The 72,089-nt window shown below is 42.6% G+C and overlaps 1 protein-coding gene and 1 long non-coding RNA gene across 5 annotated transcripts; both read left to right on the top strand.

Annotated features, from left to right (window-relative positions):
• Positions 1-35,507: 35,507 nt before the first annotated feature.
• LOC125506343 lies at positions 35,508-35,939 on the top strand. Its single transcript, XR_007282635.1, has 2 exons — positions 35,508-35,684; positions 35,742-35,939. It is a non-coding gene; the product is annotated as an uncharacterized LOC125506343 (long non-coding RNA).
• Positions 35,940-39,431: 3,492 nt separating this feature from the next.
• LOC125511359 (ABC transporter G family member 45-like) lies at positions 39,432-55,794 on the top strand. 4 transcript variants are annotated; one of them, XR_007284952.1, is made up of 22 exons: positions 39,432-39,694; positions 39,778-39,898; positions 48,369-48,457; positions 48,632-48,716; positions 48,816-48,975; positions 49,174-49,250; positions 49,327-49,377; positions 49,449-49,539; positions 50,571-50,872; positions 51,102-51,697; positions 51,788-51,948; positions 52,058-52,161; positions 52,256-52,415; positions 52,500-52,663; positions 52,873-53,205; positions 53,297-53,587; positions 53,865-53,948; positions 54,019-54,152; positions 54,252-54,479; positions 54,571-54,742; positions 55,005-55,099; positions 55,295-55,347. XR_007284952.1 is itself a non-coding variant. In XM_048676710.1 (22 exons), the coding sequence occupies exons 1-22, from the start codon at positions 39,579-39,581 to the stop codon at positions 55,562-55,564; spliced, it is 4,041 nt and encodes a 1,346-aa protein (XP_048532667.1). In that variant the 5' UTR covers positions 39,432-39,578; the 3' UTR covers positions 55,565-55,794. The 4 variants fall into 4 exon arrangements, 3 of the variants coding, with proteins under 3 accessions (XP_048532667.1, XP_048532666.1, XP_048532668.1); XM_048676710.1 differs by having other exon boundaries at positions 50,574-50,872; positions 54,845-55,099; positions 55,295-55,794; XM_048676709.1 differs by having other exon boundaries at positions 54,845-55,099; positions 55,295-55,794.
• Positions 55,795-72,089: the final 16,295 nt, after the last annotated feature.

The raw sequence follows: 72,089 nt of genomic DNA, 5'->3' as shown, positions 1-72,089 counted from the left end.
GTCGGGGTGGCGCCCAAGGATGACTCCTCGGCCGCCGGCACTACAAGAAATATGTCAACTTGTGACCCTTACTATTGGCCGCTGAAAGGTCATAGTTTTTCATTCGCGACCTTTTTGTGACCAAAAACAGAAGGTCAAAAGCTCGCGGTCATAAACTGAAATTAACGACCTTTAACAGAAGGTCATTGAACCCATGACCTTTTGTTTTGGTCACTGGCTGTCTGCCCAGGCCACGTCGGATCCGACGTGGCAATCTGACGTGGCAAAATTGCCACCACTCGAAAAGGTCACTGACAAGATTCAGCCTGGTCTGATTCGGTGTTTTACATGGGCCAAGACAATTAATTCAGCCTATTTGTGTTTTTTCCTTTGTTTTTTTGGGCCTTTTCTATCATGGGCCTTTACCTTTCCACATAGTTCGTTTCCTTTTTGTTTCTATTTTCTATTTGAGTCGAGGCCTGCTTATAGTACTTCTGAATAGCTTTTCAGCCCAGGTTATTTTGGGCCATGGCATCTTAATAACACAAGTATAACTGGGTCGTGGCCACTATCAGGTCCAGTAAGAACATTTTTTGGAGAATTTAATGTTCAAGTAAAATGTACACAACACATTACAGGAAAATAACACATACAACAGCAGATAAAATTTCATTTCACTCCTACAGCTCACTACATCATAGAAAGTACATGACAATCATTCAATTTTTTCTTGGCAGTAGACGAGTACATCTCATTTCAAATAAACAGTACTGCTCTTGGAAGCAAAATAGGCTGCCACATGCCATGGTGCGCCATCTTACTCGATCTGGCCCCAAGTAACCAGCAGCGCTGCTTGCTCCCTTGGCACAGCTCCTTGCTGCCGAGGATGGACGAGACTCGGATGCAGAGCTCCCTGCACATGACATATTGTGTTAATGCTTGCAGCAATAGAAGGAACTCACATACCATAGAACTTGCACAATAGTGTATCAACACCCCAAAGATTGACTAAATTGAGCTGTTATATAACCAAGTTAGAGCTGGCAGAAGTTGCAGGTAAATAAACATCCATAGAGCTAACATGTTGTATTTCTGTAGAAAGAAGCATCAACTCACTATTCTACACAAAAAGCTAGCCCATACATGCATAGACACCAGAATGGTACATTGAATGAAGCACAGGGCTAGTACTTGCTACCCTGACATTTTAGGCATTCTTGTGTTTAGGAGATTTGACTTCTAGCAGAAAATTAAGTCTATCAACAACCCTAGCTAATAATAGCAAATTAAATTGTATACTACCAGGCAAGACACAAACTGCTAGTCCTGATATGAAGTGCAAGCATCTTCAGTAGTTGAATCTAACACATAGTTATATATCAACCAATAGTAAGGGGGGAAAAGAACAGGGAACAGCGAGGTTATACCTGATCTTCTTGAGCCTCTCAAGGTCATCCCTGAGCTTCATGTCGACGGCGTTAGAGACGACCTAGGAGAACCTCACGTCCTTGTAGTCCTTTTTCTTGTTCAGGAACCAGTCCGACACCTTGAACTAGCGCGGGATGTGCACCACCGCCTGAGCAAAAAGGGAGCGGGAGAAGGTTGAGGGCAAGGTTCTACCCCATGACGGCGATGCCAGCAAGACCAATTATGGTCAAAGCCATCTCGTACCTGAAAAGAGATGCACCAAACACGTCATGTACAAAACTATGGCCAATTTTGTACTTGAAAAACAAAGAGGGTTAATGGTCGACCATGTCAAGGCTATGTCTGAATAGAAGGCTCCCCAAAAGGTAGTTTCTATCTGAATTCTGAAATGACTAGTTCAAGGCTGTTACAAGCATGTACTCCCTCCGATCAAAAATAAGTGTCTCAGATTTGAATTAAGGAGGGAGTACATAGAAGCCAACAACCAGCAGATTAATATAAGTTCTTCCATTATCAGAAAATACCATGAAACAGACATTCTGAAACTGTAGGATCGAAAGTATGTCTAGAGGGGGTGATTAGACTACTTGAGCAATTAAAAATCTATCCTTTTCCCAATTTTAGTCTTTGGCAGATTTTAGCTATCTTAGCACAAGTCAAGAAATCTTAACACAATTCAAGCAAGCATGCAAAGAGTCTATGAGCAGCGGAAAGTAAAGCATGCAACTTGCAAGAATGTAAAGGGAAGGGTTTGGAGAATTCAAACGCAATTGGAGACACGGATGTTTTTGTCGTGGTTCCGATAGGTGGTGCTATCGTACATCCACGTTGATGGAGACTTCAACCCACGAAGGGTAACGGTTGCGCGAGTCCACGGAGGGCTCCACCCACGAAGGGTCCACAAAGAAGCAACCTTGTCTATCCCATCATGGCCATCGCCCACGAAGGACTTGCCTCACTAGCGGTAGATCTTCACGAAGTAGGCGATCTCCTTGCCCTTACAAACTCCTTGGTTCAACTCCACAATCTTTGTCGGAGGCTCCCAAGTGACACCTAGCCAATCTAGGAGACACCACTCTCCAAGAAGTAACAAATGGTGTGTTGATGATGAACTCCTTGCTCTTGTGCTTCAAATGATAGTCTCCCCAACACTCAACTCTCTCTCACAGGATATGGATTTGGTGGAAAGAAGATTTTAGTGGTAAGCAACTTGGGGAAGGCTAGAGATCAAGATTCATATGGTGGGAATGGAATATCTTGGCCTCAACACGTGAGTAGATGGTTCTCTCTCAGAAAATATAGGTTGGAAGTGTAGGTTTGTTCTGATGGCTCTCTCCATGAATGAAGAGTGGGTGGAGGGGTATATATAGCCTCCACACAAAAACTAACCGTTACACACAATTTACCAATCTCGGTGAGACCGAATTAAGAAACTCGGTCCAACCGATTTAGCAAAACCTAGTGACCGTTAGGATTTTCGGTGGGACTGAGATGCAACCCAGTAGGACCGATATGGTTAGGGTTAATGCATAACGTAATCTCGGTGTGACCGATTACACAAACTCGGTGGGACCGATTTTGGTAATAAGCTAACCAGAGAGTTGGTCAGGTAAACTCGGTGGGACCGATCGCTCATTTCGGTGGGACTGAAATGTTACAAAAGGGAATCAGAGAGTTTACATTGCAATCTCGGTGGGACCGATCGCTCATCTCGGTAGGACCGAAACGTTACGAAGGGAAACAGAGAGATTACATCCCCATCTCGGTGTGACCGAAATCCCTATCGGTGAGACCAATTTGCCTAGGGTTTGTGGCAGTGGCTATGACATCTGAAACTCGGTGGCGCCGGATAGAAAAAATCGGTGGGGCCGAGTTTGACTTTTGGTTTAGGTCATATGTGGATCTGGGAAGGTAGTTGAGGGTTTTGGAGCATATCACTAAGCACTATGAAGCAAGAATCTCATCAAGCAACACCTCATCCCTCCTTGATAGTATTGGCTTTTCCTATAGACTCAATGTGATCTTGGATCACTAAAATATAAAATGTAGAGTCTTGAGCTTTGAGCTTGAGCCAATCTTTTTGTCCTTAGTATTTTGAGGGGTCCTCTTTCCTCATCCATGCCATGCCATTCATTGAGCTTTTCCTGAAATATTAATCTTGGAATAGCATTACCTCAATGAGCTATATGTTGTTAGGAATTACCAAAACCACCTAGGGATAGTTGCACTTTCAGAAACCAACGAAAATCTAATATAAGTTCTTCCATTATATTTACCGACCTACCTATCGATTTCTCAAAACCAACAAACAGTCCTCAATTGGAAGTAACAACCAACAAAACTTCTATTTAGCATGTGTGCCAACTGGAGTTGTTTCAGTTCATACAGCAAATACACGAAGGAAATATGCAAATGTCTGATCTATAATTCACAATCATAGCACACAAGGGGGCTAAATAATGGCAACCTGATTACCATCAGGCACAGAATCAAGGCAAAACACATCCAACAGACAAAATGCCGAACGAGCAGCAGAGAGAAAGTGAATAATATCGAGGTGGAGATGTTCCTCTTGCCATCGGTGGCGTAGACCAGGCACCGGTACTCAACAGGCCCCCCCTTACTCGCCATCTTCTTCAACCTAGCCTGACACTTCATCGACGCTGCGCACATCAAACAACTCGTCACATCAGAGTTGCTGAACCCATCAAATCTACAACCCACACCACACGAACCAGCTATAAGAGTAGGGGGTCTCTCACATCGCTTCATGGTGACCCACATAGAGCCCTTCTCCGTGCTCCTCTCGCACATGCTGGTCAGCTCGGTCAGGAATAGATCTGCCTACATCAACACCTGCACAGAACACGCAACGCGTGCAAACATGGTCAAAAACAGTTCGGCAAAGCAGGGCAGAATTTCCTGCTATCTGATGAATTAACAAAACAAGAGTGGACATCTCACAGTGAGTTAACTATCTGATGAATTTAGTAAAAGACATACTAGCATTCACTGACTTGTCCTTGTCACACCTAGCTGGTTCATGCATTAGAGTGTTGCATCATGTCTACTTTTACAAAAACTTGAAATGGGGATGACAGAACCCCCAGCACCCCCCTGGAAACAACTAGGGTTTACTAAAATTATTTTCAATGAACCCAAAATGCCCTTCACAAAATTTTCATCATTTCTGGATTGGGTTAAAACCCCTCGCAAAAATGGTGCACTCTTTTCTAGGACATTCTGGATTCTTTGAATTAAATCATAAGTATTTGAATTTGGGCATTTAAATGCTATAAAATATTTTAAATGCCCAAATAATTCTAGATTTAAGTGAGGGCTGTTAGGAATAATCCCAACAGAGCCCACAATTATTTTCAGGATTTTAGTAAGTGCCTAAGTATTTTTAACAAAGCCCTAAAGTTACAGAAAAATAGTAAAACAAAACAAAACAGGAAAGAGAGAAAGAGAAAGGCTTACCTGGCGCCACCCAGCAGGCCCACCTGCCAGCCCAGCCCAGCCCAGCCATCGCTCCAGCGCGCTACTTGGCTTGGCCAGGTAGGCAAGCAGCTGCTCGACGGCGAGCACAGCATGCGTGCCACGCAGCTGCCCGCCGCCTCGCCGCTCCCCTCGTCGAGTAGTCGACGTGGGACGAACCCCCTCTCTCTCCCCGACCTCACAGACACTCACTCTCCCCTCTGGCTCCTCTCTCTCGCCCTCCCTGACGTCGCGTGAGACGTCACCGTCGCCGCCGCTCGCCGCAGCCATGTCCAACGCCGTCCCCGCGCCCTCTCACCGTGTCCGGACGGTTCGCCGTCGTCGACTATGTTGACTAGCCAAGCCGCACGACACCGGAGCCCCTGCAACATCGTCGTCGCCGTCGTCTTCAACCTCGGGCCACCCGAGATCGCCGTCGCCATTCCGACCGCACCGAGCCTTCCCCGAGCACACTGACCCTCCCTGCGGCTTCCCTGTGAGCTGCTGAACCTCCCCGTGCTTTTCGTTTCACCCCTATAATACCGTAGACGCCGTGTCTCTTGTGCCCGAACGCGCCGCCGCCTGACCACGTCACCGGCGATGCTCCGGTAACCATTTGTTCACGGGCTTGTGCCCGTCACACTCCCCGCGCCGCGTAGATGTTGTAGGTGCTAGCGCCACGCCGCCTAGGCCACTACAGCCACGCGCACGAGCTGACCCAAGCTTCGGCCTCTGCCAAGCTCGTCGTCGGAGATGCTCCGGCCACTCCCCGGCCAAGCCATCACCACGACTGGATGCGGTCGAGCACCAGCTACCCGTAGCTGCTCTCCGCGCATCAAATGGTACCCTGTGGGCAAATCCCGCAGCATGCCGCCGCGTCTGGCCTCGCCGGCGCCTAAACGCCGGCACGCTTTGACCCGCTGACCGGCGAGTTGACCACGTCTGACCCGTGTGGGCCCAAGTTGACTTCCCCCCTGAACCTATGACAGGTGGGGCCGGCCTGTTAATTAGTTTAGGATTAGCTCCAAATCAAACAAATTATATATGAAAAATGATCAGAAAAATTCAGTCTATCCATCTGTAATGGTTTCAAGCATGACAAACCACTTTAACCTTGCTGTTTAGGTGAAAGAAGCTAACACACTTATTATGCATAGGAACTTTAACTTCCATATGAATCTTTGGTTCAAATGGACCCATTTCAACTTGTTTCACATTGCATTAGGCAGGACACATCATTTTGCCACATCATAGCATGCATCATATTGTTGCATATTGTCATGTGTTGATTATGTTCTGTGTGTCCTTCGTGGTAGGTCCTGCCTCCGAGGATATCTCTGAGTATCCAACTGAAGCGCAGTACCCTACTACCACTCCATCAGGCAAGTAGCCCCATTGATCATATCGATACAATCCCATGTTCTCGCCTCTGCTCTCATTTACTGCATTAAGACACATCGTTTCAAACTGCTGTGTGCTATGGTAGTTGAACCCTTATCCTCTGCATGACCTGTCATTGCCACAGTAACTAGATGAAACCCACTAGCATGTGTAGGAGTTGATTGAGCCATGTATGTGTTTCCTACCTTGCTATGCCGGCTATGCTTAGAGTTGTGTCAGGTCTGGTTCATCTGGGTGATGGGCTACAGTGAAATGATTATGTCGGTAATGTGAGGAATGTGTTGAACATGATTTGGTAAAGGTATCGATGAGAGGGCATGTAGGAGTACATGGTGGGTTGTTTCATTGAGGCCGTCCATAAGAACTGAGATATGTATGTGTGATTTAAGATTCAGTTACTACCATACATTGGGCCTGAAACCAATGGACCCTCTTGGCTTCTTAATCACCCTAGTACTCTGTCCAGGAGTTGCAATTAGTTTCTGGTGTTTGTAGGTTACATGTTGGGGGCCGTGCATAGCGCTGACCCTAGGGGTGGGCTATGTTGCGGTAGATACACCGTGGCACGGTGCACCGAGTCACCAGTTTGGTGTCTCGGGAACCATGTTCACATCGTTCGGGCCCGTATGTGGAAACCTAGGTTGGACTCCCTGCGGATGGATCCTGGATAGGCGATAAACCTGGACTAGAGACTTGAGTGTTTAGGTAGGCTGTGGCCGACACCCTTGTTGGGCTTCTGCTTGAAGGTTGTCGAGTACATGTCATGTAAACGACGGTAAGTGGTGAGAGCATGTATGAAGAGGTACACCCCTGCAGGGTTAACATCATCTATTCGAATATCCGCATCCACGGTAAAGGACTACTTGGTTTCCTATAGAGTTCATAGACAAGTTAATGGATACTACTAAAAGACTCAAGATAAGTGTGAGTACCGAGGATGGCTCTCTCGTAGGATGACGAGGGAGGATCTCCGGTGAAGTATTGTGTTGGTGATTAGTGGACTCATGTGCGAAAACTATTTGACTAGTGGTGTCCCATAGGATAGCTTAGCCAAGAGTCAAAGCTGGCTTGCTGCAATAACTCCACCACCTTCTTGAGAATGAGCATGTATAGTAGGTTCTGATGAAAGACTTGCTGAGTACTTTGTACTCATGTTTTCTTAATTACTGTTTTCAGACAACAAAACTGCACCCTCCGATGGGTTTTATGTAGATCTCGACGTCGATGAGTGACTTGCCACCCAGGTGGTGATCCTGGCCATGGAGGGCCCTATGTAGATAGACAGGCTTCGAGAAGCCTTCTTGCTTTCTAGTGTCTGTACTCAGACTATTTGCTTCCGCATGTGCTTGTATGCTTGTATGACTTGAGTTTCGGGTCATGTGACCCCTACCTGTATGAACATGTTATGTATGGCTCTCTGGAGTCTTTAAATAAAGTACATGAGTTGTAGAGTTTTGTTGTGATGCCATGTTGTATTGCACATAACGAGCATATTGTGTGTATGATTGAAATGATTGGTATGTGTGGGATCCGACAATCTAGTTGTTTATTCTTGGCAGCCTCTCTTATGGGGAAATGTAGTCTAGTGCTCCTTGAGCCATAGTAGTCTGCTACAGCCCGGTTCACCGGAGTCCTGCTAGCCCAGCACTACTGCTCAGGACACTTGACTGGCCGTCGTGTGTTTCACTTCGTTGCTATGTCTGTCCCTTTGGGGAAATGTCACGCGGTGACTTCCGGAGTCCTGCCTAGCCTGCTACAGCCCGGGTTCCCCGGAGTCCTGTTAGCCCAGTGCTACAGCCCGGATTCACACGCTGATGATCGACATGCTCGATGTGATTCATGTATGCCTGTCCCCATAGGTCTGTGCCACTTTGGGTTCACGACTAGCCATGTCGGCCCGGGTTCTCTGTCATATGGATGCTAGCGACACTATCATATACGTGAGCCAAAAGGCGCAAACGGTCTCAGGCCATGGTAAGGCGACACCCGTGGGGATACCGTGCGTGAGGCCGCAATGTGATATGAGGTGTTACCGGCTAGATCGATGTGACTTGGAATCGGGGTCAGCGTCGGCATCAGAGCCGGACTGCCTGTATGTTCGCTGAGCCAAACTGGTCGATGTCGAGTCTAGAAATGCTTTAGTTATATGTAGGGGAATTGATTGTGGGAGGGAACGTAAGGCTCTTTTACTCCTTTACCTTATGCCGTCTGATCTGAGTCATTCTCTTCTCATTCAACATGGGTTGAGGACTAGGCCCTCTGCTTCTATCAGGTTCTTGTGTTACTAATCCGTAGTAGCTTATAGGATTGTTGTTACAAGCCTCAGTACAGTTCCTACTACTTTTAGTATGTTTCCAGTTGAATCAGAACCTTGGTATGATGTTGTTGAGTGGTATTGCAAACTGTTGTGGATGTCTCAAATCTTTTTCTGAGCATTTACAGCCGTTATGTTGTCCGATTTCCCCTAGAAAATTCTAATGCCTTTGCATTATTCTGTGCTTTCAGATGGCCACCCGTTCGCAGAACCAAGTGGTTCGTTTGACCCGGTGCCTTGATGTGCCCGGCCACACGGCCATGTTGGTTCGAGTGATGGTTGAGTCAGGCTATCGCTGGTATCTGGAATATACCATCGAGGAGCAGTTCAGAGACTTCAACCAGAGCTAGTACCTTTGTACCGTCAGGATATATCCCTCTTATCCTGGAGCCACTGAGCCCCTTCACTGTTCCTATGGACTTGGGGTCACTATTGAGATGTTTGTCCAGGATGCAGCCTATTCAACGATGACTATCATTCGAGCCAGGACTGCCTTGCTACAGAACACCGATTTCTGATACATGCCAGCCTCACTTCCCGAAGCACAGGGGTACTATCAGGCCTTGTACTATGACTCTACACATGAGGAGTCACTACTCCGCACCACTGCAGAGATGCTCGAGGATAAGGACCGCGAAAATCGGGCCTTGCGTATGGAGCTTTTCCACGCTCGTGCTGATCATTGGGCCACTTTGACTCGGTTTGCACCTGCGGTGCAGGCAGGATACATGGACATGAGGGACTTGTACCCTGTACGGTCTGGATTGCCAGATTGTATGGAGTGGCATGATGTAGGAGGCATCACCCTCCTCGTGGTCCCCGTCTGCCACCACCTGTGGGACCGAGGCCACATCCGAGTCCCTATGGTCCGCAGGCTCCGCAGGACCGTCTGTTCCCAGATGATCATGTTCCACTTCCAGGCTTTGGTGGCGACTTCTATGAGGATTACTACGGAGCCGTCTGAGCTAGTAGTAGTTTCACTAGTATTGTAGTAGTTGTATTCTCCACAGTCCTGCGTGACCGTGGGATACGACTTGGTGTGTATCACGCTCCGGAGGTGTAGAAAAATAATGTAAGGAGCTTGGAATGCCTTCGATGAGATGTAATGTCTTTCACCGTAGTTGTACTCTAGCCTGGGCTTGTACTAAACTATGTACGGTGTGTATGACCAATGGTATATATATGGCAGCTTCTATATTACCATGTCGTGCAATGAACATCTTAGCATTCCATGTTATCCATTACATTCTGCACTTCCTTGCTAAGTTGTGCCATCCTTATCTAAACCGTTGTCTTGTTTTCTCCTAGGATGGTCAACACCCGTAGCAACCCTGCTGCCCCGGAGCAGGGGGAAGCCAGTGCAGTTAGGGGTGAAAATCTGCCTCACCCGCCTTCTCTGGCCAAAGTGATGCTGGAGGCGAAAAGAAACAAGCGTGAAACTAACCGCTTGCTGGAGCGGATTGAGCAGAACACTGCACACCATCAACGAAATGACTTGGTGTCAATCAATGACTTCATCAAGTCGTACCCACCAAAGTTTAACCATTCCGTTGAGCCCCTCGACGCGGATGACTGGCTTCGCAGCATCACCCACAAGCTACGTTCTACCAACGTAGCCGAAGCTAATAAGGTTACTTATGCCACCTATCACCTCGAAGGCCCTTCTAGCCTTTGGTGGGAAAACTTTGAAGCTATGTGCCCGGTCGGCCAAATCACTACTTGGGCTGAATTCAGTGAGGCTTTCCGTGAGCATCACATCCCGGAAGGTCTCATAGATCGCAAGAGGGAAGAGTTCTGCAATTTCACCCAAGGAAGACTGATTGTAGATGCATATAGTCATGAATTTGGGAATCTGGCACGATATGCTCCTGAAGAGGTATCCACCGACGCTAAGAAGCAGGCAAGGTTCCGCAAGGGACTTAGCCCTGAGCTTCGCCGCGATCTTCGTCTGCACGAGTGCACCTCCTTTCAGAAGTTGGTCAATAAAGCCATCAGTGCTGAGACAGGCCAGTCTAACTATGACGCTTCACGCAAGCACTCTCGTGATTTTGGTTCTTCATCTGGCTCTGGATCTCAGAAGTGCCGGGTGTGGATTCCAAGCACAACACTGCCACCTAGGTTCATTCCGAGGCCATCCTTTGAGGTGCCTCGTCCCAACCAGCAGTTTGCACCGTCCAAGCCCTATGGTGGCCCCGCTGCTAATGCTGCTCCACACCCCAATGTTGTGACATGTTTCAAGTGTGGAGAGCCGGGTCACTATATTCGAGAGTGTCCCCAGAACAATAACCCCAATCAGTCTGGAAAGTCCGTTGGCCGTGGTAAGCCTGCGGGAAAGACATTCTACGCCAAGCCGGTCACCACTTCACGTGGCCATGTCAACTATGTCTCAGCTGAGGAGGCTCATGAGGATCCTAATTAACGTCGTCCTTGGTACGCTCCTTGTTAATTGCCATCCGGCATCTGTTCTTTTCGATACTGGATCATCTCATTCATTCATATCCGAGAACTATGCTCGATTGCATAACACGACATTCCATGACATGCCCACCTCCATGGTAATTCAAACTCCGGGTTCCAAATGGCAAACTTCTAGAGTAAGCCATGGGAACGAAATTCTTGTCGATAGACTTGTCTTCCTTGCATCTTTAATAGCTTTCAAGTCCTCGGACATAAACATCATCTTGGGTATGGACTGGATGTCAGCTCATTATGCTAAGATTGATTGTGCCACTAGAACCGTTCAACTTACTCACCCATCGGGCAAGACAGTCAATGTCTTAACTCGAGTGGCCAAGCGCCAGCTTTACTCCCTAAATGCCAACCCTCTTCAGACCTTGAAGATATTCCGGTAGTCCGAGACTTCCTGGATGTCTTTCCAGAAGAACTGCCGGGTGTTCCACCTGACAGGGATGTCAAGTTTGTGATAGACCTTGTTCCAGGAACCGTTCCAATTTCTAGAAGACCCTATAAGATGTCACCCTTAGAACTAGCCGAGCTTAAGAACCAACTCGATGAGTCCTTGAAAAAGGTTTTCATCCATCCTAGTTCCTCTCGTTGGGCTTGCCCGTCCTCTTCGTCAAGAAGAAGGATGGAACGGATCGGATGGTTGTAGATTACCAACCTGTCAACTTGGTCACTATCAAGAACAAGTATTCGCTTCCCAGGATCAACGATCTGTATGACCAGCTCAATGGATCCTCAGTCTTTTCCAAGATGGATTTGAGGTTGGGCTACCATCAAATCAAAATCAGAAACGGGGACATTCCCAAAACGGCCTTTGTTACCCGTTATGGCCAATACGAGTACACCGTTATGTCCTTCGGTTTAACCAATGCCCCAGCCACCCTCTCCCGGTTAATGAACTCGGTCTTCATGGAGTATTTGGATAAATTCGTCGTAGTATACCTCGATGATATACTCATCTACTCCAAGAATGAAGAGGAACATACCGAACATCTAAGGCTGGTATTGACGAAACTTCGAGAGCATCGCTTTTATGCCAAATTCTCCAAGTGTGAATTTTGGTTGCCAGAAGTGACCTATCTAGGCCATGTAATATCTAGTAAGGGTATTGCTGTCAATCCCGAGCGAGTTCAAGCCGTCCTTGATTGGACTCCACCCGAGACGGTCAAGCAAGTTCGGAGCTTCCTTGGCTTAGCGAGCTACTGCCGCCGCTTCATCGAGAATTTCTCCAAGGTTGTTAAACCTCTAAATGTACTCCTCAAGAAAGATAAAAAGTTTGAGTGGACCCCACAGTGCGAGTTCAGCTTTCAGGAACTGAAAAGACGCCTGACATCTGCTCCCGTACTGGTACCACCAGATTTCTCCAAGGATTTTATCATCTATTGCGACGCCTCGTGACAAGGACTAGGTTGCATACTCATGCAAGATCGTCAGGTAATTCCCTATGCTTCACGGCAATTACACCCACATGAGGAAAATTATCCCACACATGATCTAGAGCTTGCAGCTCTAGTCCATGCACTTAAAACTTGGCGACATTACCTCCTCGGTAATCGTTGCGAGATCTTCACCGATCACCAAAGTTTGAAATATATCTTCACCCAACCGGATTTGAATCTCAGGCAAAGACGTTGGGTCGAGTTGATCTCGGATTACGACTTAGGAATAACTTACACCCCGGGCAAAGCCAATGTCATGGCTGATGCACTAAGTCGTAAATCCTATTGTAACAACCTGATGTTACAACAAAGTCAACCACTTCTCCATGAGGAATTTCGTAAGCTTAATCTTCACATTGTTCCTCGAGGATTCCTATCCACCCTGGTGGCGAAAACTACCCTTATGGATCAGATCATCAAGGCACAGAAGGTAGATCCGGGAATCTCCCGTATTAAGGGAAACATTAAGAAAGGAGTCGTGAATTGTTTCTCCGTTGATGATCAAGGTGTCGTATACTTTGGAAACCGCTTAGTGGTTCCCAAGGCACGAAACCTGAGGCGGCTGATCCTTAAGGAAGCTCATGAATCCCCTCTCACCATTCATCCCGGTAGTACTAAGATGTATCAAGACCTACGCCAGAGGTTTTGGTGGACTAGGACAAAGAGAGAAATTGCTCAATACATTGCTAGTTGCGACGTCTGTCGTCGTGTTAAAGCAGAGCATCAACAGCCTGCTGGCACCCTTCAACCTCTGGCTATTCCTGAGTGGAAATGGGATAAAATCAGTATGGATTTCATTACCGGGTTTCCCAGGACCAGGAGAGGGAATAATGCTATCTTCGTCGTGATCAACCATCTTTCCAAAGTACCCCACTTTCTACCTGTTCGTGAGAGTATCACCGCTAGCCAGCTAGCTGATTTATACATCTCCCGAATAGTATCTCTTCATGGTGTCCCATTGGAAATTAACTCAGACCGTGGGAGTCTCTTCACCTCTCGATTTTGGGAAAGTTTCCAAAAAGCTATGGGAACTCGTCTCTCTTTTAGCACCGCCTTCCATCCTCAATCAAGTGGTCAAGTAGAGCGAGTCAATCAAATTCTTGAAGATATGCTCCGAGCTTCTGTCATCTCATTCGGAATGGGTTGGGAGAAATGCCTTCCATTCGCGGAGTTTGCTTATAACAATAGTTATCAAGCTAGCTTGGGCAAAGCTCCTTTCTAAGTTCTCTATGGACGAAAATGTCGAATGCCTCTTAACTGGTCAAAAACCGGGGAAAGACAACTCTTTGGCCCAGATATGATTCAGGAAGCAGAAGAGCAGGTTCATGTTATTCGTGAGAAATTGAAAACAGTCCAATCTCGTCAAAAGAGCCAATATGATCGTAAACATAAGCTAATGACTTATGAAGTCGGCGAGAAGGCTTACCTTCGGGTTACTCCGTTAAAGGGAACCCATCGTTTCGGTATCAAAGGCAAATTGGCTCCTCGTTACATTGGACCCTTTCGCATTCTTGACAAATGAGGAGAAGTTGCCTACCAATTGGAACTACCTTCGCATCTTTCCAGAGTTCACGATGTCTTCCACATTTCTCAACTCAGGCGTTGCTTCGCGGATCCTGTCCGTGGAGTGGACCACGAAACGCTTGATCTACAAGATAACCTCTCATATCGGGAATATCCCGTTCGTACCCTTGATCAAGCCGAGCGTACCACTCGACGCCATAATATCAAGTTTCTCAAGGTTCAATGGTCACACCATTCCGAGAAAGAAGCCACTTGGGAAAGGGAGGATCGTCTTCGATTCGAGTACCCCACCTTCTTCCCGGAGGATCCTAAATCTCGGGACGAGATTCTTTTAAGTGGGGGTGAGTTGTCACACCCTAGCTGGTTCATGCATTAGAGTGTTGGATCATGTCTACTTTTACAGAAACTTAAAATGGGGATGACAGAACCCCCAGCATCCCCCCTAGAAACAACTAGGGTTTACTAAAATTATTTTCAATGAACCCAAAATGTCCTTCACAAAATGTTCATCATTTCTGGATTGGGTTAAAACCCCTGGCAAAAATGGTGCACTATTTTCTAGGACATTCTGGATTCTTTGAATTAAATCATAAGTATTTGAATTTGGGCATTTAAATGCTATAAAATATTTTAAATGCCCAAATAATTCTGGATTTAAGTGAGGGTTGTTAGGAATAATCCCAACAGAGCCCACAGTTATTTTCAGGATTTTAGTAAGTGCCTAAGTATTTCTAATAAAGCCCTAGAGTTACAGAAAAATAGAAAAAGAAAACAAAATAGGAAAGAGAGAAAGAGAAAGGCTTACTTGGGGCCACCCAGCAGGCCCACATGCCGGCCCAGCCCAGCCACCGCTCCAGCGAGCTGCTTGGCTTGGCCAGGCAGGCACGCAGCTGCTCGACGGCGAGCACAGCATGCGTGCCACGCAGCTGCCTGCCGCCTCGCTGCTCCCCTCGTCGAGCTGTCGACGTGGGACGAACCCCCTCTCTCTCCCCGACCTCGGAGACACTCGCTCTCCCCTCTAGCTCCTCTCTCTCGCCCTCCCCGACGTCGCCCGAGACGTCACCGTTGCCGCCACTCGCCGTAGCCATGTCCGACGCCGTCCCCGTGCCCTCTCACCGTGTCCGGACGGTTCAACGTCATCGAATACATCGACTAGCCAAGCCGCACGACCCCGGAGCCCCTGCAACATCGCCGTCGTTGTCGTCTTCAACCTCGGGCCGCCCGAGATCGCCGTCGTCGTTCCGACCGCACCGAGCCTTCCCCGAGCACACTGACCCTCCCTGCGGCTTCCCTGTGAGCTGCTGAACCTCCTGGTGCTTTCCGTTTTGCCCCTAGAATATCGTAGACGCCGCGTCTCTTGTGCCCGAACGCGCCGCCGCCTGACCACGTCACCGGCGATGCTCCGGTGACCATTTGGTCACGGGCTTGTGCCCGTCACACTCCCCGCACCGCGTAGATGCTGTAGGTGCTAGCGCCACGCCGCCTAGGCCACTGCAGCCACACGCACGAGCTGGCCCGAGCTTCGGCCTCCGCCAAGCTCATCGCCGGCGATGCTCCGGCCACTCCCCGGCCAAGCCATCACCATGGCTGGATGCGGGCGAGCACCAGCTGCTCGTAGCTGCTCTCCGCGCATCAAATGGTGCCCTGTGGGCAAATCCCGCAGCACGCCGCCGCATCTGGCCTCGCCGGCGGTTAAACGCTGGCAGGCTTTGACACACTGACTGGCGAGTTGACCACGTTTGACCCGGGTGGGCCCAAGTTGACTTCCCGCCTAAGCCTATGACAGGTGGGGCCGGCCTGTTAATTAGTTTATGATTGGTGCTAAATAATTTTAGTTAGTTTAGGTCACTGACATGTGGGCCCAGGCCCAACTGACAGTTAGTTAGTACTAACTTAATTCTGTTAGTTAGCTGAGACACTGACAGACGGGGCCCACCAGTCAGGTCTGACTGGCCCTGGCGCCTTTGACTTGCTGACATCATAGTGACGCAGTGCTGATGCAATTATTCATTTTCTGGATTTATTTTATATAGGAAATTCCAGAAAATAGCCAAAACTTCTAAAAATCATAGAAAATCAACCATAGCTCCAAATCAAACAAATTATATATGAAAAATGATCAGAAAAATTCAGTCTATCCATCTGTAATGGTTTCATGCATGCCAAGCCAATTTAACCTTGCTGTTTAGGTGAAACAAGCTAACACACTTATTATGCATAGGAACTTTAACTTCATTCAAATGGACCCATTTCAACTTGTTTCACATTGCATTAGGCCGGACACATCATTTTGCCATGCCATAGCATGCATCATATTGTTGCATATTGTCATGTGTTGATTATGTTCTGTGTGTCCTTCGTGGTAGGTCCTGCCTCCGAGGATATCTCCTAGTATCCAACTGAAGCGTAGTACCGTACTACCACTCCATCAAGCAAGCAGCCCCATTGATCATATCGATACAATCCCATGTTCTCGCCTCTGCTCTCATTTATTGTATTAAGACAACATCATTTCAAACTGCTGTGTGCTACGGTAGTTGAACCCTTATCCTCTGCATGACCTGTCATTGCCACGGTAACTAGATGAAACCAACTAGCATGTGTAGTAGTTGATTGAGCCATGTATGTGTTTCCTACCTTGCTATGCCAGCTATGCTTAGAGTTGTGTCAGGTCTGGTTCATCTGGGTGATGGGCTAGAGTGAAATGATTATGTCGGTAATGTGAGGAATGTGTTGAACATGATTTGGTAAAGGTATCGATGAGAGGCCATGTAGGAGTACATGGTGGGTTGTTTCATTGAGGCCGTCCATAAGAACTAAGATCTGTATGTGTGATTTAAGATTCAGTTACTACCATACATTGGGCCCGAAACCAATGGACCCTCTCGGCTTCTTAATCACCCTAGTACTCTGTCCAGGAGTTGCAATTAGTTTCTGGTGTTTGTAGGTTACGTGTTGGCGGCCGTGCGTAGCGCTGACCCTAGGGGTGGGCTATGTTGCGGTAGATACACCGTGGCACGGTGTACCGAGTCACCCGTTTGGTGTCTCGAGAACCCTGTTCACATCGTTCGGGGCCGTATGTGGAAACCTCGGCCGGACTCCCTTCGGATGGAACCTGGATAGGCGATAAACCTGGACTAGAGACTTGAGTGTCTAGGTAGGACATGGCAGACACTCTCGTTCGGCTTCCGCTTGAAGGTTGCTAAGTACATGTCATGTAAACGACGGTAAGTGGTGAGAGCGTGTATGAAGAAGTACACCCCTGCATGGTTAACATCATCTATTCGAATAGCCGCGTCCGCGATAAAGGACTACTTGGTTGCCTATACAGTTCATAGACAAGTTAATGGATACTACTAAAAGACTCAAGATAAGTGTGAGTACCGAGGATGGCTCTCTCGTAGGATGACGAGGGAGGATCTCGGGTGGAGTATTGTGTTGGTGATTAGTGGACTTGTGTGCGAAAACTATTTGACTAGTGGTGTCCCGTAGGATAGCTTAGCCAAGAGTCAAAGCTGGCTTGCTGCAATAACTCCACCACCTTCTTGAGAATGAGCATGTATAGTAGGTTCTGATGTAAGACTTGCTGAGTACCTTTGTACTCATGTTTGCTTAATTACTGTTTTCAGACAACAACACCGCCCCCTCCGATGGGTTTTATGTAGATCTCGATGTCGATGAGTGACTTGCCACCCAGGTGGTGATCCTGGCCATGGAGGGCCCTATGTAGATAGACAGGCTTCGAGAAGCCTTCTTGCTTTCTAGTGTCTGTACTCAGACTATTTGCTTCCGCATGTGCTTGTATGCTTGTATGACTTGAGTGTCGGGTCATGTGACCCCTACCTGTATGAACATGTTATGTATGGCTCTCTGGAGCCTTTAAATAAAGTACTTGAGTTGTAGAGTTTTGTTGTGATGCCATGTTGTATTGCACATAACGAGCATATTGTGTGTATGATTGAAATGCTTGGTATGTGTGGGATCTGACAATCTAGTTGTTTATCCTTGGCAGCCTCTCTTATGGGGAAATGTAGTCTAGTGCTCCTTGAGCCATAGTAGTCTGCTACAGCCCGGTTCACCGGAGTCCTGCTAGCCCAGCACTACTGCTCAGGACACTTGACTGGCCGGCGTGTGTTTCACTTCGTTGCTATGTCTGTCCCTTTGGGGAAATGTCACGCGGTGACTTCCGGAGTCCTGCCTAGCCTGCTACAGCCCGGGTTCCCCGGAGTCCTGTTAGCCCAGTGCTACAGCCCGGATTCACACGCTGATGACCGACATGCTCGATGTGATTCATGTATGCCTGTCCCCATAGGTCTGTGCCGCTTTGGGTTCATGACTAGCCATGTCGGCCCGGGTTCTCTGTCATATGGATGCTCGCGACACTATCATATACGTGAGCCAAAAGGTGCAAACGGTCTCGGGCCATGGTAAGGCGACACCCATGGGGATACCGTGCGTGAGGCCGCAATGTGATATGAGGTGTTACCGGCTAGATCGATGTGACTTGGAATCGTGGTCCTAACGGTCCTATACTAGACAGGAGGTCCAATTAACATTTGGGTACATTAATAATCAGATTACAGGTGAAAAATAGCAGCCAGAGGAGTATTCAGTGACTAAATGAGATGAGAGAGGGACCTGGTGTGCAAGCTCCCTGGTAGGGCAGATGCAGATGGCCTGGGGAGTCCTGCAGCTGGGGTCGAAGCGGCTGAGCATGCTGAGGACGAAGCAGGTAGTCTTGCCGGAGCCGTTGTGCGCCTCGGCTACGAGGTTCTTGTAGGGTGACGTGAGGATCATGGGAAGCGTGACGGCCTGGATCTTGTTGGGGCGTCTGAACCCCATCTCATCAACCTGTATGCAACAACATAATGATTACCAACAGGATATAATAGTGACATACTGTAATCCAGAGTATAGTTCAACTAATCACACTAATCGTGACAGTACACAGTTAACTGAAATCCAAGAGTTTGTAGTATCAAGCAACCAAAAAGATAACACCTTTACCCTGGCGAAGAGCTTAGCATCGAGCCTACTTAGCCTTTTCAGCCACGCAACATCAGTGTTTGTAGACATAGTTAAACCGGCTTCAGAAAATTGCAGTAATTTCTAGCAATTACTAGTTGGATTTATGAATTGCATCATGATTAACTTGTACAGTCGACATGGCTACCAGCTGAAAACGCACAGCTCCTTACAAGACAAGCAAAGCGTGATCCAGAAAGCTGGAGCACCGGAATCTTACGTTGTGGCGGGTCCCCTTGTACATCCTGCCGGGGTTCCCGAGCCCGACGAACAGCCACGGCTTCTGGGCCGCGCCGCTGCTGCAGCCGACAGTGGCCGACAAAGAGGATGATGAGGCGGCAGTGCTGCTAGCGGGGCCGTTCGTGCCCATGCTTCTACGGCTCGAGCGGGCGAAGGAGATGCGCGGAGGCCACCCGGGGAGCAAAGAACCAAATCAGCCAACCGACATCGACACTGGCATCGCTCTCTCCCCACCCCCCAAAATCCAGCAGCAGCGGGAGGGAATGGAAGGGATGGGGAGAAGATGGGCGAGAGAGCAGAAGCAGATGGAGGAAGAAGGACCCCGCCTCGATCTGCACTCCCATGGTGTCTCTAGCTCTTCACGACAACGCGCCTTGACGACGGCTCTTGACGACGACGCGCGTCCGGGTCGATCCACGCGAGGACAGGATGCAACCGTCCCCTCGTACAAACGGAGGTCCCTCTTCTCTTCTGATGGGAGGAGAGGGAGGGGGCGGCGGCTGTGGGGGGAGAGAGCGGGAGGGGCGGCCGGCGATGAGGTCAGACTGGGCGGTGGGTGGCGGCAGCGAGGTCAGATGGGATGGTGGGTGGCGGCGGCGATGTGTGGGTGGAAGGGCACGGTTGATTTGGTCAATGGGGAGGATGGAGCGGAGGGGAGGGTATCGGGCACCGTCGAACGGTGCCGAAATCGGGCGGCATCGGGCGCCGTAGGTTGGCGACGAGGAAAGTTGCAGGGGACGGGGAGGCGGTGGCGGCGGCGGCGAGGAGATGGGGACGAGGGAGGAGGGGTGCGATGGGGGACCTGAGCTAGGGTTTGGGCTGCGGGTGGGGATCTTTTTCTTTTCTTTTTTCTGTAGATAGATGGATGGATGGATGTGGGATGGAGAGATGGATGGATGGATGGATGGATAGGCGCCATGTCCTCGATCCGTGGGAAGAGATCTCATTGGTTCAAAAAATAAGTGATTTAAAATAGTCTTCAAGTATTGAAAATAGAGGGATTTTGTGAAGCAGCTATCAAAAATATTTTGCAAAATGGCACCACACAAATTTTCACTAGACTTAGACCACATTTTATAGATAAGGACCAATTTGTATGCATTCCTGATCTTTCTAGCTACTTTAAATCATTTTCTGTTGCCCAAAATGAAAAAAATTTGTGAAGGACCTATCATATATTTGTTGCAAAATTGTACCAAATCAATTTTCTAAAATACTAGGACATATTTAATGCACAATTGATCAAATGGTTGGGTGTAAAAAGTTTTGATCCACCTCTCGTGAAAAAGACAAATTCCCGCCGATTGAGTTGGAAGCGGGTCAAATTTGAATAGTAGCTACCTCGTAGTTTGCTCTTTATTTTTTCCAAAAATCATTTCTAGGTACATAAGTATCTATTTAATCATAGAAACACCAAAAAAATTCAAGATTCAACAACTAGCTAGGAACGGTCATTCCCGCCATTTTGATCGCATTTTGAAACGGGCATAAAAATTTCAAGAAAAATCAAAAATTTTGGAAACCTTCGCATTGTGTCATTATATGTGGCCAAGTTCCCAGGAAAAATAACAAACTTGTAATACGGCACTTATTTTAAAAAAGTGTTCTCAGAACGCGCTATCATCTCTGAAGATCAATTGCTTTCAAGCCAAATGATCAATCTTATGGCCACATTCATGGCATAGTTTGTTCAAATGATCTCATATTGTGCACAAGGGTGCATACTGGAATGGAAAACAATGTTGCCTAAGGAAAATTTCATTTTCTTTGGACGAAAAAAACATTTTCCATTTTTTGAGTGCCCAAGAGGAGTTTTTTTGTGAAGGACCTCCCAAATAATTGTTGCAAAATTGGACCAAATCAATTTTATAAAATACTAGGACATATTTAATGCATAATTGACAAAATGGTTGGGTGTAAACAGTTTTGATCCACCTCTCGCGAAAAAGACAAATTTCCGCCGATTCAGGTGGAAGCGGGTCAAATTTGAACTGCAGCTGCCTCATAGTTTGCTATTTATTTTGTCCAAAACATCATTTCTAGGTACATAAGTATCTATTTAATCAGAGAAACACCAAAAAAATTCCAAGATTCAACCACTAGCTAGGAACGGTCATTCCCGCCGTTTTGACCGCATTTTGAAACGGGCATAAAAAATTCAAAAAAATCAAAAAATTGGGAAACCTTCGCATTGTGTCATTATATGTGGCTAAGTTCCCAGGAAAAATAACAAACTTGTAATACGGCAATTATTTTTAAAAAGTTCTCTCAGAAACGAGCTATCATCTCTGAAGATCAATGGCTTTCAAGCCAAATGATCAATCTTATGGCCACATTCATGGCATAGTTTGTTTAAATGATCTCACATTGTGCACAAGGGTGCATATTGGAATGGAAAACTATGTTGCCTAAGGAAGTTTTCATTTTCTTTGGACGAAAAAACCATTTTCCATTTTTCGAGTGCCCAAAAGGAGGTTTTTTGTGAATGACCTCCCAAATAATTGTTGCAAAATTGGCCAAAATCAATTTTATAAAATACTAGGACATATTTAATGCACAATTGACAAAATGGTTGGGTGTAAAAAGTTTTGATCCACCTCTCGTGAAAAAGACAAATTTCACCGATTCAGTTGGAAGCGGGTCAAATTTGAACTGCAGCTGGCTCATAGTTTGCTATTTAGTTTTTCCAAAAAACATTTCTAGGTACATAAGTATCTATTTAATCAGAGAAACACCAAAAAAATTCCAACATTCAACAACTAGCTAGGAACGGTCATTCCCGCCGTTTTGATCGCATTTTGAAACGGGCATAAAAAATTCAAAAAAATCAAAAAATTGGGAAACCTTCGCATTGTGTCATTATATGTGGCCAAGTTCCTAGGAAAAATCACAAATTATTTTAAAAAAGTGTTCTCATAAATGAGCTATCATCTCTGAAGATTCATGGCTTTCAAGCCAAATGATCAATCTTATGGCCACATTCATGGCATAGTTTGTTCAAATGATCTCATATTGTGCACAAGCGTGCATATTGGAATGGCAAACAATGTTGCCTAAGGGAGTTTTCATTTTCTTTGGACAAAAAATCAATTTTCCATTTTTTGAGTGCCCAAAATGAGTTTTTTTGTGAAGGACCTACCATATATTTGTTGCAAAATTGGACCAAATCAATTTTATAAAATACTAGGCCATGTTTAATGCACAATTGACAAAATGGTTGGGTGCCAAAAGTTTTTATCCACCTCTGGTGAAAAAGACAATTTTTTGCTGATTCAATAGGAAGCGGGACAAATTTGAACTGCAGCTGCCTCATAGTTTGCTCTTTATTTTTTCAAAAAATCATTTCTAGGTAGAAAAGTATGTATTTAATCATAAATACATGGTTTGGTGGCCATACTTTGAGGTTTGGATGGTGGCCCAGGGCCCCAACTCCAAAGCGCGTAGACTCGCATGCCCGCCACGTGGTCACCGCGTGACCGTGGTGTTGCCACGCGTTCCTGGCGGCCTAGGCATGTCTAGTGGGTTGTGCACTCCCCTGATAGGTGTCAGGAAGAAGAACGCAATAGAAGAATCTCACGAGGAGACTGAACCGAGCTCAAACATGAATTAGCACCCAAGTGTTTGATTAGTGGTATGGGAAATGCACATGGCCAATGGGCCTGTGTTTTGGCCGAGGATGATCATCTACAAAGGACACTATCTTGGAAAATTTGCAGCTCAAATGGAGGAGCCTAGGTGTCACTTGCTTTGCAACGTACCAAAGTGGACAAAAATAGGAATGTTGAAGCCACACTCACATGCATTGTTAGATGGGGCTCAAATTGTGTGGAGAGCTATGATTTGGGAATATAGAAGATGTGGCAACAATTCAGCTCATTAGGATATGCCTAGCCAGTACTTCCTTCACAACAGTTCGAGCTGAACAAAAACTTTGGAAATTTGCCGAGGAAGATTTAACAGTCAAATGGAGTTGAATATTGTCATGAGGCAATGATTTGGATAGTAAAGAATGCCCAATTTTATTGGGAATTTTGGGAAGGACATAAATATAGGTTGCTTCACAACCTAGGGCAAAAATTGACACATGGACATGACACATAGGCAAAACTGATGAGGTGGCGCCTTGTCATAGCAATAAGTACCAATGCATCCACGTTCACAACCTCATGAATATTTATATTGGTCGTAATCAGGTAGAAATAAGTTCATTGGCGCCTCTTGTCTGCTTTGTGACCATTTGGTGTAAGCAATTTCAGGGTTTGAGCCCTTCCAAGCGAAATGGCCATGAATTTACGACCAATTTAGCTGGGGTCACTAAGAGAAGGTCATAAGTTGACATATTTCTTGTAGTGCGGACACATGGGGGAAAAGCCCACGTGGGGACTGGTGATGGGGGCCAAATTCCATTCGGACCCCAGCCGGAGACCATTCTGGAGACCTGCATGGCTCCACAGTCCAGTGAATGGCCTTCCCCGAAAGGAGGAGGTGTGCTTGTTCCGCCGGGGACCTCTGTCCAACCAGAGGCACCGAATAATCTGCTGGAAGCGCTGCGAGGCGCTTCCGTTGTGGATGAACACCGTGTCCTTATGGGTACGGTGATGAAGAAGGTTCAGTCCGCCAAAAGAAGACTGACCGAAGCCTACACTAGTCTTTTAACACGCTTTGAGGTAAGTAATGTAAATGTAGAAAGGATATCACCGTGTAGACAGTAGCCCCTAATGCTCTGTTCGGTGTTCGAAAAAAAGCCGAACAGAGGATCAAAATAATTTTCGCAGGAGTCTAACATAAGAAGTCTATGTGAATAAGCAAGCATCGCTGTTGGCTGCTGCCGCTCCTACTGCGGAGGTCTCCGACCTGAAGCAGGGCCTGGAGCAAGCCGAAGAAGAGCTCGACCTCATGAAGAAGCAGCTGGAGGACAGCGAAGGTATGAAGCGACCTACGCGTATATTTAGGAAGGATGAATGTTCCGTGCTGACTAAAGTGTCATGAATTTTATTAGGGGCCACGACCGAGGTTTCGGCCCTCAAGAAGGCGTTAGCCGAGGCCGAGGACAAGGCGGCCAAGGAGCGCTCCGCGCGCTAGAAGAACGAGGCATAGGTCAGCGAGGTCCAGCAAGAACTCCAGCATGCCGTCAAGAAGTACGAGTCCTTGGAGAGTGATTCTAAGACACAAGTGTTCGAACTTGCAAAGGACCGCTAGAGCGCACAAGAGGATCAAGCCGAGGTCCAGAGCGCCCTTCAGGAAATCCAGGCGGCCAAGAAGATCGCGGCGGGAAAGGGTTTCATTATGCAAAGCAAGTCTGTGAAGGAAACGTTCCTTTTACTTACCCGAATTTGGAGCTCTCCAGGGGCATTTACGGATTTGCCATGTAGCGTATCAGATGCTATTGAGTTCTATCGAGCTGAAGAAGGGAGTTCTACAGAGAAGCTGTTCTAGTCTCAATATCTTGGACCAGAACATCCGGTGACCTTCAGCGACCAGCTGAAACAGTTGGTCGAGCTGCACAAGGCGGACGAGCTAGCCATGAATGACCTGATATTCCGACTATGGCCTGCCGCGCCGATACCCAGCAGCTACTTTGGACTTGTGAAGCGGCTTGTTAGTGCCTGCCCACGGCTTGAGGTCATAAAGCGGTCGGTCTATATTGAAGGTGCCCGGATGGCCTTTGACCATGTCAAGATGCACTAGGAGAAGAAGCTGATGACCCAGGGTTCGCCTGAGGGAAAGGAGCACTGCCGACCCGAGTTATATATTGATGGTGTCCTGGAGGGATCCCGCCTTGTGGCGGAGCAATGTGCGAAGGATGTTATATTCCCATGAAAACATTAGTATCATCCTGTCATGTAACATGAACCAATGATGTTATGCAATAGAATGCTTGTTATGTTTTAATTTTTTCCTCCTGTGCGGCTGTGTTGTATGAAATCTGAGGGTTAGCCAGTCATCGGCTTCTGCCCCCACGTAGGTAGTACGGGGGTGTTCGAGATGGAATCTAAATAATCTTGATCCAATTGTATGGTCCTTGAAGGAGTTGTTTAGCACAACGAACCAGGCAACCAGACTATGCGTCTTGAACTCCCTCACTTAGCCTTAGGAGTTTTACAAATAAAAACATGGGTGCAGACCCTAGTATCCAAACTAAAGTGCTATAAGTGTATGATCGGGAAGTACCAATCCTTCGCGTAATGCGGAAGAAATCTCCAATGATTTGTAACCTCTGAACAGCTGACCGGCTCTTGACACATCATGACAATCGGTTTTTGGCTTTCTCTACTGAGGTGCTCCTTTGGATAAACCAAGGAACAATCACAGTAGTTCTCCCTTTACTACCTTAGCCGATATAGCAGAACGCAAGGTAGCAAGCACAGGAGCCAGGCAACACAACTATTGACCAAAGACATGATTCAGAGCCAATGCATATAATGCTAAATTTGGGGTGCCAAACTATACTTATAAAAAGTGTTCAAACCTTTGTTGTCATAATGTGGGGTGTTATGAAGCCCCTGGCAACCATCAAACGTACCAAAGTGTACGGGTGCTACCTGATAGGGTTATCCACAGGGGAGCTGAGAGAAAAAAGAGAAAGAAAACAGAAAAGGTGCAAAGGTAAAAAGCTGGTGTCTAAAGCTCCAGCCGCAAACTGTTCTCATTGTAATTTAATTAGTACGTCAAGGCGCATTAATACAGGTAGTGCGATAAGCAACAGGCTATTTAACATGCCGAAACCAAGGGAGAGCTGCATGTGGGTCCTGAAAAACAGGTAGAGCTATCGTTAACGGAATCACCTAAAAAGTCCCCCATATGTCTGCGTTTCTCGCCGTCTTGGTGTGTTTATCCTTCAAGAGGATCAATGACCAGACCACCATATGGGGCCTGTGGGATTGAGACCTTAAAAGGATACAAGTAAAAGGGAAAGTATGTGTGTATCCGATGTCGGTAGAGCCGTACTATGGACCACAAGCTAGCTATGCCTCCATCGATGCCCATGGGATTTTGAGTGCGTAGTTATGTACACGCGGCACGAATGCCACCACTTGATCGGGACTGAGACAGAGGCCGGATTGCTAGTCGAGCTCCTGACGAGCCGAGATCTCTTGTTGTAAGGTAGTTCAGACCCTCTTAACAGTGTGCGTGGGCTTGATACGTCCATTTTGCATCATGCTTTTATATCGATATTTATTGCATTATGGGCTGTTATTACACATTATGTCACAATACTTATGCCTATTCTCTCTTATTTTACAAGGTTTACCTAAAGAGGGAGAATGTCGGCAGGTGGGATTCTGGGCTGGAAAGGAGCAAATATTAGAGACCTATTCTGCACAGCTCCAAAAGTCCTGAAACTTCATGGAAGTCATTTTTAGAATATATAAAAATACTGAGCGCAAGAAGTTCCGAAGGAGGGCCACACCCTGCCCACGAGGGTGGGGGCGCGCCCTACCCCCTGGGCGCGCGCCCCTGCCTCGTGGGCCCCTTGGTGGCCCTCTGATGCCCATCTTCTACTATATGGAGTCTTTCGACGAGAAAAAAATCATAAGCCAGCTTTCGGGACGAGACTCTGCCGACACGAGGCGGAACCTTGGAGGAACCAATCTAGGGCTCTGGTGGGGCTGTTCTGCTGGGGAAACTTCCCTACGGGAGGGGGAAATCATCGCCATCGTCATCACCAACGATCCTCTCATCGGGAGGGGCTCAATCTCCATCAACATCTTCACCAGCACCATCTCCTCTCAAACCCTAGTTCATCTCTTGTATCCAATTCTTCTCTCTTAGTCCGGGATTGGTACCTGTGGGGTGCTAGTAGTGTTAATTACTCCTTGTAGTTGATGCTAGTTGGTTTATTTGGTGGAAGATCATATATTCAGATTATGAACATGAATATGCTTTGTGATTATGAACATGAATATGCTTTGTGAGTAGTTACGTTTGTTCCTGAGGACATGGGACAAGTCTTGCTATTAGTAGTCATGTGAATTTGGTATTCGTTCGATATTTTGATGAGATGTATGTTGTCTCCCCTCTAGTGGTGTTATGTGAACATCGACTACATGACACTTCACCATTATTTTGGCCTAGAGGAAGGCATTGGGAAGTAATAAGTAGATGATGGGTTGCTAGAGTGACAGAAGCTTAAACCCTAGTTTATGCGTTGCTTCGTAAGGGGCTGATTTGGATCCACATGTTTCATGCTATGGTTAGGTTTACCTTAATACTTTTGTTGTAGTTGCGGATTCTTGCAATAGAGGTTAATCATAAGTGGGATGCTTGTCCAAGTAAGGACAACACCCAAGCACCGGTCCACCCACATACCAAATTATCAAAGTACCGAACGCGAATCATATGATCGTGATGAAACCTAGCTTGACGATAGTTCCCATGTCTCCTCGGGAGCGCGTTTCTCTATATAAAAATTTGTCCAGGCTTGTCCTTTGCTACAAAAAGGATTGGGCCACCTTGCTGCACTATATTTACTTTTTTTACCTGTTGCTCGTTACAAATTATCTTATCACAAAACTATCTGTTACCTATAATTTCAGTGCTTGGAGAGAATACCTTGCTGAAAACCGCTTATCATTTCCTTCTGCTCCTCATTGAGTTGGACACTCTTACTTATTGAAAGGACTACGATAGATCCCCTATACTTGTGGGTTCATCACGGCGGCATCTCCGGCCTGAACTTGGCTGGCCACTGCACTCGCCGCAGAGCGGGGGCCAGGGCTCGGTACCCAGACTCCCTGCTACTGGTGTTGACCGCAGAGGTTGGTGGCGGTACGGGGCACTGGTTGGTGGAGAGAAGTCCCGACGCACCCCTACCTGGCGCGCCAAATGTCGGATGTGGGGTTCCGGCAAACCCTTAAGGTTCGAACACTGGGGTGTGCGCGGAGTCTTTCCTTCCCACCAATCAATGCCCTAGCTCAGTAAGATCTCGCGGACGAACTCGATGAACTCGCAACACAGAAAGACACAAAATTTATACTGGTTCAGGCCACTGTTGTGGTGTAATACCCTACTCCAGTGTGGTGATGGTGGATTGCCTCTAGGGCTAATGATGAACAATACAAGAGAAGAATAACCTCCTAAGGTTGAGGTGTTCTTGAGCTCGGTGAGCTTGTGTGGGGGGGGGTGGACTGAATGATCCGTCCTCCTCTAAGGTGGTGGCTAGTCCTATTTATACTGGCCCTAGTCCTCTTCCCAAATATCGAGCAGGAAGGGAGCCAACAATGGGGGGCTAATTCAAAGTGGGACAGCTAGTACAAGCTATCCTGACAAAAGTGGTCTTCGCTTGCCAAAAGCTCTAGTGGTGACGCCGTCTTGGGCTCCCCGATGACCACCTTCTTGCCGTCCTCCTGGTCTTAGTCTCGTTGCACCAATATAGAAACCTTTGCCTCGGTACTCTTTGCCTGTGCTTGCCTCCTTAGCACCAAAGAGGAAACAAGGACGCTACGCACGCTGGCGCTCGCCTGGTGCCCGCCTGGTATCATGCGTCATGGCTCACGTCACGAGGGTCTCGTGAGGTTTACCCCGCCTTGATATCTCTGCTCCTCGAGAACCTGCCTAGCTAGGCTACTCCCGAGGAGGTCTTGCATCGTCCACCTCGCGAGGCTTGGACCCTCACGAGGGTTTGGATGCTTTGTTGGTGAAGATGGGTCGTACGGCCTGCTGGCTCGGCCACGCCGCGGGCCGCAGGCAGGCAAGTCTGGGGACCCCCGTTCCCAGAACGCCGACAAATTACCCCATCTATGACAAAGAGTTATATGCTTTAGTGCGAGTTTTGCATGAATGGGAACACTATCTTTGCCCTCATGAATTTGTCATCCATACAGACCATGAAATGGTTAAATACCTTAAGGGTCAAATAAGTTGAACAAGTGTCATGCTAAATGGAGTGAGTTCATTGAGTCACTTCCTTATGTTATCAAGTACAATAAAGGTAAGGAAAATATTGTGGCGAACGCTCTTTCCTGCATATGCATGCTGGTCACCAAACGTGAATTGAATGTCATTGGCTTTGTGCACATAAAAGACTTGTATGCGCATGATCCTACTTTTGCTATTCCTTATGCCAAATGTTTGACGCGTACATCTTGGGAACGCTATTACAACAAAGATGATTATCTTATGAGAGGTAACAAACGTTGTATCCCTGAGTCTTCTTTTTGTTTGTTACTTTTGTAGGAACCTCATGGAGGAGGATAAATGGGACACTTTGGATGCAACAAGACATTTGCTACGCTCTCCAAGAACTATTTTAGGCCCAAGATGTTCCGCGAAGTCTCACGCTTCACCAACCGATGTTCTACATGTCGCGAAGCTAAGACTTAAGCTCAATATCATGGCCTTTATATGCCCCTTCCATTTACATATCACCCATGGGAATATATTAACATGGATTTTGTCCTTGGATTGCCTAGAACTATAAATGGAAAGGATTCAGTGTTTGTTGTTGTGGACCGATTCTCTAAAATGGCACATTTCATACCATGCAACAAGATAAATGATGCTTCACATGTAGCAAATCTTTTTTGTAGGAAATCTTGCGCATACATGGAGAGCTAAAGATGATTGTCTTGGACAGCGACGTCAAGTTCCTAAGCTACTTTTGGAAGACCTTATGCGCCAAGCTCGGAATCAAGCTCTTGTTCTCTTCTGCATACCATCCTCAAACCAACGGCCAAACGAAGGTCACGAACCAGACTCTTTCAACTCTTCTACACATGTTGATAAACAAGAACATCAAGGAGTGGGAAGAGTGCCTACCCATCACCGAGTATGCCTACAACCGGGCAAGACATTCGACTACCGGCAAGTCCCCCTTCGAGGTCGTCTACGGTTTCAACCTGTTGTCCCCATTGGACATTCTTCCCCTACCACTACAAGAGCGCAGAAACATGGAAGCAAGTGCCCAAGTCAACTACCTCAAGAAGATGCACGAAGATACAAGGCACACCATTGAGCGCCAAGTACAACAACTCGCGACCAAACTCAACATCAACAAGCACTCCATGGTATTCAACATTGGATATCTTGTGTGGCTACACCTTCGCAAGGAACGCTTCCCCAACAAACACAAGTCAAAAATTCTACCATGAGCGGATGGACCCTTCAAGGTGCTTGAACGCTACAACAACAACGCCTACAAGATTGACATTCCATGAGAAAAGTACTCTGTGAGCATCATCTTCAATGTCAAAGATCTCTCTCCCTACCATGATGATGAAGATTTTGATCCGAGGTCGCATCTTTCCCAAGGGAAGGGGAGATGATGCGCAACATCTTGCGGTCATCCTCCGGTAATTGGATTGATATATAAGGATTGGGGTTGTCACCCGTATGCTTCTTATCTTTGGCTTCGAACAAGGGGAGGTCCTTTCAAGCTTCATCAAATCCATGGCACAAGGTCTGTTTTTCATTATAGAATCGAGCAAGAATCGGATTGTGAATTAGGATTGTATGCAAGAAGGGATTCGGAAACAGGAAAGCGAGTCAAGTAATCCGAATACGTAGCCACTCTCATTCTAATGCTTATATCCAGAACTAGTTCACCGAACAAAGGGACAGAACTACTGACTAAACTGTAGCGAGCTAATACCTAAACTTGAACTCTGAAATAGCACTCATTCATTCAATTATTTGAAGCTAAGGTGCGGGAAAAGAATACATAAGGTTAGATATGAACCAGTTGACTGTTCGATTGAGGGACTATGATGCATTTTACTCATGTTTTTATTCCATTCCAAGATTCATTCATATTCGACCATAACGAGACTGAATAACGAAACTAGGGCCCTTGCTTTCCCAACTGGAGCAGGAAACTTCCAACCAAATAGGAGGGACCCGGAAGAAGAGATAAATGACAACTATCTCTAGAGAATTGAAAAGAGATGTGCGAACTATGTTATTGAATCGTCCATGAAAACCTAAAATGAAGGAATAGGGGGTCTGGGATAAGCATGTATTGGAGGTGGGTTTCCCAATAAGTCAATAGCTATCCTTCGCTATCTGGGGCTAGCTCACTCTATGAGATAAGTTTCATGTATGGTTCGAAGCAGTTAACTCCCTTTTAAGGAGCGATCGATCAGCCCCGACCATGATCGGTCTAGAATCTCTCTCATTGAGCTTCTCTTTTGCGCCTGCTTTCTTCTTGATTTATTGCAGCAGCTAGTCTCCCTTTTCCAAATTCGATTATAAGTGAAGTGAGTTATGTTTCAAGAAATTCCATCCATTTCATCGCCCAGAATAATACCCAGTCCTGCCAATCTCTACGACAATCTCTGGTTTAGTTTAGTTGATCTTTTTCTATTATGAAAAGCAAGGAAACACTAGTAATGGTGGAAACAGAACTTAGAAATCTAAGGCTGAAGGCTAGTTTCATTAACGAGTCTCACCTATTTCTTACTTCCCCTACCAGCCCTACCTACATCACCTTTCATATGGAACAGGCATGCTTTAGTGATGGGGCTAGCCGCTTTCACAAGAAATCAAACCAAACAAAGACACTTAGCATAGGAGTAGATTAGGGCATCTAGTGCTCTGTTCATCGTCTGAGGACTCTAAGGTGCCAAGGGAAAGAGCTCCATCCCATTGGATATCCCTAGCCTTGGTGGATCAGTGTAGTGAGAAAAAACTCTTCCATTCTATCTATGGTAGATAAAGGAGCTTCAAAGCCGTAGCCATCCTCATGGCCTTTTCACTCTACAGCCGTTGCACTTTTTTTATTAAATGAAATAGTTCGTTTTCTCGCTCTTAACTCGAAAGTACTAACTAAATAGGGGCATGGAGAAATAAAGAAGTGTGGGGGAGAAGCAGCCGAGCTCATTCCCTTCCATTCCTGCTCTATAGTAGGGGTTATGTCCCCCTTTCCTAGTGAGAGCAATACGCAATGCTGCTACGAATAGAGATAGTGCCCTATCCACTGCAAAACGGTACTCTGCTTCAACCACACGGTATGGCTCCCTCATTTCAAACCAAGCTGTAGACCGAGTAGGAAACAGCTAATGGTTCCGGTCCAAAGGTAAGAAGATCCGTTGGTTGGAAATCCGTATCAATTGTTACTGGTTCTCCCATTCTTGGTACTGTGTCATGTGACTCTAAAGCCACAACTAGGCTAGATCGAGATCTTGGTCCTTGCTAGGCTTACTCGCGTAAATAACCCCCATGTCTTAGGTGTTCTCGGGGGTAAGCGAGTCAGTACAATCGGTTGCACAACCGTCCAGTCCATATCATAATTTTCATAATCAATCATATCAGTAGGTGGCATACTTGCCTGCTCAAGTCCATCTACTATGGATGTGGGCTTGGACCAAGCCATCCCCAAACACTGAACCGGATCTTGAAAACGGGACTGAACTGAATCCAACTTCTTGGTAGCCCGGTGGCTTTTGGTCCCCATCGGAAAGTGCTGAATGGATTGCTCCTTGCCCAACGACAAAAAGAAAGAAATTTAGGAGAGGATTGATAGGTTTAAGCATTCAGGGATGGTCGCTCTTATGGATACCTGTGAGCTAGAGTCAGGAATCGAAAAGGAGACAACGGAAGCCGTACAGATCTAGTTGGGAATGATGTTCATGCAGTGGAGAGCGTAAATGACTGGCCCTTGAGGCACGAGTAGACTTATCATATAGAAAGGAAAGAGATAAGCGGAGGGAGGATGGTTTGATGATAGCCAAGATCTCCATCTCATTTGTCACTCTCGTATTCTTAATAGGAATCGGCAAGCAGATACAACCACTAGGCCATTGCCATTCGACTAGTCTATCAGAGTATCCTACGAAGTCAGGTCCAGTAGGCGCAGGATGCGCTAAGCCATTCGATCTTCCTGCTGGTGGTCCACCATAGAGCTCCTATGTAGCCGTTTGTTTTCTCGCTTAACTAATTTGTATGAGGCGATACAGCTAAGATCAGCCAACGGTTCGAGCACTTAGCACAATGTGCCACTTAACCGGACGAGCGCAAGACCGGGTCTACCTACCTTATGACATTTATGAAAAACGAACGTTGTATTAAGGGGTTTCTATCAGTTAGTAACAAAGCCGACAGTATCCTTGAATTCAGGGGTCAGCTATGGGAGGTATGTCTCCATGTGTGCTGAAGAAGCGTCTATCATTATACGCTGTTTATCCAATCCAAAACTGATTCGTTTAGTTGGTAGAACCCAAGCCAATATCATATTGACTCTCTCTCGTCCAATAAGAGTTTCCGAGAGTTACTTTATTCAAATTCTCTCCTTTCTAAAGCTCCACAAGGAAAAAAGAGTAATAGGACAACAATATTGCTTTCATTTATTTTGAGTTCTTTCTTTGTTGAGATGGAAATCGACGTTCTTTTGAAAAGGGCTAGGTAGTTTGCGCGCAGGCAAAACTTCTTCATGAAAGGTCAAAAATAGACTTGGATTTCATGGGTTTCTTAATGACTAGTCGTTCGTTTGAAGCCTTAAGAAACCGGCAGAGAAAGCGGCAGTTTTTTTTCCGAATGACCTTATTTCGAGAATCAACTAACCGACAAATCCGTAGCCCAGGTGATTCGTTGCCTCCCTCTTGCCAAAATGGGATGAATCTTCTCATGCAGCTTTTTGATTATTCAGGGCGCAGCGAAGCCAATTTCCATCAAGGCAAGGGGGTAAATAAGGGGGAAGAGGAGTTGTAACGATAGAAAAGAGAAATGACTATAAGGAACCAACGATTCTCTCTTCTTAAACAACCTATATACTCCACACTTAACCAGCATTTGATAGATTATCCAACCCCGAGCAATCTTAGTTATTGGTGGGGGTTCGGTTCGTTAGCAGGTATTTGTTTAGTCATTCAGATAGTGACTGGCGTTTTTTTAGCTATGCATCACACACCTCATGTGGATCTAGCTTTCAACAGCGTAGAACACATTATGAGAGATGTTGAAGGGGGCTGGTTGCTCCGTTATATGCATGCTAATGGGGCAAGTATGTTTCTCATTGTGGTTCACCTTCATATTTTTCGTGGTCTATATCATGCGAGTTATAGCAGTCCTAGGGAATTTGTTCGGTGTCTCGGAGTTGTCATATTCCTATTAATGATTGTGACAGCTTTTATAGGATACGTACCACCTTGGGGTCAGATGAGCTTTTGGGGAGCAACAGTAATTACAAGCTTAGCTAGCGCCATACCAGTAGTAGGAGATACCATAGTGACTTGGCTTTGGGGTGGTTTCTCCGTGGACAATGCCACCTTAAATCGTTTTTTTAGTCTCCATCATTTACTCCCCCTTATTTTAGTAGGAGCCAGTCTTCTTCATCTAGCCGCATTGGCATCAATATGGATCAAATAATCCATTGGGTGTACATTCTGAGATGGAGGATCTTGTAGGTCGGGTAGCTTCTACTATCTTTTTTTCCATTTGGATTTTTTTTGCTCCTAATGTTTTGGGGCATCCCGACAATTATATACCTGCTAATCCGATGCCCACCCCGCCTCATATTGTGCCGGAATGGTATTTCCTACCGATCCATGCCATTCTTCGCAGTATACCTGACAAAGCAGGAGGTGTAGCCGCAATAGCACCAGTTTTTATATCTCTCTTGGCTTTACCTTTTTTAAAGAAATGTATGTGCGTAGTTCAAGTTTTCGACCGATTCACCAAGGAATATTTTGGTTGCTTTTGGCGGATTGCTTACTACTAGGTTGGATCGGATGTCAACCTGTGGAGGCACCATTTGTTACTATTGGACAAATTCCTTCTGTCTTTTTCTTCTTGTTCTTTGCCATAACGCCCATTCCGGAACGAGTTGGAAGAGGAATTCCAAAATATTACACGGATGAGACTCATCGCACCGGATCCTTTTCTCCTTTTGGCCATAGCCATATAATGAACAGGACTATTTCTCCTTTTGGCCATAGCCATAGAAGAAGCTTCTCCTTCGGAGCGGGGGGGCCACCTGACAATTACAAAGAAACCTTTAAGGGGTGGCTTTTGTGCTCGGAATATAAAGATTTCCCTGGTTTAGAGTGCAAGATAGACTCACTTCTTTCATTCCCGGAACCTGGGGAGATCCTATTCATGGTACGCACGTTCCCCCAGGACTTTTCTCTGCTCGAGATCTTGGAGCCCAAGGATATCCGAAATATCATTTCTCACTCGCACAAGCAGTGGAAGCCACCCAAAGCGGAGGGAGGGGAATCTCAGGATTCCTATAACCCTGCTTATATAGATTTTTTTAAGAGCTCGTTTAGGGTTTTTCTCGGGTTTGGTACCAAATCTGGATAAACTCCTTTCGGTTCTTAAACCTGAGGAAATTCTATTTCTGGCTTTTCTTTTCCCGCGGGATGCGAACATGTTTAAATTGCCCCTAAAGAAGATCAAAGATATGATTCAAGAAGCAATGGCTAAAGAGGAGGAAAACAGAGAAAAGCCTCCGGTGGAAGGTTGTGAAGACCGTCGTATGACGGAGGAGGAAAACAGAGAAAAGCCTCCGGTGGAAGGTTGTGAAGACCGTCGTATGACGGAGGAGGAAAGGACAAAATTGCTTGAAGCATTTTCTTTCCTATGGGATAAAAAACAATGAATTGGAACTATTGAGTGGTGTAGGTATCCATCTTAGCAAATAGAGATACCGAGGCCCACCAACCTACTACTTGTTGGTTTGGTGGGGAAAGAGGAGTGGGTATGAGGGCTTCTTTGTTGTTTTTGTGCAGAAATCAAAGTTCTCGGATTGATCTGAAAATTTACAGAGAATTTTTATGGAATATATAAAAAATATTGGCGAAAATAGATACCAGAGGGGGCCACCCAGGAGCCACAAACTCTGGGGCGCGCCTCCCAGGCTAGTGGGCCCTCTAGACCTCCGCAATCCTAACTCCAACTCCATATATACCTATTCGCGGAGAAAAAATTAGAGAGAAGGATTCATTGCGTTTTATGATACAGATTCGCCGCCACCTCCTGTTCTTCATCGTTAGGGTTGATCTAGAGTTCGTTCGGGGCTCCGGAGGGTGGAATCCGACGCCGTCGTCATCATCAACCTTTCTCTGTCACCAATTTCAAGATGCTCACCACCAGGAGTGAGTAATTCCTTTGTAGGCTTGCTGGACGGTGATGTGTTGGATGAGATTTATCATATAATCGAGTTAGTTTTGTTAGGGCTTGATCCCTAGTATCCACTATGTTCTGAGATTGATGTTGCTATGACTTTGCTATGCTTAATGCTTGTCACTAGGGCCCGACTACCATGATTTCAAATATAAACCTATTATGTTTTCATGAATATATTTGTGTTCTTGATCCTATCTTGCAAAGTTATATGCACCTATTATGAGTTAAGATCCGCATACCCCAAGGTGACAATAATTGGGATTATTTCTGGTGATTACTATAGTTTGAGGAGTTCATGTATTCACTAACTGCTAATGTTTTGTTCCGGTTCTCTATTAAAAGGAGGCCTTAATATCCCTTGATTTCCTTATGAACCCCGCTGCCACGGGAGGGTAGGACAAAATATGTCATGCAAGTTATTTTCCATAAGCACGTATGACTATATACGAAATACATGCCTACATTACATTGATGAATTGAAGCTAGTTCTGTGTCGCCCTAGGTTATAACTGCTACATGATGAATATTATCCAACACAATTATCCGTCGATGATCCAATGCCTACGAGCTTTTCACATATTGATTTTTGCTAAGTTACTTTCGCCGTTGCTACTGTTACAATCACTACAAAACTGTTACTATTTCTATTTCCACGGTTACCGTTATTATCATACTACTTTGCTACTAAATAATTTGTTGCAAATATTAAATTTTTCAGTTGTGGTTGAATTGAAAACTCAACTGCTAATACTCACGAATATTCTTTGGCTCCCCTTGTGTCGAATCAATAAATTTGGGTTGAATACTCTATCCTCGAAAACTGTTGTGATCCCCTATACTTGTGTGTTATCACGCTGCGGACCGATACAGGACCGCGTTGGATGGCTTCCGCTATCCGGACGAATGCGGGGGAGTTTGAGGGTCGGCATTGGAGATGCTTCTCTTCATCGGCAGCGGTTTCTGTTCTGGTGCGCCAGTCCTATGGGGCATTAGCACGATGACTTTCCAACTGTCTACTACTACAAATTTGCGTGGATCCGATGAGGGAGGGGCAGAGACAGCGACATGCCTTCGATTCGCTCTAGTGTTGATAGTCGTCGCTTGGTGGTCTACGAACCTAGATGTATTTTTTACTTCTGGTGTCCTTTGTACTATCTTGACAGTTGATGAATAGATTGGAAGTTATCCTGAAAAAAACTAAGCAGGCAACGTTTTTTTAATACCGAACCCATACCTCCTAATTTAATTTTTTTATTAAACTATATATGGCAAACACATAATGCCTAAAATGAATCATGTATTCCTATGTGGTGCAACTAGACGTACCATTTTAACCTTTTTTTTTTTGAGGAAATGCCATCATGACTGCTTTATTGAACTTGTAATAAGGTTACATCGTTTGTAAGATCAAGAATTAGAAAATTTGGGGGTTCATCGACCCACTTACAGGAGCTATTACTATTATAAGCATACTTAGCTAGGCTGTGTGCCACCATATTTGCTTCGCGATTACAGTGTAAGAAGTGCACTGAACCAATCATGCCTGCTAAGATAAAACATTCTGCATAAATCGTTGAGGCTCCATTCCATATTCATTCTTGCCCTGAACAAGCATCAATCACTTCAATTGAGTCCGATTCAATCTGAATAGAGTGGAATCCTAGTTCGTTTGCTAGCATGAGGCCATATTTCATTGCTAGACATTCCGCTGTGTGTGCATCCTGAACATGGGGAATTAGTGTACCATTTTAACCTGGTTGTGCTATTGTCTTCCTTCTCCAGCCACTATCTGTTTTTTAGTAGGTGGAACAAATTCAATATGTTCCCTACAAAAAAATTGTAATTTAGTCCATGTCTGGTGGCCCAGCCAACCAAAAACTCACATGGTGGCGCAGCCAACCGAAAACTGCACTAAATGCCCTGAGCCAATGCCTACTGATGGGACGAATATGGGGAATTCTTAATCGCATATACTCGGACGAGTTGACTATATTTCGCCTATTGTGAGATGTATGGCTCGGTCGCCTATATATCGTCCCAATCTAGGACAGCCAAGTAGTAGACCGCATGCACATTTTCCTCCTGTCTTCTTTTTTGCACACCGATTTTTCGTGTGGTTTTACTTGCAAACCTGTTTGTTCTTATCATTTTCATCTTTTTTTAATTATCTTTTATTTTCTATTACTTTTGTATTTTTCCTATTTCATTTTTGTTTTATTTTATTTTCTGTTTTTTATTTGTGTATTAAAAAGTATTCATCATGTACTTTTAGAAGTATTCATAGTGTATTAATATTTTATGGTGTTTGAAAATATTCAGCATAAATTAAAATATATTGATCGTATTTTAAAATGTTCATCATGTATTTAGAAAATATTCATTGTGCATTAAATAGTGCTCGTTGTATATTAAAAATGTACCTTATCTATCTCTAAAAATAGCCGTTGTCTACTTAGAAAAGTATTCACAATGTATTAAATAATGGCTAATAGTGGGAGGCTTATCTACGCTTTGTGGAATATTTGGAAGGAGAGTAGCAGGCGTATTTTCACAGGTTCTGCATGACGTACTATGAGGTGGCAATGCTATGACGATATCAAGCAAAGAGAGAGGGCGTTTGGTATTGACGTATTCCCTGTAGGTGTGGCCTAAGCTCGTATCCGTCATATTTACTACGGTTGGCCATGCTCCCTTCAAAACGTGTGCATCTCTTCACACATGGGTTTTTTCTCCTATTTCTTCTATACGAAAAGGGAGTGCTCTTGTCGGTTCTTCAAAAAAAAAACAATGGTTAGCATGTACTCCCTTCGTCTCAAAATAAGTGTTTCAATTTTAGTATAACTTCGTATTATGGTTAGTATAAAATTGAGACACTTATTTTAAAACGGAAAGAGTATGTAAAAATCATCTCTCGCATTGCATAAATGTTCCGTGTATATTTAAAAAATATTTATTATGTATTTCCAAAAGGTTTGGCAGGTGTAAGCCACCTCCATCCGTACTGTTCCGTAGTCAGTCCTTCCTAACTAGCATTTCAGCGTAGAAGTCCACTCTATATATGAGGTGGTACTCAACACCTTAAAACGCAAATATATCTTCCCTTGCTTATACAAACTATATGCCCATGCACGTGCAAGCCCATTGACACGGCGTCTAGGACAAAGCAATCACGGCCGCCGTTGGCTGAACGAGGCGAGGAACGAGGTATCGTCTCTGGCTTCGAGAGGATGATGGAGTACAGCAGGGAGGCCGAGCAGGCGCCGGAGATGCGCAAGCCGCCGCCGCCGCTCACCCATGAGGACAACCGCCGCTTCCTCGAGATGCTCCGCGAGAAGAAGGAAAGGTATGCATGCAACGATCTCATGCAAGGATCGACTGAGCTCGCCGGCTTTGTTGGATTCTGAGTTCGGGCTGAGATTTCCGCAGGCTGGGGGTCGGCGTGGAGAAGGTGGAGGTGCGGTTCGAGGAGCTCACCGTGGAGGCCGACGTGCCCGTGGGCCGCCGCACGCTGCCAACGCTGTTCAACTGCGCCGTCAACGCTGCCCAGGTATGCATATATACTACCCTAAAAAAATACTACTGTATAACATATGCTGTTTCTGGCAAAAGAAAAACAGTTGCTTTATGCGTGGATATATAGTCGGATGCTTGGCAATATATGCATAATGCATTGCAACCAAGAGAGATTTGGCAGCGCCTTCTCTCTCGGAGGAAGGTCTAAATTAGAGAGCAATACTACTGATTTGGCCGTCTCGTTTTTCTAATATTGTTTAATCTTGTATAAGACAGAATATCAGTTTGTTGTAATTCACTAATATACAGAACGTGGCCATATATGTACCTAAAAAGAGCACGACCACATGTCCATAAAAAAAACACGACCATGTGTTGTTTGGTACAGATAGTTGCTCAAATAAATGTTGATACAAATAGGGTTGCCCCAACCAGGCCCACCTTAAACATGAAACGCTAATAAAAAAAGGCCTACCTTAAACAGAGCTATTTAGCTGCACTGTGGGCAGGATCTTCTGGGATGAACTGATTCATAGGTAAGGCTTACCAAACAAGAAAAAACATTATCCAACTACTTCTCTCCAACAAAGCATTGTTTTCTACCGAGGCCATTATTGCTTATACACTAGGATAGACTGAATTAGGGAGCACTGATTTAGCCAACTCTTCTTTAATCACAAGACACAGTGCTAAACATGGCGTATGCCCATTAAAAACATAAATAACATGATCATAAAAAACATGGCGTATGCCCGTTTTTAATAAAAGTGGGGTGGGGGAAACCCCTTTTGATCAAAAAAAATAACATGATCATATGTTGATAAAAAAGTACTCCCTCCATCCCAAAAAAAAAATGTCGCTGATCTAGTACAACTTTTGTTTTATGGGGAGAGTAGTTGCTGAAAAAAGTTGATATAACTAGGTATTTTCCAACCAGACCTACCTAACAGAGCTATTTAGCTGCACTATAGCGGCAGGTTCTGGGCAGAACAACCATCACCTAACGGTAATCCAGGATATTATGAGACAACACGATCCAATCACATTTCGGATCTATGGGTCATACCCCGATCACATTTCGGAACCGGAGTAGTTATGTACAGACCTACAGATCCGATCACATTACATCACTCAATAAATAAAGAGAAAATTATGTTTTTGGTCCCTCAAGTTCTCAAAAGATATAGACTTGGTCCCTCAAGATTTTTTTGTACACATTTGGTCCTTCAAGTCTCAAAACCGAGTAAGTTTAGTCCAAAACCAGATTTTGTCCGGATGAACAATAAATTCCAAAAAAAACATAAATGTTTTGGCATACAATATGCTTACATGCAAGGTGCCTGCCAGTTTCGTGGTCTTTCGACACTCGAGGAGCCCGTGGAGAAAAAATATCTACTCTAGGTGAACAGTAAATTCAGAAAAAATAAAAAAAGGGAAATTTTATGGGGTTCAGTATGCTCCGGCGCACCAGGCCCGTGCATTTTTTCTTCAGGAGGAGCTTGTGGCAAAAGGTAGATTTTCGCTCACAAAAAATTAGCAAAAATTTGTTTTTTTGCTAGAGCTCGTCGGATGTCATTTCACAACAAAAAATTGTAAGCACATAACGCACCCGAGTATCTTAGGTGCCAAAACAATTCAGATATTTTTATCTTTTTGCTATTTGTTTGAATATACTATTCACTTAGAGTAGTTTTTTTTTTTGCCACGATCTCCTGAGTGTCGACTGACCACCAAAATTAGCATGCACCTTGCGCATGTAACCATATTTGATGTCCAAAAAATTCAGATCTTTTTGAAATTGTTTTGATTTGTTTTTGAATTTACCGTTCATCTGGTCAAAATCTGGGCAGTAACCCTACCAAAGTGGTCAAAATCTGGTTTTCGACAAAACTTATCCGGTTTAAAGACTTGAAGGATCAATTGTGTACTAAAAAATCTTGGGGGACCAAGTCTATACTTTTGGGGAACTTGAGAGACCAAAAACATACTTTTCTCATAAATAAATGAAAGGGACACTCCAGCTCCAAATTAAGGCCAAAAACATCAAAATTAATTAACGTGATGCTGCCTACTGGTATTCTGCATTTTTTCGAAAAAAGCTAATCAGAAGTTTAGCTGCACATACCGTAGGCAGTTGACTTGAAGAGTTAACCAACTCTCGTGGTCCTGTTAATCAACTAAGCATAACTATGAGTATCCGATTGTGGTTACAGGGATTGTACAATGCAAGATACTTAGAGGAGGTGCTTCGAGAAATAAATCAGTTTTTCTTAAAGCACCGGTGCTTATTTGTAGAGATAGACACTTAATTAAGCATCCCTCCGGTAGAAATAAACAACGGTGCTTAAAAAAACTCAGTTTATTTTACTAAGCATCTTTCTAAGCACCTACAATTGTACAAGGGCTTGAAGGAGTTGGCATATTAGTCACAACCGTCAATCGATATTTACGACGTACCGTGAGGTGTTGCACATTGCATTGGAGAGTTGGAGGATATTCACGACAGATCTACTTGTTTTACGATATTGCACATTGCTTTTCAAGTCCTTTTGGCTAACCCCCACGCTATCGCATGTGTAAGATGGTTTGCACAAATTCTGTACAAGACTTGCACCCGTGGCAGGTCATGTATGCCAGTTTTCTTTTCTTTGCGTTTCTGTTTTAATTTAATTTATTTTTGTTTTTCCTTCCTTTTTCATCAATCTTTTCTTGTTACATTTTCTACTTCATGTTTCCTTTTTATTTTTCTTTCCTTATCTGATTTTTTCATCATGTATTTAAAAATGTTCATAATAAACATTACAAGCCATGTATATTTAATTTAAATGCATTTCTCCTCTTTCTATTGTGTACTGGTTTTTTGGTTTATTCATTTTTTACTTTATTATTATGTTCAGCATTTCTTCAAATAAATTTCTATATTTAAATACAAGATTTTTATCTTTTGTTGGTCTAGTGTTTTAAAAAGGTTCATTGTGTTTAAAAAATTGTGCATCACGTATTGCAAATGTACATCCTGTATTCAAAAAAGTTCAACGCATTTCAAAAAAATAAATTTGGACATCTCTTAAAAATACAAGAAACAAAAATGGGAGCACTTCTTAAAAATTACAAGAACATTATAATGTTTTTGTATCATGTCTTTCGGCCTTTGTTTAATTTATATTTATATTTTCTATTTTCCTTTTCTATTTGAAAAATACAAGAATATTATTTAAAACGTGTGAACATTGTTTGAAACTATATAAAGATTTGATACAGGTGTTTTTTTTAATATTTTACATGAATATTTTTTTAAGTAGTGAACATATTTTTAAGTTACATGAACATATACAAAATAAATGATGAAACATTTTTTTGACACACAATTAACTCTTTCAAAATACAAGGTGTATAATCTTAGCACATAATGACCGTTTTTATAGCAGACGATGAATATTTTTTATAAACACAATATACATTTTGAAAATAAACGAGCATTTTTTTTGCAATGTGTGTTGAAAATTTTGAAGTATGATGAATATTCCATAAAATGCATGATGAATACTTTTTAGTAGATGATCAAAATGTTTAAAAACACAAGGAACTTTTCTTAATACATGATGAACTATTTTTTAGATACACGATGAACTTGTTTTTATACATGTTGAATATATTTTAAATACATGTGGACATTTCCTAATACATGATGAACATTTTTCAGTAGATGGTGACTTTTTGTAACACTCGCAATGAACATTTTTAGAATAAAAATGATTGTCTAATACGACCTGAATACTATATTTATAAACATGCTGAAAATTCTTTATAATACACACTGAATACTTTTTCAATACACGATGAACTTTTTAAAATACAAAAGTAACATTTTTAATAGCTGTTGAACTATTTTCAACATACCCAATAATTTTTTTTAACAGACATTGAATGGTTTCTAAATGTGTGTTGTATAAATTTTAATACATCATGGACATTTTTGAGAAAATGGTGAATAATTTTCTAATACACATCAAACATTTTCAAAATACATGTTAATTTTTTAATACACACTGAATATTTTATGAATGTGGGGTGAACATCCCTTTGAATTCATGCTGAGTTTCTGTTAACATTTTAAAAATACATGATGGTCATTTTTTAATACATGATGAACAATTTTCAAGATACGTGATGAACTTATTTCAATACACGCTGATCATTTTTAATACAATATGAATATATTTTTAATTACATGCTAAATAGAAATATAAGAAGCAAATGAAAAGAAAACAAGAAACAAGAAGATCGACAAGAAAAATGAAAGATGAAATAAGAATAAGAAAATAAAACTAAAAACAAGGAAAAAACTAAAAATAAATAAAAATGACAAGGTTAATTAGAAAAGAAACTGGACACCATAAGCTACCACACCCTCCAGAAAACCAGTAAAACACCAGGCACAAAAAAACATAACACAAAACGAAAAAAACACGCACATTGTGAACAGAAAATAAAATTTGCGAGCGCCCATAGCGTGGTCCTGGCCCATGTGGCATGTGTTGCAGGCAAGCTCCACATTGGTCTCGCTACAATTATGAAGCTCACAACTTAGCGAGGCATACTTTATCTCTCGGTGGTGGCCGCCGTGTCTGGTTAGGCCATCCCGAGAACCTACCTTCCGTCCCTGTAAACATTGTGGCGAATTAATAAAGCCTCGTGACGTTGCCTCAAAAAAAACCTATGAGACATAGGCACTCCCCTCGTCGATATCCTCGACGTGCTTGTCGCTCGTCACCCGTACATCCTATTCCGCATGTAACGGGCAGATAAGGAATAAATGTGTACTCCGACTCTTGACCTGGCTCTGTGTGGGGATGGGGTGTGTGCTTTCCTTTTCTTTCTTCTATATCTAATTTATTTTTTAGTGACAATTTTTTCTTTTGTGTTATTATCTATTTTGTTATCTTTTCTAAATTTAATCAAATTATTTTTTCAATGAAAACCCTTGAATATTTTAAAATTTGCAAACATATTTGACATCGATGCACATTTTCTTAAATTAATGATAATTTCTGAAAACAAGTAAAATTTATGAAGTACTTTTAAAAACAAATATGAACCTTTTCTTAACTATGTAATTTTTCTTAAAAAGTAGCATACATTTTAAAAATATGTGAACATTTTTTTTTCTAAAATTAAAATTGAAGAACATTTTCAAAATTCCTGGAAAGTTTTCATAAACAATGTTGTTAATTTTTTTTGGAATAATTTCAAAAAAATATTCTGTTTTTCCTCATTTTGAAAATAAATTTAGTAATCAATAAATAAAACCATCTGAATACCGGTTGGCTTAGGAGCATACTGATTATATGTTTCTCCCAAAATAATTGGCTCAAGACAGGGGCAAGAGGCTTGGCCCCATGGTGCTAGCTATTGTGCTACTTGGTCCAAGAGAAATCTAGATATAACAAAGGTTTTGTAGTGAGTATTCCTTCGGGTCTCGCCTGAAGCGTCTACAACTGCGAGCCAACCTATTCACGCTAAAAGAAATAGACTAGTGAAAAATGCTCGTGTGGGAACCTCTCCTGGGATGTCTTGGTTGCGGCGTAGCGCTGCTAACTACCAGGTCACCATCCGGTTCATGTTTCATGTTATCTACTAGTTTCTATATTTTCTTTTTTTTCCTTTTTCTTGTTTTCACTAGTTTCATTGTTTCTTTCTCTAGTTTTACCTTTTTTCCTTGTTTTTTTTGTTTTTCAGTAAATTTTTTCTTTTCTTTCTTTCTTATTTATTTGTTTTTTATTTTTGTTTTTTTCTCGTTTTTATTGGTTTTCTTTTGTTGTCTCTCTGGTTTTCATTTTTTTTCTACACACATTTTTGGTATATATCTAATCTAATACATGATTAATATTTTTCAGATACAAGATTAACATTTATTGAATCCATGGTAAACATTTTTTGTATACATTTAACATTTTTCAAATTCTTGAATAACATTTCAAATACCAGATTAGCATTTTTTCTATACATATTTTACATTTTCTTCAAATATGATTAAATAATTTCAGATACAAGTCTAACAATACCAAATCATAATACACGGGTGAGCATTTTTTTTCAAAAACGCACAATTTTTTCAAATATATGATGCTATCTAAATACAATACTACAATGTAAAACAGTCATTGTATTGAGGCTGCATCAATTAATTCGGATCAGAGGCAGTAACACTTTCCAAATACATGATGGATATTTTCAAATACACAATGTTTTCTCTTATACGTTATGAACATGTTTCAAATACACGATTGTTGTTTTCTAAATGCGTCATTATCATTTTTAAATATGCGTTGGACATTTTCAAGTAAGTGATGGGCATTTTTTTTGTCAAAATATGCATTGACGATTTTCAAATCCATGATTTTGTTAAAGCTTTCATGTATATTTTTCCAAATAATGGACAATTTTAAAATTTGTGGATGTTTGTTAAAATTGTTAAAAAAATTAAATGCATGAACTTTTTGGAAATCTGCAAACATTTTCTTAATTAGTGATGATTTTATAAACAATTTTTTATTTCAAAAATAGTAGTTCATTTTTGAAAAACATTATGTGTTTTTTTGAAAATTCATGATCATTTTTAAATTTTTAAATATTTTTGGAAAGATCACACACATCTTTTTAGAATTCGTTTGTCATTTTTCAAATTCATGGACATCTTCAAAATCCCTGATCATTTTTAAAAGTTTCATGAACATGTTTTAAACACATGCAATTTTTTCTATAACGTATATATACATTTTGTTTTCAGAATAAAAAAGACAAGCCGGGCATGTGTTTAAGAGGCCTTCGATGAGTTAGGACCACTCCGTATAGGCGTGTCCCATTACTTGTGTATGTAACTCATAAAAAATCGGTAAATATGGCAAAAAGAGAATAGTTGAGTGTTATCGGACAATGGGCCGGCCCACGGTCGAGCGATGCATGTGTTTAACGGCCACTCCACTCTATTCATGGAATAGGATGACTCCTTGTCACAATCACTACGTGTCGAGTTCCTCGGTCCACGTGGTTACTGCTGCTACGCCCTAGCCACATCTTCGCTTGGTGCTCTTGTGCTGGTTTTCTCGGCTCTCACTACTATAGTTCAGGTGCTCTCAGCTTATGGAATAATTATGTGTTACACACATAATACATACGCTTTAGGCACAGTTTAGATGTAGCGAATCAATAAGTAGAATATCGGTGTCACCCAAGATACTACTACTCTTGTCCAGTAAGAACCAATGAGTAGAAGATCAAATGCATCGGAGAAGGACATTGGGCAATGAACCATTTTGAAGTAACTAAACAAAAACAAAGTATGGTGCCCATGTCCAATTGTGGATGTTATGCTTATTTGTTGAGAAAATTGTAAATGCTATAACTTAGTGCATGTAGAGTTGCCTGCAATTGTCAATGTTCTAGATTAGTTTATGTATCAGGTTTTGAGTTCACTGGTAATTCAGGGCAAAGCATGTGTGTTGACTTGAGAGGAAATTGTTCAATCCACCAAAATCAAGTATCTATGCTAGAATTTTGTTCTACATGAAGCCATAATTTATCAAATGTCTTCGCTCACTTGAATGTCGGTGGTATCGGGGACAACCGCAACATTCTGCACTGATGGGGGGCCAGTGTTCCGCATCTCACCACCCGCCCTGCACAAGCGTAGTCTTTTTTGTGAACTTTTATCCCTAAATCCGTTAATGCCGCTCATGCTTCCTTTCTGATGGTGGCTGATACTGCTTGCCTATCGGAGCAGTATATGTTGATTTTAACCTTTCAACTGGTAAGAATAGACCGTCTATATTTACTAGAGGGCACCATAAAAAACTCATGGTTTTGGAATTTGGAAACTGTAATGAAAAATGAGAAGTGGGTTATTAGTTTGTGAACCACATAAAGGGAAATGACCTTTTTGTGAAATAGTAGTTCTAGCGCAGGGTTAGGATGTATGGTATTACAAAATATCGAGAAAGTTGCGATGACAATTCCATGTACGTCAACCTATTTCAAATTGATCAAGAAAAATTTACCATGATGGAGATCAAAGTACATATTTTGAGTAGATCAAATGTGATGCTTGTCAATGGAGGAGAGCTGGCGATAAGCGCCTTGACTGGTATTTTGTGATGAGGTTTTGGTTTGTGTTGGGATTGCTTGAGTAGTTGTTTTGTCTTGTCTACATCGTAGGTTTGTTAGATTTTCTTTTAACACTCCATGGTCGGTCGTTTTAGGGTATTTTGGTTTTGCCGCCCCTCGTTGTACTGCTAAGACTATCTTTTACTCATGTTATGATCACATACAGTTCTCCTACATGATTCAAAAAAGTGCATCTCTAGCATGCATTTTCCAGGACTTGATTAAAAAATGTTCATAAGTTTATTTCCAAACCAAAACGACATGCATGGTGTCATGTAGTTTAACATATTATTCCGCAAATCACATTTAGAACCCTCATTCTAATTTTCTTTATTATGTAGGAATTAGCAACATATTCACACATGTGTACTGCAAGGAAAAAACCCATCAAAATTATAAATGGAGCGAGCGGGACAATTAGTCCATCACGGTAAGCATGTGCCTACTCTTACTAAATCAATAATGATTATTTATAGAAACTATTTATCTCAGATTAAGTGTTCTGTTGGACAAATGCACTTCCATAAAGTTCCAAAATAAAAGATTCATCTTTCACTAATTTACTCACCCGCCATTTCGAAATTTTGTGGTCCAACATAATCAGGATGACACTTCTTCTAGGAGCACCTAGTTCTGGGAAAACAACTTTTTTAAAAGCACTTGCAGGCAAGTTGGATTCTTCTTTGAAGGTAGACTATGTTATTTACTATCCACTAAAACCACTTACTAACATGAAAAGCATTGGTTAACCAAAATTGTGTGTTTCCTGATGTCACTTCTCTTAATAGCTCAAAGGAAAGGTTATGTACAATGGGCAAGAAGTGAATTTCTCAACACCTCAATATATGCATGCTTATATTAGCCAATATGATCTTCACAATTCTGAGATGACCGTCAGGGAGACGATTGATTTCTCATCCAAGATGTTGGGAACTAATAATGAATTTGGTGAGGCACTCTCTTGGGCATCGTGTGCTACTAGTGTTACCTGTCTTATATAGCTTTATTTCTAGCATATAGGAATGAGCTGATCTATAAAAAATCTAGACAACGTAACTGAAGAAATACCCTTGAAGATGTTCAAATTGTTTCTTTTCCTTGTGACAAAATACTAATATAAAATTCTTGTTTTAATTTCCACCTTAGGGATGCTAGGAGAAGGTTTAATAAAGAAACATGGTCACATCAACAAAGTGGACCAAGATCTTGACTTATTTATGAAGGTCATATAATTTTATTTTCTGCCAATTTTGGTAAAACTGAAATCCATTCACAGTTACTAAAATACTTTTTATGTAGACTATCACCTTCGGAGAAGGAAGCAATCTTATAACAAACTATATTATCAAGGTAACTTTGTAATATCTCAATTTAACACATGTCTTAGTAACATAATAAAAAAAACTTTGTGTAAAATGCAGATACTTAGTTTGTCTGATTGTGCTGATACCCTAGTGGGGGATGAGTTGAGAAGAGGCATATCAGGAGGACAAAAGAAAAGAGCCACAATCGGTAAGCATTCTATTTTGTGTACTATGTATCTTCTTCCTCCCATCACCCTCTGTCCCCACTTTCTAGAGTGCATTTTCCAATTCATCATACATACTAATTCGCACAAGTAAAATTTTATCATACTAATTTGTACAAGTAAAATTTTATCACAATAAACTCCATATTGTGCACAATATTTCTTGATAAAACATAAGGTAGTTCATGCCATTACACTTGGCGGGGTCTAGACTGGCCTCACAGATCAACACAAGTCTTTTCTACACACTTTGTTCTCACTCGTTCGTACCAGGGATCAAATTCTGAATGGGCTTTGGGAGAAGAAGAAATTCCTTGTTGATATGAGTAATCTACCATTATAACCTAACAAAAAATCAAAGCGACAACATAAAGTTCTTGATATGTTCAATTAAATGGACGACAAAAATAATATTTGGTATTGAGCCAATGACATACTACATAATTTTCTCTTCCTGCTGAACTCCATATTGTTATCTAAAAAATAAGTTCCATATTAGGTTTGATACTTATTCTACTAAAACAGAGCAACCCTAACTATTAGATATAACTAATCGTCATCAGAAAAAGTAAAAAAAAACAATTGGTCATAAGTGGAGCAAATGTTCTTCCACATCAATCAAGCTCAATCGAGACTATGGCTTGACCAATTGCACAAACGTGTTTCATGATGAAATTGGTATGCAAAGCTTATAAGCAATAATAATTAAAATACTTCAAATTAAATAAATCTATCTTTTGAAACTATTAAAATGATGTTACTAGAAATTATCTACACTACTTGAAGGTTCCCACATTGCAATACACTGCATTCAGCACCACCGGTGATGAATAGTATGCTATAAAACTAATAGCATAAAATATCCAACTATTCTTATAGACAGGCAATTATACAAAAGAAATAGGTTTGATGATGGCAGTACCACAGTTAAATAAATAAAATATTTTTAAATAATCAATATTATTTTTTTAATTTATCATTGTTGTTGCGTTACAAGATGAATTTTTCGATGTAGGAGAGATGCTAGTTGGTCTGGCACGATGCTTCTTTATGGATGATATATCAACAGGCCTGGATAGCTCAACCACATATGAGATTTTAAAATTTGTCCAACAAATGACTCATATGATGGATCTCACCGTGGTTATTTCATTGCTGCAACCACCTCCCGAGACATTGGAATTATTTGATGACATTATCCTATTATGCGAGGGTCAAATTGTGTATCATGGTCCTCGAGAAAATGCTATCAATTTTTTTGGAACAATGGGATTCAAATGCCCGGACAGGAAGAATGTAGCTGATTTCCTTCAAGAGGTACTAGAATATCAACTCTATTGACAATGAACTATTAAATAAATCAGTAGTGCTAACAATTTATTCCTTAGCAAAGTTATGTTCAAAATAAATTAAGGGTAGCTAGTGCATTAATACCACCAAATCACATGCAATACATGAGTCACAATTCCATTCGCAAAATGTAGTAATCTATATATAATTGTATTACCATAATAATGTATGACATAACTTTTCACTATCTATCTAGGTGACTTCTAAGATGGATCAAAAGCAATATTGGACTGATGAGGAAAATAAGTATCAATACTGGCCAATAGAAAAGTTTGCAGATTCCTTTCATTCATCTTATCTCCCTCGACTTGTAGAAGATAACCTCTACATGCCAAACAATATGGGAAAACGCAATGAGATTAAAACAAATGCAACTCGGAGTATCTCCAGATGGAATATTTTCAAAGCATGCTTTTCAAGGGAAGTACTACTTCTCAAAAGGAACTCCCCACTTCATATATTCAAGACTGTACAGATAGTTATTCTGGCTTTTGTGATTTCAACAGTTTTCCTTCGAACAAATATGAACCATAAAAATGTACTTGACGCCAACAAGTACATGGGGTCCCTATTTATAGCTATTGTTATAGTAAATATTAATGGCATGACTGAGATTGCAATGACAATAAAGCGACTCCCCACTTTCTACAAGCAAAGGGAGTTACTAGCGTTGCCGGGATGGGCACTTGTTTGTTCAATTTTTCTCATCAACATCCCAATGTCACTAGTAGAGACATGTCTTTGGACCAGCCTGACCTATTATGTGATTGGCTATGCACCTTCTTTTGTCAGGTACTCATGTTGGCCATTTTAGTACCTAATGACCACAATACTTGAATACGTTGTAATAATAATATAAAAGAGTTACCTTGCTTCCTACAGATTTATCCAGCAGTTTTTGGTACTTTTTGCGACACATCAAATGTCAATGGGCCTCTATCGTTTCTTAGCAGCAATAGGAAGAACACAAGTAATGGCAAACATGCTAAGCACCACAGCTCTTATAGCAATGTACATATTTGGAGGCTTTGTCATATCTAAAGGTTAGATGTTTTAGCCAGATTAAGATGTATGACAACCCTATAACAAACAATACATGTTTGAATACATGTTTGGAGCTAATATGCTCACTAGTTTTGTACATCAAAATAGATAATCTTCAACCATGGTTGCAGTGGGGTTGTTGGACATCCCCATTCACCTATGCACAAAATGCCGTTGCCCTAAATGAGTTCCTTGATGAAAGATGGGATACTGTAAGCAGTCATTTGAACTACCACTCTTGATCCAGTGTATAGAGCCAATGTAGTTTATGTATGACCTAATGGTGATGATCATTCATGATGACAGGAATTTTACTATGCAAATGCAAATACAATTGGTGAAGCTATCCTCAAGATCAGGGGGTTGCTCACAAATTGGCACTGGTATTGGATTTGTGTCATCATTTTATTTGGATTCTCTATGGTCTTCAATATTCTCACTATATTTGCATTGGAGTTCATGCAGTGTATGTATACCAATCTATCAAAATACACATAAGTATTGAAACAAAAATGCAAACAAAATCATCCTAATTGTTTATGATATGCAGCTCCACACAAGCATCAAGTTAATGCCAGTGCAATGAAGTCAAAGAAGGATTGCAAGAACCATAGAATTGGAACTGGCAATGCATCAACTAGTCAAGTTGTCCTCCCGTTTCAGCCTCTTTCCATTATATTTGATCATGTCAACTATTTTGTTGATATGCCTAAGGTAAGATCTCGAGCATATCGTGACATACTAAATATAAGCATTCATTCAACTCACTACTAAATACTCCCTCCGTCCCAAAATAAGTGACTCAACTTTGTACTAGCTTTGGTACTAAAGCTAGTACAAAGTTGAGTCACTTATTTTGGGACGGAGGGAGTAGTATCCATTCTAGTAACTTGTTGACCAAATGTATGCATATCTTCCACCAGGAGATGATTAAGTATGGAGTACCAGAGGAAAAGCTTCAACTTCTACAAGATGTAAGTGGTGTTTTTAGGCCAGGAGTATTAACAGCTTTGATGGGGATCACTGGTGCTGGAAAGACAACATTGCTCGATGTTTTGGCTGGAAGAAAAACTGGAGGATATATTGAAGGTACTATTATGATAGAAGGATACCCGAAGAAGCAGGAAACATTCTCAAGGATCTCGGGCTATTGCGAACAAAATGATATTCACTCCCCTAACCTAACTGTCCACGAGTCACTACAATTCTCTGCATGGCTTCGACTGCCTTCAAACGTGAAATCTCGTGAAAGAGATGTATGAGCATTGACCTCTTGCATTTTTGTTACCATTTTAAGCTAATATATAACATTAGATCTCACAAGATTACTCTTCAAACATTCTTTAGATATTTATAGATGAAGTAATGGACCTAGTGGAATTAACTGGATTGAAGAATGCCATGGTGGGTATGGCAGGAGCAACCGGCCTGTCAGCCGAGCAGCGGAAAAGGCTAACAATAGCTGTGGAGCTGGTAGCTAGCCCTTCCATCATATTTATGGATGAGCCGACCACTGGTTTGGATGCCCGTGCTGCAGCAATTGTCATGCGAACAATAAGAAAGACAGTAGACACTGGACGAACTGTTGTATGCACAATACATCAGCCAAGCATTGGGATATTTGAATCTTTTGATGAGGTATGAGTAAGTCTATATTGTAACATGTAAAAGGAAATTCTTCTAGCACATGAAGAAACGAAAAAGAATGGTCATGTGATGTTAAGACTGAAAGATTGAAAAATAGTATCCAACTATTTATAACATAGAACCTAACCATGATTTTTTTCCAAAATAAAGCATCAAATAAAGTTAGCTAGCCCTCATCACTTGCTAATGATAGCCATTTAGCCTTCTGTTATGATTATGAGAAATACTATAATTTTACCTTTCTCAACTTGCATTCAATTTATTGCAGCTTTTGCTTATGAAAAGAGGCGGTCAAATCATATATAGTGGTTCATTAGGTCCGTTGTCTAGCAACATGATCAAGTATTTTGAGGTAAGATTGCCTAATAGTGAATCTCTATCCAAAATATGTACACAAGAATACCAATTTTTCTTTGTCACAGGCTATACCTAGTGTTCCTAGAATAAAAGAGGGACAAAACCCAGCATCATGGGTATTGGACATAAGTTCACACACAACAGAATATGAGATTGGAGTGGACTACGCAGAAATTTATCGGAGCTCCTACCTATACAGGTAAGCATTATGATCATAAAGCTATATCAACCATATTGTTAACGTGTTGGAGGCATAGGGAAACGAATAACACGGCAAATGTGTACCTTGTTTCTGAAGGGACAATATGCTTCTAATTGCGGAGCTTGGGCACCCAGCACCAAACACAGAGGATCTATATTTCCCCCCTGGGTACTGGCATAATTTTACGGCACAATACATGGCTTGCCTATGGAAACAAAGATGTGCATACTGGAAAAACATAGAACACAATGGTGTTCGGTTTCTAAACACGTTCATTGTATCAATTTTGTTTGGAGTTGTATTCTGGAAAATTGGCTCAACCATGTAAGAATGAATGACAACAAACTAATGTTATTCTTTCATGCAAACTTATCATGTCTCAATTTGATCATAACTTGGTATTCATGTGCAACAGAACACAACAACAGGATGTATTCAACATACTAGGAGTTGTATTTGGATCAGCACTTTTCCTGGGATTCAATAATTGCATCAGTTTGCAGCCGATTGTGATAATGGAGAGAGTTGTTCTTTACCGAGAAAAGGCGGCGGGTATGTACTCTACCTTGGCCTACGCCATAGCTCAGGTAATGTTTCTTTGTCACCATCTTCAAAATTAGAATATATAATCTGAACATAGAATGATCGGAATATGTTTCTTAACTCCAATGATGGGCTTCTGTTTGTAGATGGCAATTGAATTGCCTTACATCATAGTCCAAGTACTCGTTTTTGCCATGATCGTATACCCAATGATTGGGTTCCAGATGACCACCGTAAAGCTCTTTTGGTTTCTCCTTTACATGATGCTAAGCTTTATGTATTACACACTCTATGGGATGATGACAGTGGCACTAACACCTAACCTTGAGATGGCTTCCGGATTGTCCTTCCTTATCTACGTATTTTGGAATGTCTTCTCCGGTTTCATCATTGGAAGAGAGGTACTACTATATATATCCCTAACCATGTCACTTTAATTATGACGGCCTCGTGAAATTTATAAGTAAACCACACATAGGCTCATAATATAATCCATGGTTCAACTTTCCCTGAAAACGAAAATATTTTAAAAAGGACATGATATTTTTTCCATGCCTAACATAACAAACAACAAAATTGTGGCAATATGGATGCAGCTGATCCCGATATGGTGGAGGTGGGTGTACTGGGCTAACCCAGCGGCATGGACAGTATACGGGCTCATGTTCTCACAACTGGGTGATCGGACAGAGCTGATCCATGTGCCAGGGCAACCGGACCAGACGGTGCAGGAGTTCCTGGAGGGCTACCTTGGCCTTGAGGGACGCTACTTCAACCTTGTCACCTACCTACACTTGGTCGTCATCGCCCTCTTTGCCTTACTCTTCTTCATCTTCGTCAAGCACCTAAAGTTCGAGCGAAGGTAGTGCAGACTGATTGAATAACGAACTGCAAATACACACTAATCAGTAAAGTGCTTATAATAGTATAACACTGTGATAAGAGAAACACTCAGTCACAAATAAGCACACGACCACAAGGATTTTGCTGCTGCAATATAAAGTGTGTAAATAACCACATAATTTGTGCAAGCATTTGTATTGTACCTGCAGCCTTACTGGATTGTTGTTATAGCAATGTTGATGAACAGATCAAATTAGAAAATATAATGTGATAGAATGTGTAAAAGCATATAAAAATGTTTACGACATATATATTCAGCGCAAACGTCTAGCATCAGGGCTTGCAGCAACCATGCTGAACACCGTTTGATTGGTGGCACAGCCACGTACCTGCGGGCATGATGCAAGCATGAGGCCAGAGTGATGTCAGTGAAGCAACGAGCCGCCCGTCGCGCGCGCAGCCGTCACCCTGTACACCGATTCTGTCCAAAGTTTATTCGAGTGGCTAGCTGGTATATCATCCTATAGTCTACATCGCAATGGTAACGAGTCGAACTGTTCGTGATCTTTTTCTTCCATCATGGTCCCGTTCGGACCTCATCAATCTAATCACAAGATTATTTTAGGCATCTCCAAGGCTGTCCCCAAACTGCCGGTATCTGTTCGGTCGTAGCTGTCGAAACCACGAATGCCATCCAATGCCGACCTCATTGATCTGTGGAGCAGTCCGGACCACAAGTTTTCTGCAAACTGGAACCAAACGAGAGGGACTCTGCGAGAGTATGAACACGAGCCATATAGGACTCCGATGCCCTAGGCCCACCAAAAACTAAGTTGGAGCCCGTGCTTTTGTAGGTGGCCGTGTTGTTTCCACGGCAAATTCCCCCACTCTCCTCTTTGATCCCATTGCTCTCCACCCAATTTCAGTCCTTTCTCGCGTCCGCCGACGCATGGACCCGCAGGAGAAGCTACCGGAGACGGTCGTGGTGGAGGATCCAACGATCACACTCGCCTAGAAGATCAACTCGAAAACACAGCAAAATTGTCGCCTTAAAGCAAAGGGCAGCAAATGCGGTACTGCTCAAGAAGCAGAAGGCCGGCGGAGACGAAGGTGGCGGTCGTGGTGGTGGACGTGCAGGTGGCCAACCATGTCCGGTTTTAGAGGTCAGCGCTGGAGATGCCCTAACATCCCGAACACTCCTAGTAGTGCCGCCATGGGGAAGGATGGACATGAACAAGAGTTTACCGCGTGGCTCTGCCGCTTGAGTGCACGATAAAATGCTATAGGCAAGCAAGTCACCATAGGCGTCCGGCAGGAACTTCACCAATAGTGTGGCGTTGCAATGCTGGGCTCTATGGAGCTCGTTTTGAAAAAAAAGTCATTCAAAAGCTTAGAAAATGTCATTTTTTCTACATATACATATGAATATTCTTCAAGTATGTATAAAATTACATCAACTAATTTGATTATTTGCATGCTACACAAAAAACAAATATCTGACCCAAATACAACAAAGAAAAAACCTATTTTAATCTGTGTATTTATCGTTTTTGTGTACATCACATATGAATATATATGTTCATGAAATTTCATACATGTATGCTATAAATATATGTCTACATAAAAAAAATCCAGATTTTTTTAGAATGTGGAAAAGGTATTTTTGCCGAAAAATAAAATAAAAAGCTCAATGGAGCTCGGTCTCTACAGGCACTTTACGCACGATGAAGCCCTTATTATTGTAGGGCAGGCACAAGCATGCTCTCCGCTACCTTCGTAGTACATGACATACCGTAGATGTCCTCTCCGCAACGTTGCCGTCATGCGCCGGCATGGCTGCTGCTGCTGCGGTGCGCTTCCCAAGCCAGAACCTTGGTGGTTTCCTGGAAGTTGTCGGGACTCCGCTCGGACACGCCTGCCGCTGCTGCTCGAACTCGGTGGAAATGAAGAACCTGAGCCATAGACGTGACAAAATAAACCCTACTAGTCGCCAACCCGTGCATTCGCACGGGCTAGTACGCATGTGTGTCTTCCATAAGATAACAGAGCAAACAATTTGAAAAGGCAAAGAAGACATATGGAAGTAGTACTGCATAATGATCGTCTATATTACTAAATAAAATAATGTTAGTTATTTCATGTACATTTCAAAGATACCAACTACTATTGTTCATAATGTTTTAGCGGTTGGTCAGATACTTAAAATCTTATTTGTTAGAGAGTTAATTATGTATTACTAATTAATCACAATTAATGATATCATACCAATGAACAAACATAATATCATATCCGCCTCAATAATAATACCAAGTCTACTAACTAATGGCATATAAGGTATATTGTTAGATCTAATTGTAATCTAATCGAGAATAAGCAACATATTGTGAACAAACATGATGACAAAAATGTGGTAAGTATGAAAGTGTGCCTAAAGAATGCTTTAAGATATTCAATATTGATGTAAAATATGTACAATATGCACCCCATGTAGGTGCAAGTGTTGATGACTAAATACCTGTGCAATCATCATATGACTAAATACTAACTGCTGGACCTTTTAGGTTATCCGGCACTAATTATGCAACTACAGAGCTTTAATATGAACTATGTGATCAAATGTTAATTATATCATATAAGCAAAAAAAAAACACTTTATAATTGCCAATGTCAGTAATAGCAAACAAATGGATTCTTTGATTCTACTATTTTGTTTTCAACCTAAACAATGTTTTCGTGCTATCACGATAGCACCTTTCTATATGTTGACAAAATTCTTCATGGAATCCACAATATCCATACTCATGATACATGTCCTGTTTGAAAGTAGGTTAATCTCCACCGCACTTGTCATGCATTACAATTTTTTCTTTGAAGTAAGGGCTCCCCGCTTATCCTTATAACTTGTTATGAAGCGATTCAGCCACAGTTAATTTTGTGATATGGGTGGCCTTGCAATGTAGTCCTAGACGTCATGTCTTTTACATCAACAAATTCTTGAAGAGTAATTAGAAATCTCAATGAACAACACTTGCAAGATAGATAGGAACTCTCAAACGGCAACATCTTACATCGCACAATTAGAAAATTTGATGGGATAAAGATTTCACTTACGACCCACACATTATAAGTGAATAATGATGACAACATCCTCTCCTATATAATACATTTTTTGGCAGCTCTTGGATAATCCATCTTACATGTAAAGAACAAAACAGGCATGCAATCATGAAGTCTAACAGGATTGCAAGTCTGTAGAATCTGTGCCCTTTTTACATCAACACAGATAATATATTATCTTTCCTTGGAATCCAATTCCGAACAACAATTTTTTTTATCTAAGTGTGCATGGAACTGGATTATCAGATTCAAATCAATAGTATCTTTCTCATGGAAATATTAGCTTCGGACTAAAACCCATGTAAGATACTGGGTGCCATCATCGATCGCAGTGGTCGTAAAAATTTGCATGCAAAGATTGGCTAGGTTCGTCCAATTAAAAAGGTTGAGAAGAACAACTATTGAAGATATATGTGAAACCTCAAAGTGCAACATGCGATATCGTACAATTAGAGGGGGGGGGGGGATATAGTAACAACCCTCATATATGAAGGCGAACTTCCTGGAAGATTGATTAAAAATCTCGATGAACAACACTGCAATATATATAGGATCTCTCAAAACGTAACATCTTACATGGTACAATTAGAAAATTAGATGGGATAAAGAGTTCACTTACAATGCACATATATAAAGGTGAATAATGGTGACAACATCCCCTCCTGTAATATCAAAAAAAAATTGGCACCTGTTGGATAACCCATCTTACGACATAAGGAACAAAACATGCATCCACTCATGAAGTCAACAGGAATGCAAGTCTGTAGATCTTGTGGCCCTTTGCATCAACAAAAATAATATATTAGCTACCCTAGGAATCCAAATCCGAACAGCAAAAAATGATCTTACAATTTTGTCAGCTCTTGGATAATCCATCTTATGACGTAAATCACCTTTGAAGTTCGTCCAATTGAAAACGTTAAGAAGAAGAACTATTGAAGATATATGGGAAACCTCAAAGTTCAACATCTTATATTCTACAATTAGAAAATTAGATGGGAAACAAAGTATACTTACAACTCTCATATATGAAGGGGAACAGCGCTGACAGCATCATCTCTTTGATAATCCATATGTTTTTGTTGGCAGCACTTTGATATTCCACCTTACGACATAATGAGAAACGGATCAAACATGCAAGGCGTGCAGTGAATTAGGACTGCATGTCTGTACACCCTGCGGCTGGTTGCATCCATATGATACTATATTAGCTTCCCCTGGAAGCTGAAGCCAAATCGAAACAGAAAATAACCAAAAAAGAATCTAAGTGCATGCAAATAGACTATCAGATGCAAAGTGAGATGGTATTTATCACATAAATATTAGTTATTTATAAAGTTGAAGAGAACAACTACAAAGCTCAAAGTGAAGCGTCCTACATTCCGCAATTAGAAATTTAGATGGGCAACATTATTTACTTGAAATCAACATATATGATAGAGAATAAGGGTGAGTAAATCCTATCTTGGATGTTCTGTCCTTTTTGGCAGGTCTTTGATGTTCCATCTTACGATATAAATAGCAAAACAACACATACATGCAAGGTGTGTAGTCAAATAGCAACACATCCGCAAGCATCCTACATTGGCTACCTTCTTTTCACTATTCGATCTCTTATCAATCTTACGCATGCAACATGGGTGATGGCTGCGACCAGATGCAGGGGGTGGTTGTTTGAATGGCCATGGAAGCAACTCCACCGCATCATGAGCACCTAGCATGCAAGCTCAAGTCAGCTCCCAGAACTGATAGTTGAGCTGGAAATAGAGACAATACGTATAGTTTCTTCGCCTTGACTGATACACTTCCGGAATAAATCCCTAAGCAAAAACATGAACCAATAACTGCAAGTATGCTAAAAGATACCCAATTAAATATTGATCTTGAAGCTATAGCGTATGAAGATTTATTTATTCCCTATATCTTTATTTGTAAGATAACATGCACAGTCTGGCGTGCATATATGCAGATGTAGGAACTGTCCAACTATATAATAAGTCATCTGAATAATTATTAGGAACTTAGAACCCCCAGGCATGCTTCAGGTTCAATATGACTTCAAAAAAATTGGTCAACAAATCAACCACAACAATTATCTTGCAAAGAAACTAACAAAGAGGAAGATCTGATCGGAAATATTGCCATCTTTCAGCAAATAGCAACCCAACACACGATTGATACAGGAATACATAGCCATGATGCTTGCATGCTATACATGAAGTGTTTCATGCAAAAACAGCTACATAGATCAGTACATCTATTGAGGTGGGAGTACCTGTGGTGATCCGCCAATCACATCAATAGACATGGACGATGTCATCGCTGGAAAAATACTGCTCCTGTTCGTATTGTTTTGGTGAAGTATTGCTTGTCTCCGATGGCTAGACATGCTCCTGCAGGCTGCAGCAGGTATTTACGCATGGTACAATCTCAGTATCCATCGGAAAAAAGCTGGAGAAGACTATCATATTTAACAACTGTAGTTATCAAGAGAGAAGGAGGAGGACCGGAATTGCTGAGTTATGACTCACATCGCACGAAGGCCAGGCTGTCATGCATGTACACATAGCCAAGCTACCCAAGCAGTTTGATCGATTCCGGCTATAAACACACCAAGTGCGTACGTACGCACAGTTGTACAGGTAAACAAAGATTTTTCCGGCAGCTATGACACGCATGAGAGGCACAACTGATATCAAGAAGTATTCTTGATCATACTTGCTTCCAGCTTCGGCTTGCGAACAGTGACGAATCCTTCCGACACGTTCATGCATGGAGCTCAACTTGAACCTACACATGCACAAACAAAGATTAGAGGATGGAAGATTAAAGGATGGAATAGAGAACAGGCGGAGGAGGATGTGTGCAGGCATCGGCTGAAGAGGCTTGCGCCTATAGCCAATTTTGATGGATGTCAGCGGCGGTGGCGGCGGCTGCATGACGTGAAGAAGAGAGAGGTCAGGGAAAGATCCCTAATTTGGCATCGTTCAGAACTCCAGGGGAATATTACGGTGAAAGGAGTCATGTCGGTTGTCATGTTTTAATCCAACAGTAAATCTACACCGTTATAACTCGACCCCACCAGATTAACGGTCCATAAATTCAGTAAATCTACACCGTTATAACTCGACCCCACCAGATTAATGGTCTGTAAATTCTAATTAACATGGGAATTTTTTGGGAGTATGTAATTAGTATAGGGATAGATAGATAGATAGATAGATATGAACCGAAATGTGAGACACCTAGCGGATTATCACCTTTCGATTGGAAACTTGGACTGAAGAGGTGAAACTGTTGCAGGATTTTTGTTGGAAGATTTGGTAGTTGATTGATGGCAGCGGGGACATGGAGGGTGGTGAAGCTTTGTGAGTCTAGGACTCTATTGTCACGTCGCACGGTCTATGGCTCTATTCTCTGTGACTGCTATCCACGTCCCAAGAACCTGGTGTAAAGATTACTTTCATAGTGAATAATAGTAGTATTGGTGCAATTCGTACCAGTACAAATTTATTTGTTTTAGCAGCAGCTCATTGTTTTTTTGCGAGAAAATTTCCTATCTATTCATCATGCCATGACAGTACAAAGAATACAGAAATAACAAAAAACACATCCATGTTTCTAGACCACCTACCGTGGAGTTTGTGAGCTCGAGCTCAGATGAACGGTAAATTCTGAAAATTTTAGTAAAAGATTCAAAAAATTCTGATTTTTTTCAACAAACATTGATATATTTTTTCACATGCATGCGGAAATTTATGATAAAATCACATTCATGGAGGTGAAAAAAAACTAAATAGATGCTCCAAAAAAAGTGTTTTTGGAAGCATTTTAGAGCATCAAAATTGTTTTTTCCAACACCTCCACGAATGTGATTTCATCACAAAAAATTGCACGTGTGTTGAAAAATCATTAATCTTTCTTGCCAACAAAAATCATTAATCTTTCTTGCCAACAAAATTAGAGCATCTGGAGCAGGCAACATGATAATAAATATTTTTTGAGGCCAAAGACCAAAAACACACGGTAGCAAAGCCCCTAACCCAATCCAAAAATACCTAGCCCCCCCCCCCCCCCCCCCCCCCCCCCCCCCCCCCCCCCCCCCACCCCGCCCCACACGCACACATTCCTCATTCTAGAGGGATGGAAGAACACAACAACTATAATATTATCAAAGGTTAGTAATCGAGACAAGGGTATCTCAACTTAGACTTATGAGTTATGGTAATGTTATCTATGAGGTGAACTATAAGTTAGTTGTTACTCGCTTAAAGATACTTTTCACTACAGTAGAAACCCCCATTGGTGATGGGCATCCCCGTTGGTGTGTCTAGAACCAAAAAATGCTATCGTCCAACCCAAACCCAATCATGTAGTTATTATTTTCCGGTGCCCAAAACCCTTTCCTCTCCTACTCTAATACCACTTTTGGGCACCAAATTTAATATCATCTATTGAAGATGCTCTTAGATGTTTGTCTCATGGGTGACGCTGCCACGACCTTGGCCAGATATTTGTTGGTTAGCTATTCCCACCGAAATTGCAGGCTCATGGTCAATTAGGCCCTTCTCTCTAGAATAAAGGTCATTTAGTCTTGTTCCCGATGAGAAAACACGGGCTCATGAATCGCTCGCAGGCGCAACACTAAAATCAAATCGCATGTTCCCCTCACAATGTCTCCTCTCCGTGGTGAACTAGACGAATCCTAGGTGCATCATCATCATCGCTGGGTAGCCGGAATAACTGGGCAAGTGCCCCCCAGGCAGCATAGCTGGCTGAACGACCCTACACACAAGTACACAACCAATTTAGCTCACCATGCAAGCACGTGTGCCCACACTTAGGACGATCTTGGGGTGCCATTCGGTACTTGTGCGCTCAGGACGATCTCCCATGGATCTGCTTGGGTGATTTCAATGAGGCCCTCTTTCAGACTGCTCAGAGGGGTGGGAACCTGCGTAGCTTGACCCAAATGGAGGAGTTTCGTGATTGTCTGCTGATTGTGGGCTGGTGGATTTGGGTTTCTCTAGGTACCCTTATACATGGGATGACAAGCGTGATGGTGCAGATAATGTGCAGGTGCGGCTGGATCGTGCAACTTGCAATGATTCTTTTCTGAGCCTCTTCCCCGAATCTGAAGTGGAGCATGTGATGACTGAGGAGTCTGACCACCAGGCCATTGTTGTGCACACGTGGGAGACAACCCCTCGCCAGCATAACAGGGGGACAAACCCCTTCATGTTTGAGGAAGCATGGACAAGACATGATCAGTATGACGGAATGATCGAGGCGACTTGGGCACCTGCATGTTCTGGTGATCTCAGTCTATTCGGGATATGGCCGAAGCTTGGCAAGGTATCCGGATGCATGCAGAAGTGGGCTCGCGGTGTTTGGAGCAATTGGAAGGAAGATTGGTAAACTCAAGGCTCAGCTGGTAGAAGCAAAGGCCAGATGTGGAACCACTGGACACTCACTGGAGGTCCGTGATATTGAGCAACAATTACGGGAGTTGTATGAACAAGAGGAAGTGATGTAAAAACAGTGATCCCGCATGGACTGGCTTAGGGCGGGTGACTCAGACATGAAGTACTTCCAGAATCATGCTAGTCATAGAAGGAGAAACAATACTATTAAGGCATTGTTAAGAGATAATGACACCCGTTGTAGTGTTAATGAGGAGATGAGGGATATGGATGCATCCTTTTATGAGAGACTTTTCACTTTCTAAGGCTCACAGGGGTCAAATGGACTGTTGGATAATATTGCTCAGGTGGTTTCAAATGGAGATGGATGAGAAGTTGACAACACCCATTAATGACGATGAAATCCAGAATGCGCTTTTCCAGACGGGGCCAACTAAGGTTCCTGGTCCGGACAGGTTTCCGGCCCTTTTCTACTAGCGCCACTGGGCTCTGGAGAGGGAGGATGTGTGTCGGGCGGTAAAAGAGTTCTTGGCTGGAGCTGCAACGCGGGCTACCATCAATGCAACTATTATTGTTATGATCCCGAAGGTGAGCTCACCGGACCTACTTTCACAATACCGACCAATTAGTCTTTGTAACTGAAGGAAATATGCCCTAGAGGCAATAATAAAGTTGTTATTTGTATTTCCTTATATCATGATAAGTGTTTATTATTCATGCTAGAATTGTATTAACCGGAAACTTAGTACATGTGTGAATACATAGACAAACAGAGTGTCCCTAGTATGCCTCTACTTGACTAGCCATAGACATGTGTTGTCATTTAATGAACGAGATCACATCATTAGAGAATGATGTGATGGACAAGACCCATCCGTTAGCTTAGCACTATGATCGTTTAGTTTATTGCTATTGCTTTCTTCATGACTTATACAGGTTCCTATGACTATGAGATTATGCAACTCCCGAATACCGGAGGAACACTTAGTGTTCTATCAAACGTCACAACGTAACTGGGTGATTATAAAGATGCTCTATAGGTGTTTCCGATGATGTTTCTTGAGTTGACATAGATCGAGATTAGGATTTGTCACTCGGAATGTCGGAGAGGTATCTCTGGGCCCTCTCGGTAATGCTCATCACTAAACCTTGCAAGCAATGTGACTAATGAGTTAGTTGCAGGATGATGCATTACAGAACGAGTAAAGAGACTTGCCAGTAACAAGATTGAACTAGGAATGATGATACCGATGATTGAATCTCGGGCAAGTAACATACCGATAACAAAAGGAACAACGCATGTTGTTATGGGGTTTGACCGATAAAAATATTCATAGAGTATGTAGGAGCCAATATGAGCATCCAGGTTCTGCTACTGGTTATTGACCGGAGATATGTATCGGTCATGTCTACATAGTTCTCGAACCCGTAGGGTCTGCATGCTTAACGTTCGATGACGATTTGTATTATGAGTTTATGTGTTTGATGACCAAAGGTTGTTCGGAGTCCTGGATGAGATCACGGACATGAAGAGGAGTTTTGAAATGGTCGATAAATAAAGATTGATATATTGGACCATGTTATTCGGACACCGGAAGTGTTTCGGATAGTTTCGGGTAAAACCGGAGTGCCGGAGGGGTTATCGGAACCCCCCGGGGGAACTAATGGGCCACCGTGGGCCTTATTGGAGAGAGAGGTGGGAAGCCAGGGCAGGACGCCCCCCCCCTTGCAGTCCAAATTGGACAAGGGAAGGGGGTGGCGCCCCCCTTTCCTTCTCTCCCCCTTTTGGTGGAATCCTACTAGGACTAGGAGTCCTGGTAGGACTTGCTACCTCTTGAGCATGCGTTGGTTTTCTCTTGAAGAGGAAAGGGTGATGCAGCAAAGTAGTGTAGGTATTTTCCTCAGTTTTTGAGAACCAAGGTACCAATCCAGTAGGAGATAACACGCAAGTCACCTAGTACCTGCACAAATAATCAATAACCTCGCAACCAACGCAATAAAGGGGTTGTCAATCCCTTCACGGTCACTTGCGAAAGTGAGATCTGATAAAGATAGTAAGATAAATATTTTTGGTATTTTTGTGGTATAGATTGGAAAGTAAAGATTGCAAAATAGTAAATGAGATGCGATGTAAATAAAAGAGATGCAATATAATAAGAAAGAGACCCAGGGGCCATAGGATTCACTAGTGGCTTCTCTCATGATAGCAAGTATTGCGGTGGGTGAACAAATTACTGCCGAGCAATTGATAGAAGAGCGCATAGTTATGAGAATATCTAGGCAATGATTATGAAATATAGGCATCACGTTCGTGTTAAGTAGACCGAAACGATTCTGCATCTACTACTATTACTCCACACATCGACCGCTATCCAGCATGCATCTAGAGTATTAAGTTCATAAGAACAGAGTAACACTTTAAGCAAGATGACATGATGTAGAGGGATAAAATCAAGCAATATGATATAAACCCCATCTTTTTATCCTCGATGGCAACAATACAATACGTGCCTTGCTGCCCCTACTGTCACTGGGAAAGGACACAGCAAGATTGAACCCAAAGCTAAGCACTTCTCCCATTGCAAGAAAGATCCATCTAGTAGGCCAAACTAAACCAATAATTCAAAGAGACTTGCAAAGATATCAAATCATGCATATAAGAATTCAGAGAAGAACCAAATATTGTTCATAGATAAACTTGATCATAAATCCACAATTCATCGAATCTGGGCAAACACGCCGCAAAAAGTATTACATCAAATAGATCTCCAAGAACATCGAGGAGAACTTTGTATTGAGAACCAAAGAGAGAGAAGAAGCCATCTAGCTAATAACTATGGACCCGAAGGTCTGTGGTAAACTACTCACACATCATCGGAGAGGCTATGGTGTTGATGTAGAAGCCCTCCGTTATCGAATCCCCCTCCGGCAGATCGCCGGAAAAGGCCCCAAATGGGATCTCACGGGTACAGAAGGTTGCGGCGGTGGAAAAGTGGTTTCGTGGCTCCCCCTGATGTTTTTAGGGTATAAGAGTATATATAGGCGAAAGAAGTACGCCGGTGGAGCTCCGTGGGGCCCACGAGGGTGGGGGCGTGCCTACCCCCTGGGCGCGCCCTCCTGCCTCGTGGAAGCTTTGCAGAGTTCCAGACTTCCACTCCAAGTCTCCTGGTTTGCGTTTGTTCCAAGAAAGATCCTTGCGAAGGTTTCGTTCCATTTGGATTCCGTTTGATATTCCTTTTCCGCGAAACTCTAAAATAGGCAAAAAAACCAGAAACTGGCACTGGGCCTCCGGTTAATAGGTTAGTCCCAAAAATAATATAAAAGAGCATATTAAAGCCCATTAAACATCTAAAATAGATAATATAATAGCATGGAACAATCAAAAATTATAGATACGTTGGAGACGCATCAAGCATCCCCAAGCTTAATTCCTGCTCGTTCTTGAGTAGGTAAATGACAATAACAAATTTTTTGATGTGGAATGCTACCTAACATAATTTTCAATGTAATTTTCTTTATTGTGGCATGAATGTTCAGATCCGAAAGATTCAAGACAAAAGTTTAATATTGACATACAAACAATAATACATCAAGCATACTAACCAAGCAATTATGTCTTCTCAAAATAACATAGCCAAAGAAAGCTCAGCCCTACAAAATCATATAGTTTGGCCATGCTTCATTTTCGTCACACAAAATGCTCCCATCATGCACAACCCTGATGACAAGCCAAGAAATTGTTTCATACTTAGCCTTTTCAAACTTTTTCAACTTTTACGCAATATATGAGCGCGAGCCATGGACATAACACTATAGGTGGAATAGAATGGTGGTTGTGGAGAAGACAAAAGGGAAGAAGATAGTTTCACATCAACTTAGCGTATCAATGGGCTATGGAGATTCCCATCAATAGATATTAATGTGAGTGGATAGGGATTGCCATGCAACGGATGCACTAGAGCTATAAGTGTATGAAAGCTCAACAAAGCAACTAAGTGGGTGTGCATCCAACTTGCTTGCTCACGAAGACCTAGGGCAATTTGAGGAAGCCCATCATTGGAATATACAAGCCAAGTTCTATAATGAAAAATTCCCACTAGTATATGAAAGTGACAACATAAGAGACTCTCTATCATGAAGATCATGGTGCTACTTTGAAGCACAAGTGTGGAAAAAGGATATTAACATTGCCCCTTCTCTCTTTTTCTCTCATTTTTTTGTTTGGGCCTTCTTTTTTTATGGCCTCTTTTTTTTCGTCCGGAGTCTCATTTTGACTTGTGGGGGAATCATAGTCTCCATCATCATTCCTCACATGGTACAATGCTCTAATAATGAAGATCATCACACTTTTATTTACTTACAAATCAAGAATTACAACTCGATACTTAGAACAAAATATGACTCTATGTGAATGCCTCTGGCGGTGTACCGGGATGTGCAATGAATCAAGAGTGACATGTATAAAAAATTATGAAAGGTGGCCATGCCACAAATACGATGTCAACTACATGATCATGCAAAGCAATATGACTATGATGAAGCGCGTCATAATAAACGGACGGTGGAAAGTTGCATGTCAATATATCTCAGAATGGCTATGGAAATGCCATAATAGGTAGGTATGGTGGCTGTTTTGAGGAAGGTAAATGATGGGTTTATGGTACCGGCGAAAGTTGCACGGTACTAGAGAGGCTAGCAATGGTGGAAGGGTGAGTGTGTGTATAATCCATGAACTTAACATTAGTCATAAAGAACTCACATACTTATTGCAAAAATATACAAGTCATCAAAACCAAGCACTACGCGCATTCTCCTAGGGGGATAGATTGGTAGGAAAAGACCATCGCTCGTCCCCGACCGCCAGTCATAAGGAAGGCAATCAAAGAACACCTCATGCTTCAAATTTGTCACACAACGGTTACCATACGTGCATGCTACGGGACTTGCAAACCTCAACACAAGTATTTCTCAATTTCACAATTACTCAACTAGCACGACTCTAATATCACCATCTTTATATCTCAAAACAATTCTCAAGTATCAAACTTCTCAAGCCACCCGGCAAAAGATAGCTCGGAGGGCCTCTTCACCCGGAGGGGCCCAGGAAGGCGGATACTCCAACATCCTTTGTATGAGTAATTGCATCAAGGTTGTGCAAGATATTGATTCTGCTAATGAGACCACACTTGCTTCCTCGAAAGATTTTTTATGTTGTTGCATATTTCTTAGATGATGACTTATTTTGTGGCCCTAGACCTATGCAATCTCAGTGCACTTCATAGTTATATTAGCCATCAATAACTTTGCATCAATGCTTGTGTTTTAAGCATCCAACTAATCTAAACACTCTTATATTTCTTTACGGAGGGAGTATTTAATAATATCGCACTACTATGTTGTAAATAGTTAAAAGTAGATGTGAAAATTAATTTTGTGTCATATTCATGGATATACCTACCATTCTATCTTAAAAATAGATGTCAATGCACACCATAAATTTATAGTATTCATGTTGATACATATGATATGGAAACATTCACACTATTAATGATCATAAGGTACTTGTTTCTTTCCACATGTGAAAGCTAAGAATACTCCCTTAGGTGCCTCGAGCTTCACTTTATGAGCTAATCATTGATTATCATCATTGTTGTGTGTTATTGAAAGTAAAGAGTAGAAACATTCCATGGAAAGTGGCGCAATACATGTATTCTTGGAAGAAGGTGGCGTCGGTGATGACGATGACATGTACCTAGGGTAGGGTAATAGGCCTGACCTAGATGCCCTTCCCAAGGACACTGCCCTAAGATCAACGGCATTCAAAGCACATCAGCATCCACTGACTGGATTCACCTCAGAGTGCAACCCACTCGACCAACAATTCCACTCGGATAACCCAATTCCATTCGATCAGTATATCATCATTCGACCGTACTAGAAACCACTCGGAGTACAGAAGATCTAAAGTCATTCAGGATGGCAACGGTCAGGCGTTCTGTAGCATTAATGATCATTTATATGTCTTTATTGTTGGCATTACCAGTAACGTCTCACCTTAATGTACATTTAACTACTTGTAACGTGGGCTGGCTGGGGTCCTGGCACACTCTATATAAGCCCACCCCTCCACTGGGACAAGGGTTTGCACTCCCCTGTAACTTCACGCAAAATCCAGTCGACCGCCTCCGGGCACCGAGACATAGGGCTATTACTTCCTCCGAGAAGGGCCTGAACTCGTAAATATTGCGTGCACAACCTCACAGTAGCTAGGATCTTGCCTCCTCCTACGTACCCCCTATTCTACTGTCAGACATAAAACCACGACAGTTGGCACCCACAGTGGGGCAGGTATCTTAGCGACTTCCGGTGAGGTTGCAATCTTTTTCGATCCCCATCATCATGGTTTCCGTCGGTGGTTTGGCTAAGGGCCGCGAGATCCGTCTCGGCGCACTTGTTTTCATCGCCGACGACTCCGCCTGGCTCCGCCTGGCTCCAAGAGGCCCCACTCGACGTCGAGAGGCTCCCCGTTTGTGGGGCGATGCACTTCCGCGCGTGTGTAACATCCCAAATTTTCAATTTAGAATGTTATACATTAGATCATCACTGCATATCATATTTTATTTGCTTTCGGTTTGATCCTAGAAATTTTACGCAACTCAAGGACCCTCGGAGAGAGTTGGGGGATTTCGTTATTTTCATATTTGAGTTTTCTCAAATTTTGAAAATAGGGTCATTTGATTTTATTTATTTTATCTTCAATTATTTCTATTATAAAAATATGAGAGAGGGAATAAAATGACTTTCCCAAAATAAAGAAATATTGAGGATTTAATAATAAAATCAAATAAGATTTTATTTTGGAGTTATTTGCTATTTTATTTGAATTTAGGAAAAATGCGCGTTTTTCAAAATTGCACTTAGGCCCCAAATAAATGTTCATCCTGTTCGGCTTGATTTTAGAAGTCGGGGAAAATTTATTTCAGGATTTTTGGAGTCTGTTTAGTATTTCTTTTATTTGTTTTTCTGCGCGTAATTATTTAAAAAAACGCGCAACCGACTTAGAGCCGGTTTCGGCCCGGACTCTTCGGGCTGGCCTTTATATAGCGCCGCCTAACCCTAACCCTAGCCCACTGCCGCCGCCGCGCGCTGCCGGAGCCGCAGCCGCCCCGCGCCGCCCCACGCCAGAGCCGCCGCCCTGCCACCGGACCCCGCTACCGCCGTCGCCGGTTTTCCGTTCGGTTTTTCATCGGGTTTTTTAGATCCGTTTTTAGATCGTTTATTTCTGGTTTAGTTTAATTAGCAAGCGTTCGCTCGTTCGTTCGTTCTAACGAACGCGTTCACCATTTAGTTACAGAAAACGAACGTTCGTTCGTTAATCTGTTCGTCATTTTTTTTCTTCTTTTTTTCGGATTTTCCGCGATTATTTCTGATCGCGATTTCAAGTCCGATTTCGTTCTAGTATAACTTTTCGCTCGTTTATCGGAATCAGGCGATTCAAGCGCGCGGAGTTTCGTCTCGAAACCATCTTTCCGTTTAACCAACTCAAACAAGTTTTTGCTTTTGTAAAATTTTACCTAGATCCAGATTAGTAAACGAAGCTTGTTTCTTTCGCCGTTTGACTTTCGTTGCTTCGTTCGATTTGATTCTTTTTGCAAACCGGAGCTCTTAAGTTGAACTTTCTGGTTAGTTCTCTTATCTGAGTTTTACCCATGCATTAGATGAGTACTTATTGTATGCTTGTTTGTTTGCGATAGAGTACCCGGAGTGCGCCGCTTGCTACTTTGAATCACTAGGTTTCGCGGATCATCAGTAAGGCAAGTAACACTTTGATCATACCTCCTACTACCCAGTTTTATTGCATTAGATCAATCCTCAAACATTGCATGAATAGGATCTAATTAAACTGTGGGTTTTGGGAAGTAGATGAGGTAGTACCTATTATCTGTTTTATTATCAAACCCTTGGGAGTTACTTCTACGTTTGCTTATATTGCCATGCTATGCTAGTA

Source organism: Triticum urartu, chromosome 5, assembly GCF_003073215.2.
Source record: "Triticum urartu cultivar G1812 chromosome 5, Tu2.1, whole genome shotgun sequence".
Lineage (NCBI taxonomy): Eukaryota > Viridiplantae > Streptophyta > Magnoliopsida > Poales > Poaceae > Triticum > Triticum urartu.
This window is presented reverse-complemented; position numbering and strand designations above follow the sequence as displayed.

Excerpts from the sequence above, each read along its gene's own strand:
- LOC125511359 (XM_048676709.1), top strand. The coding sequence starts at position 39,579 with ATGATGGAGTACAGCAGGGAGGCCGAGCAGGCGCCGGAGATGCGCAAG. Across the intron at positions 48,976-49,173 it reads GGGAACTAATAATGAATTTG|GGATGCTAGGAGAAGGTTTA; the intron begins GTGAGGCACTCT and ends TTTCCACCTTAG. Across the intron at positions 55,100-55,294 it reads GTTTCATCATTGGAAGAGAG|CTGATCCCGATATGGTGGAG; the intron begins GTACTACTATAT and ends ATATGGATGCAG.